This window comes from Stigmatopora argus, chromosome 3 (genome assembly GCF_051989625.1).
Source record: "Stigmatopora argus isolate UIUO_Sarg chromosome 3, RoL_Sarg_1.0, whole genome shotgun sequence".
Taxonomy (NCBI): Eukaryota; Metazoa; Chordata; class Actinopteri; order Syngnathiformes; family Syngnathidae; genus Stigmatopora; species Stigmatopora argus.
In genome coordinates this window covers 3,584,428-3,645,375 of record NC_135389.1, presented here as the reverse complement: position 1 = coordinate 3,645,375, position 60,948 = coordinate 3,584,428, and the positions used below count along the sequence as shown (strand labels likewise).

Genomic DNA, 60,948 nt, shown 5'->3' with positions numbered 1-60,948 from the left:
CACTCATCCACCGGGCTGCCTTATACCACAGATGTTTGTTGTATAAACAATTGAGCTGTGTTCTGGGAGTTGTAAAAGCTGTTCAGAGAGAAAAAAAACAATGTAAAACTTTTCCTGACCTGTTCAAATATCTTGTTTTTATGATTCAAAGTTTGGCCCAGTTTGGGCGGGGATAATAAAGGCTTTATTTAGCACAAGTATCCAAATACACAATGCACATGCAAGACATTAGCATATTTTAAATCGTTACGTTTTCACAACTTATCTTGTTTACGACCATACTGCCCTGAAAACACCCGATATCGTCTGATCTTGGAAGCCAAGCAGGGTTGGGCCTGGTTAGTACTTGGATGGGAGACCGCCTGGGAATACAAGCTGTTTTCTCAATTTCACCAGGGTCCTCACAAAAGCTCCCTGCTGAAAGTGAGATTTTAACACTTGAAAGAATGTATTATTGTATTGTTTCTCCATGCAAATAACACTTGACCATCGCTACACACCACCGCATCTCATCTTCTTCTGCTTATCCGAGGTCGGGTCACGGGGGCAGGAGCTTCAGTAGGTAAGGCCAGGCGTCCCTCTCCCCTGCCACTTCATCCAGCTCTGTCGGGAAGATGCCAGAGCATTCCCAGGCCAGCCGGAAGACATACTGTCCAGAGCGTGTCCTGGGTCGACTCCGTGGCCTCTACCCTGGGAGGCATCCATGAGGCATCCTAATGAAATCACCGTGCCAACTCACCTGCCTCCTCAGGATGCGGAGGAGCAGTGGCGATATGCCCAGCACATCCCGTATGACGGAACACCTCAAAAAGCTTCAACGGGACTGCTTAGCTTGACGGCATCCCCTACCGATAGTTTGCCGCCTGCAATTATTGCGACATTTTATGGATGTTTATATTCTTTTGACGTCCTAAATCATGACTGACATCCCTCTTCTACAAATGATGCAACATTCTATTGAAGCTAGCCTTCTGATAATCTACATTCTTGTAGTAGAAGTAATAAAGCAAAAGAATAACAAATAGCAATAAAGTAAACTCCTTTACCAATTGGTTTTTCCACCCAGAGAGCAGAGTCAATTCCCCAGAGAACTCAACTGTTGACTGAAAAGTAGAAGTTTTAAACCAAGGTTTAGTTGTGTTTCTTAAGATAATTTTGTTTTGTGATTTGATCTTTTTTGTTTTTAATGTTCCCTTAGCAATAAAAGGATTTGGATACCCATCGTTTTTAAAGTTGGTAGGTTTTTTTTCATGATGAGGGTTGAAACCTTCAAATAATTTGAAGAAAGTCTTATATTAACAAGCCTTAATTTTGATGAACGGGATAAAGTTTTATAAAGACATCGGATATTTTAGGTCCTGTGGCTAAGCTGGTCAATGTGCCTGTCTAGTAAACAGAAGATCCTGGGTTCGACCCCCAGCAGCCCCTGATTGTCCTTTCATGCTGCATTCTGAAATAACTAGTGTGCTGAAAAGAGATGTTCCTCTAATGCTCAATGAAAGTAGTTCCTGTTGACCTATACATTGTTGAACCCTAACTTTCCTCTGAAGTCACAATACATATTAATGCTAATTTTGTACCACTGACTTTCAACATCTCTGTCTATTTCGGGATCCGATATTTCAGCAGAATCTTTTTTTAAGACAGGAAATGTATGCTCTTTTTAAGTTCCATTGAGCTAGTTGATTAGTTATTGTTTCAGATGGACACATTTCATAGCTGTCAGTGTCTCTATGGCGCGATCGGTCAGCGCGCTCGGCTGTTAACCGGGAGGCTAGTGGTTGGAATCCACCTAGACACGTATGTCAGTTGAGCAGACTACTCTACTCTTTATGAGAGGCTGTCGGTTTGTTGATGCAACCGACCAGAAAATTGAGCACTACTGATCCAAAGTACCCAGCTGTTGACAATGGCTAGTTGTTTGGGTCCTCCCAGAGAGCACAGTCAATTGTCCTAGAGAACTCTACAGTTGCCTGTGAGGTAGAATATTTTAACGCACCTGGAGTTGTTTCTTTAGAGAATTTTGTTGTGTGATTTGATCTTTTTGTTTTCAATGTTCCTTTATCAATAGAAGGATTTGGATAGCCATCGTTTTTAAAAGTGGTAGGTTTTTTCAAGATGAGGGTTGAAACCTTCAAAATATTTTAAGAAAGTCTTGTACAGTGGTACCTCGTCATACGACCGTTCGTCATACGGAATGCTCGTCTTACGGGGGAAATTTCGATCGAATAATTCGCCCGTGATGCGGTCAAAGTTTCGTGATGCGACCAAGCCAGGTTGCCATGGCATTTTTTTTGGCATATCTTTCGTGTATAACAATATTTACGAGCACCGGATGAGCTATTCAGACCAGGAAACGCACAACGCGCATGCGCGGTGAAAAGAGGGCTTTCTGGGTAATGAAGTATACTCGTGCGCACAACGCCGACAGGCAATGGCACTAGGCGCCGTTCGAGGGGATGCGAACACAGATGCTACAAGCTAAAAGGAGCCGCTAGCCAGCGGCCCCGAAGCTCCCATGCGAATCCAACAAAACCACCCAGAGCTGCCACCCAGGAACGTGGCGCCCTACGTTTTTCATCCAGCCGGAGATATTCGCACTGCCCCACACCTCCGGCTACCCCCTGGATGAACTAATCCGCGTTCCAGTGACAGCTCTAGCGCTGCTGAGGGTAATCCTCAAGCGCCTGAGGTGGCCCAACAACAACAACAACATGAGCAGCGGCGCGATCGCTGATAAAAGACTGCTGCTCGTCGTGCGTTATTCGATTGTGAGGACATTTGTGTGCATCATTTTCGGAATATTTTGAAGGGAATAGTACGACAGCAAACAGCCCATCGATAGCGAACGTGAGGGTGGAGTGTTTGTTCCGTTTACGAGTGCGTTTTGTGGAAGAAAAAAAACGAAGCCCCCCGCCCCTTTTGTGCCCCTCTCCCCTCGGCGAAATCTGCCCAATTTTAGTTAGATTAAACACTTTATTTCTATTAAACCACTCGTTATTTATTACTTTGTCAATATATGGCGAATTATAAGAAATAAAACTTTTTTTTCAATCCAATATCCTGTTTCTGGTGTTTTTTTCAGAGAGTTGGAACGAATTAATTTGTTTCCCATTCATTTCAATGGGAAACTTTACCTCGAGTTACGAGTAACTTGTCATACGAGCTCAGTCACGGAACGGATTAAGCTCGTATCTCGAGGTACCACTGTATTAATAAGCCTTGAATTTGATGAACGGAAGAAAGTGTCATAAAGACATCAGATATTGTAGGTGCTGTGGCTTAGCTGGTCAAAGTGCCTGTCTAGGAAACAGGAGATCCTGGATTCGACTCCCAGCAGTACCTCATTGTCCTTTCATGCTGCATTCTGAAAGAACTAGTGTGTTGAAAAGAGATGTTCCTCTAATGCTCAATGAATGTAGTTTCTGTTGACCTATACAAGGTTGAACCCTAACTTTCCTCTGAAGTCACATTACATATGAATGCTAATTTTGTACCACTGACTTTCAACATCTCACATGTTTTTCTGTCTATTTCGGGATCCGATATTTCAGCAGAATATTTTTTTAAGACAGGAATTTTATGCACTTTAAGTTCTATTGAGCTAGTTGTTTAGTTATTGTTTCAGATGGACACATTTCTTAGCAATCAGTGTTTCTTTTGTGCAATCGGTCAGCGCGCTCGGCTGTTAACCGGGAGGCTAGTGGTTCGAATCCACCCAGAGACGTATGTCAGTTGAGCAGAGTACGCTACTCTTTATGAGAGGCTGTCGGTTCATTGATGCAACTGACCAGAAAATAGAGCACTACTGATTCAAAGTACCCAGCTGTTGACAAAGTCTAGTTGTTTGGGTCCGCCCAGAGAGCAGATTCAATTGCCCTAGAGAACTCTATAGTTGACTGTGAGGTAGAAGTTTTAAACGCACCTGGACTGGAGTTGTGGCTCTTTAGAGAATTTTGTTGCGTGATTTGATCTTTTTGTTTTTAATGTTTCTTTAGCAATAGAAGGATTTGGATACACTTCGTTCTTGTCTGATCTTGGAACCTTAGCAGGTTTGGGCCTGGTTAGTACTTGGATGGGAGACTGCCTGGGAAAACCAAGTTCTGAAAGATGTTACATTATGTGTCTGATCTATTTTTTTAAATAGCTTATTCTCAAGCAGTTGTTCAATTTACGGCCATACTACCTTGAAACCTTAGGAGGGTCGGGCCTGGTCAGTACTTGGATGGGAGACTGCCTGGGAAGACCAGGTGCTGTAACATGTTATACATTATTTCTGCTCTAATTTTAAAATTGCTGTATTTTAAGTATCTGTTCAGCTTATATCCATACTTTACTGAAAATGGCCGATCTTGTCTAATCTAGGATTTTTAGCAGTGTCGAGCCTGGTTAGTACTTGGATGGGAGACTGCCTGGGAAAACCAAGTTCTGAAAGATGTTATATTATGTGTCTGATCTATATTTTAAAATAGCTAATTCTCAAGCAGTTGTTCAATTTACGGCCATACAACCTTGAAACCTTAGCAGGGTCGGGCCTGGTCAGTAATTGGATGGGAGACTGCCTGGGAATTCCAGTTGTTGTAAGCTGTATATACATTGTGTCTGATCTTTTTATTTAAATAGCTATTTTTAAACAAGTTGGTTTGCTTACGGCCATACTATCCTGAAAACGGCCGATCTTGTTTGATCTCGGGACCTTAGCAGGGTCGAAGGTACTTAGTACTTCGAGGGGAGACGACCTGGGAATACCAGGTGCTGTAAGGTGTCATATGTGCAATATCTTAGATTGCACAATATTTTAGAATTTACCTTGCCCGGACGTGACTTTTTATATTTATATATTACTTATTTAGGTTTTTACTGTGAAAACACACTTTATGGAGTACCACCAGCAATTTCGATATACGCAGCTTTGTATAATGACAATAAAGGCTTTTGATTTGATTTATATATTGAATGTCTGATCTATTTTTTTAAATAGCTAATTTTCAAGCACTTCTTCAGTTTACAGCCGTACTACCCTGAAAACTGGTGATCTCATCTGATCTCAGAATGTCAGGAGGGTGGGCCCTGCTCAGTACTATGAGGGGGTACAGCGTGGGACTCCCTGGTTCTGTTATCAATTATATATTTTGTGTCTGATCTATTTTTTAAATAGATAATTTTCAAGCCCCTTTTTTCGGCTTACGGCCATACTACCCTGGGTACTCGGTCGTTTGGTCGCCGGTCTTTTGGTCGCTGGTCTTTTGGTCGCCGGTCTTTTGGTCGCCGGTCTTTTGGTCGCCCGGAAAGTTATTGATAATTACCATTTAAATCGTTGCTCAAATTCCCTAAATACAAACTGCGAATTACTATATAGTCATACCTATTAATTATTAGGCTAAAGAAAAGCTCAAAATTTCCCGGACTTTTATTGTTTTTTGTTGGAGAACTTGTTAAGACCCTGACTGACGTACCTTCCTAAGGGGACAACTCATGTACATACAAACTCTTATACACTCACACGTTGGCTCAGTGAAACTGCTCATGGCCATTGTTGGCTTTTATAGATGCGTAGACCGTGTTGTTTTACCTTGTTTTGTCACCGGTCTTTTGGTCGTCAGTCTTTTGGTCGCCGGTCTTTTGGTCCCCCCTCTGTCGCGGTCCGGGCGACCAAAAGACCGGCGACCAAAAGACGGCGACCAAAAGACCGGCGACCAATCGACCGCACACGCTGCATTACAGTTTGCAGTATACAGTACGCTGGAAGCACGGCAGCAGACAGAAAAGCCAAGCAGAGAGTGATCAACATCGCCCAGAAGATCATCTGCTGCTCTCTGCCCTCACTGGAGGACATTGCCAGCCCTCGGTACCGCAGCATAGCCGGGAACATTGTTAGGGACTCATACCACCCTAGTCACAACCTGTTCCAGCTGCTGCCCTCTGGCAGATGCTACAGGTCTCGGAAAGCACGGACAAATAGACTTGATTTGATTGGATTTCTGGGTTCGTCGTGGATTGAGAATAATGAACACCATGTTCAAGCATAAGGGTATCCATATGTGCACTTGGCACCCCCTAGGCGGCAGTTTCGATGATCGACTTTGTGGTCGTGTCATCGGACCTGCGGCCGCTTGTCTTGGACACTCGGGCAGAGCTGTCAACCGATCACCACCTGGTGGTGATATGGCTCCGATGGTGGAGGCAGATGTCGGTGCGCCCCGGTAGTCCCAAACGTTTCGTGAGGGTCTGCTGAGAACGCTTGGCCGAGTCCCCTGTCAGAAGGAGTTTCAATTCCTACCCCCGACAGAGCTTCTCATGTCCGGGAAGAGTCGGGGGACATTGAGTCCGAGTGGACCATGTTCCGCGCTTCTTTTGCTGAGGCAGCAAGGTGGTCAGTGCCTGTCGTGGCGGCAACCCCAGAACCCGCTGGTGGACACCGTCGTTAAAGGATGCTGTCAGGCTGAAAAAGGAGTCCTACCGGGCCCTTTTGGCCCATGGGTCTCCGTACGCAGCTGACGGGTGGCCAAGCGTCACGCTGCTCTGGTCGTCTCCGAGGCAAAAACATGGGCATGGGAGGAGTTCGTTGAGGCCATGGAGAACCACTTCCGGGTTCTGCGGTCCTGGGTTCAAATCCAGTTCAAAGTCATACCACCTGTGTGGAATTTGGATCTTCTCCCTGGGCCTGCCTGGGTTTTCCCTGGGTGCTCCGGTGTCCTCCATCATTCCAAAAATATGCTTCGCCGGCTGGTTGTACAATCTAAAATTTCCCTAGGTATGAGTGTGAGCGTGAAAGGTTGTTTGCCTCCATGTGCCCTGTGATTGGCTGGCCACCAATCCCCTGCCTTCTGCTTGAAGTCAGCTAAGATAGGCTCCAGCGCCCCCCATGATCCTAGTGAGGATAAAGTGGTTCAGAAAACGAATACATAAATGGCATTTGTTTCTTTTCGACCTCGTACAGACAACGCCACATGGTCATTTTCTGTCCTGGAGGATCTACAGTCATACCTGTACTACTTACGAAATTAATTGGTTCCAGAACTTTTTTCGTAACTTGAAAGTTTTGTAAGTAGAGATGTAAATTCTCTAATTTGTTCCACGGTCTTCACACATCTGCTAATTAAACCCTTTATAATTAGTCAACATGTCCCAATTTTGTAAGAAAGATGAGAGAAAATGATCATAAAATATTTTATTAATGTCACAAAATGAATAATAAGTACAGTGGTACCTCGTCATACGACCGCTCGTCATACAATATTCTCGTCCTACGACGGAAATTTCGATCGAATTAATTCGCCCGTGATGCGGTCAAAATTTCGTGATGCGACCAAGCCAGGTGGCCGTCTTTTTTGCATCTCTTTCGTGTATAACATCTTTCTACGAGCACTGGGCTGACTTTGCATTTCCATACCCGTTTTCCCCCCCACTTTGGTCTACATTTACATACCAGGTAAACAACAATGGATGGGCAGAGTTTTGCAAAGAAAAGAACTGGAATATACATTCGGTAATCAGACACGGGGAAGCGGCAAGTTCCAAACAACTCTTGATGCGTTCGTTTTGAAGGCTCCGGCGGAACGCCGGGGTGGGGCCAACCCGTTACAAAGGTAAAAAAGATTAAAACTAAATTAGAATTCAATTTTGTGTGAAGTTACATTAAACGTTGAGTGTCTGTATATATTAATCCAAGTTAATTTAAATTTGTTTGTTCGTTTACGAGTGCCGTGGATAAAGTCCCCCCAACACCTCCCCCCGCCTCCGTGTGTGTCGTCCCCTTCCCCTCCGCGAAATGCGTCTAATTTTACTTCTATTAAACACATTTTATTACTATTAAACCACTCGTTATTTATTACTTTGTCAATACATGGCGAATTAGAAGAAATAAAACATGTTTTACACGAGTGCGTCGTTGCTGTGGTTAAAGTCCCCCCCAACACCTCCCCCCGCCTCCGTGTGTGTCGTCCCCTTCCCCTCCGCGAAATGCGTCTAATTTTACTTCTATTAAACACATTTTATTACTATTAAACCACTCGTTATTTATTACTTTGTCTATACATGGCAAATTAGAAGAAATAAAACATTTTTTCCAATCCAATATCCTGTTTTTGGTATTTTTTCAGAGGGTTGGAACGAATTAATTTGTTTTCCATTCATTTCAATGGGAAACGTCCGCTCGAGTTACGAGAATCTCGTCATACGATCTCAGTCTCGGAACGAATTACGATCGTATGTCGAGGTACCACTGTATATACACAAACCCGTATTAAAACGCATGGGAACAAGAGAAAGCTACCGGGATGGAACATAGAGCTAGCATACTAACATGAACACACATTTAATAAACACAGCATTAAGAATTCAAACAACAACAACATTAATCAACAGCAAGCATTAACGTTTTGTGATTTCCTCAAAATGTAATTTTACACCCATTTTATAAGTCACAACTGGTTTTTACCTGATTCTGCAGTGCTGGATGAAGAACATTTTGGAGAAAAATAACTACAAAGACGATTGCTTTTGATGACTTTTAATAACGTTTCTAAAATCAACAAGACAAACGTAGTCAAAGTGGGGAGGACTCGTGAACACTTTTTTAGGATGTTTTTTCCACCAAGTCGGAAAGTTCGTTTCTCCCCCGTTTTTTTTCTGATTCGTGCAGTTGCAATGGTGTGTGCCTCCTCCTCGGCTGCCTTCTCGTTGAATTCCTCGTTTATTGCCGAGCTTTGCATTTAGTCATGAGTCCGTTTTGGTGCACATCGACCAACTACAGTGGTACCTCAACATACGAGCACCCCGACATACGAGCATTTGGAGATACGAGTAAAATTTCGAGCAAATAATTATCTCTAGATACGAGAACAATTTCGACATACGAGAAAGCCAGGTGGCCAAGACATGAGAGGCTGTTTATCATTGTAGCGCACTGTCTTTTTTGCCGCATCTCTTGTGTATATGATGGAGTGAGCTTTTAAAGCGAGAATCAATGCATTTCCATATAAGGATTTTTTCTACGGCTAGCTAGTCTGTTAAAATATATCTACGACACTGGGCGGAGCGTTGCATTTTTTTCAGTTTGTTCCCGTCACTCAGCGCGAATGGCTCAGCGATCGCTACGAGTACATATTACTTCTCGTTGGCTGCTCATAAGAACATCAGGAGCACTGGCTCGCAACTCCCTCTTTGTAATGTCTCTGCGAGCACTGGGCAGAGCATTGCATTTTTTGAGTGTTTTTTTCCCCTTAGCCTGTGAGCTCCCGTTTGCAGAGCGATTGCTAATTCAAGACTACTTCTCGTTGGCAAGTGGTCGTGCGTTATCCTATTGTGAGGACATTTGTGTGCATCATTTTCGGAATATTTTGAAGGGAATACAACAGCAAACAGCCCATCGATACTAAAAGTCAGGTTGGAGGCCGGGCAAACAGCACCAACCCTGCCGGAAGAATGGTATAAAAATGTAAAACAAAATTAGAATTAAGTTTAGTGTAAGGTTAGATTAAACTTATTTTTGAGTGTGTCAGCATCGTAATCCAAGTTCATTTAAATTTGTTTATGTTATATTACGATTGACCGGTGCTAAAAGTCTCCCAACAGTGTTTTTTCAGAGGGTTGGAACGAATTAATTTGTTTTTAGTTCATTTCAATGGGAAACATTCGTTCAAGTTACGATAATATCGACATACGATCTCAGTCCCGGAATGAATTAAGCTCGTATCTCGAGGTACCACTGTAACTCATCAACGTCCTTATTACTCATAACATGGCCCATCACCTGCCCCTGGAGCACAATTTAACCCACCAAAGGCTGCCGTTCAGGTCAAGGCAGTCGGCTACAGCTTCCCCAAGCATAAATAAATTTAAGCAGACAATGGGTTAAAGAAAATGGGCGGTTGTTGTGAGACAGCCAATGAGAGCACAGTATATGATGGAGTGAGCTTTTAAAGCAAGAATCAATGCATTTCCATATAAGGATTTTTTCTACGGCTAGCTAGTCTGTTAATTAACTTAATTTAGCACTTAGGCATTGAGAATACTAGCAGGACCTTTCAAGCTAGAATTAAAATATATCAGAAGGCCAGGTCTTAACAGGGAAGGAATTATGGGTCTCAATATAAGTGTGGAAAGTGTAGGACAAATAGTCATCTATGGTATAATACAAACAGAATACATGATTAGTGTGAGTAATGAATGTCAAAAAGGTTATAGGCTGGTCAGCATATATTTTGAGTATATGACAATACATAAACTTTTATGGCTGAGTGATAGGTTCACCAATAGGCATTCCCAAATGCACACACAAATAAAGAGACAAGACAATCTTCTGGGTTTTCTTGCAAGGAGAATCGAACCTTTTAGGTCTCTGCCCAGGTTCGTTCTGGCATCACACGCATCTTGTCCTTGTCTATTAGCTTCAAGGACCCTACTTACAATGGATGTCTCAGCTCTCAAGGGAGGGGTGGGAAACAGAAGTGAGACATCAAATAGTCAAAACAACTGAAGGTCATGTTCAGCCGAAGGATCTTCTCCACATTCCAGCAGTCCAAGTGGATTCAGCTTCCCTTTTGTTTAGTCTAACTAAGGAGCAAAGCATTTACCGTAATTACTCGAATATAACGCGCACTCGAAAATAACACGCAGGTAATTTTGGGCCAAAAAAATCTGGAAAAACGCAGTACTCGAATATAGTGCACACCTAAAATTTCCCGCTGACGAAAATCAGAAATCTTACCTTTTTTTCTTCGTTTCACGATTGTTTTGTTCAAACAAATTTATTCATTAGAATCCTTCAAATGAAGAGTTCCTCTCTCTCTTTGTCTGTCCTCTCATACATCTCTTCGTTGAGAATCCTATCAACGTCCACGCTTCCTTCATCCACTTCCTCTTCCTCCCACAACACATCATCCGATTGGCTTTACGAGATGACGTAAAATCCGTGGGTCAAAGTGAGTTTGACAACGCTTTTTTCGATCGAAAATTTGTAATTTATTTTAGTTATTGATTATAACACTGAACTGAGAGAGGGTGAACTGAGACGGGTACGAGGCTAGAGGGGGGCAGTGGCGGTCTCGGCTTTACGAGATGACGTAAAATCCGTGCGTCGGCTTCACGAGATGACGTAAAATCCGTGCGTCGGCTCTACGAGATGACGTAAAATCCGTGCGTCAAAGTGAGTTTGACAATGCTTTTTTCGATCGAAAATTTGTAATTTATTTTATTCAATTCAATTTCAATTCAATTTATTTGGCAAGAAAAAGCACCAGGCTAAGGGCCATGTAACAAGACAAAAAAATAATAAAAATAAAAATAAAATAAAAAATAAAAAAAATAAAAAATAAAAAAATTGTTATTGATTATAACACGCACCCCCAACTATTGGAATTAATTATATAGCAAAAATATGCGTGTTATATTCGAGTAATTACGGTACTTCGTTGCAAGCAGGCATTTTAGATGTAGTAAGCGAAACACCTTCTTCATTGCAAGCAAATATATAATAATGTTAGACTAATAACCCTAACATTCCCCCTGTTATTATATATTTGTACATAATCCCATAATTCCTATTTTATGAAGGCACATTTTTTTTACACTTGCCGAAGGTCTTATCCCACCAGTCTGCCCAGTCGGACAGTTCCACTCAACACTTTGGAAGGCTTTGGCCATAGGACATCTCAGACTCTCCAGATGCTTTGCGATCACGCAGATTACGCATGCTGGCATGTGCGTACACTGCACACTGTTACAGCATTTGACCTTGAACACACGGAGAAATGTTTGCAATGTGCGTGCAAGTATGCAGGTGCGTGTCGTGCGTTTTTTTTTGGGTGAGCATGCATTTGCAAATTTCTTAGTTGCTACGGAGAATGTCTGAGGAAAATTCCTGCAAAAAATTTTGGTTTGGTGACCAATAATTTATCACTTTTCAGCATATAAGTAAATATATTCATATTGCAAAAGCTCAATTGTGAAAATATATTTATGGATATGTATTGCAATAGTTTTCCATCAGTTATTTATTGTCGACCCCTGCATATAGGTGCTTTTTTAGGAGAGAGAAAAAATCTAAAAAAATGTAACTCATTTTTATTGACATATTTTATTGCAATCATTACATCCTGCATTTTTTCAAATGGTTTTTGACATGTCTAATATTGATAAGCTCAATATAAAATAAAAGCAAAAACAACAGCAAAAACCCTGTTCTCTACAAGGTCACAATATTATAATTACCGTATTTACTCGCATATAAGCCGCTTTTGTCGGCCAAAAAAATATGACTGAATTGAGGATATGGCTTATATGCGCATAAAAACACGACATGCAAAAAAAGTTGACACGATGACGTCACGACAAAATTGCGCCGTTGCGTGCGCCGTGACATCTCTATTTCAAAATAGAGAAAAGATAAACAGATAAAATGCTAAATAACATTTATTTTTATGTCTATGAATGAAATTCAAGAAAAAAAAACATCTTGCATAAAACGTGAAAAAACTCATGTTCCCGTCACTGCTCGCTCGAGGCACAGCCATCTTACCTAGGGCGCTGACGTCTAAACCTAGTTACAAAAAAGAGCAAGTTTTAAGCATGGATGAGACTGGCCTCTTTTGGAAGAGGACATCTTCCCAGACATTCTTATTCAAAGATAAACTAAAAGCACAGATCATCAGCATGTGTGGGAGCCAGACTTAATCGTCAAGTTCGCTACTTTAAAAAAACAAGAACAAAGCCTTGCTGCCTGTCTACTGGATGACCAAAAGAAAAGCCTGGATGACGGAAGCCCTCACAAAGGACTGTTTTTAAACTGTTTAATCCCGGATGTGAAGCTATACTTCACTTAAAGGGGGCTACCCTTCAAGGTCTGGACTGTGCAGGAGGACTTATACTAAAACTCCCATTTTCCTGTTTTTTGGGAGTTTATCTCAAGAGGAGAGGAACTATTTTCATTGTGAGTACAGTATTTAATGTTTAAAAAAAATATATAGATAATAGGCGGCCCGGTGATGCGAGTGATTAGTGCGTCGGCCTCACAGCTCTGGGGTCCTGTGTTCGAATCCAGGTCACATTATTACTGCATCATCATTACTGCATGTGATGACTGTACATGTTCAGGATTCTTTTCAGAACACTATGTTTAAAGGCCCTCTTGTCAAGGAGTATAAAAAAATAAACATCAGGGCTCACAATGATTCATAAATATTACAATTATATGAAAAATCATTGATGTAACATTGTCATCTGCTTTCTTAAAAAACAATGACCTCATAAGAGGGTAGGAGCCAGCAGACGGCATATGGCTAAACACAAAACCAGTATACAGACGTGTTCATATTGGTTTTATCGTGGAATACAAACTTGAAAGTGGGTCCCGAAAACATGAGATTGTACCGTGCAAGTTGAAACTGCACAAAAATATAGCCTCTGTGACTCAAAGGAGAAAAAGGACAAACAATTGCACTCATCACGTTATCTTTTCTATTCTGACACTCAAAACTATATACAAGACAATGTGGCCGATACGGTCATTTATTTCAAAATATAGAAAAAAACATAGATAAAACGCTAAACAAAATTTATTTTGACGTCCATGAATGAAATTCAAGAAAAAAAACACGTGTGCAGTGGTGTGCTGTCAGGGCCTTCAGGGCCTTCTCTGCTGGCCTAAGAAATATCTGAATCACAGACTGATCTTAATTATATTTTGTCCTTGAATACTTATTAAATAATTCCAAATTGTCGGTCAGCTTCCTTAAATTGCTTTCCCCTGGTTGCACTGCTTCCCGATGTGTGTTTTCATATTGAAGCATTTAACCAATCACATTTCAGCCATTACTTGTTGCCAGGGTCAGAAATCTGCCTTAAGGCCTTCACAGTCAGTTCTGCAGGCTCTGCTGCATAAAGCAAGCGTTGATAAAACTGTTGCTTTAACCAATCAGATTTCGATTTGGTGACACCAAGGCCTTCTCGCAGGCATAGGGATACGTCATTGCTCACACAAACTATGATTGGCTAGTGATAGAGTAGGCGGGCCAAAGCCAGAGTGTGCGAGCCAGAGCTCACAAACTCCATCCACAATGGCCGACAGAGGAAAACAAATGCATTTGTTTGCAGATTTGCTGACAAAGCCATTTTTCCAGACTGACTTTTCCAGAGAAAATGGACATCATTAAGAAAGGGCGGTCAACTCCAAAGCTAGCAAGCCTGTTACAAGGGTAGCAAGGGCTGAAAAGGGTTTGTCCGCCACTTTCAATTCGATAACTACGAGCGCTACCCCTGGCTCACGGGCTCCGAGGAACACTGCAAATTATATTGCTCGGAGTGCTTGTTATTTGCCACCGATCGACATGGTGTTTGGAGCAACACTCGATTTGCAAATTTGACTTGTTTAACCAAAGCAGCAACGAGACACCAAAGCACTGCCGGACACTTACAAGCAACGGTGCTCTCCAAAACCTTTGGGGAAACCCGAGTGGAGTTACAGTTCAGCGAGCAAGTGCGCAGGGAAATGGAGCGTGTGAAATGTGAAATGTATTCTCTTTAGAACAAAGCCAACCTCCCATGCTTCTTTTGTTACTAAATGGAATTTTACGGCTATGGAATTTTACAGTAACTCTGCCTATGGGCTAAGGCGTGAGCGTCACCGCCTATTTTTCTGTCACGTGATCTTGGTTTCAATAAAACCCGTCGACGCGGAAGTGGGGGTGGGGTTTAGCACGGGGAGACCACGAGAAGACCACGCGGAGAGCGCAGGCTCTGTCCGTCTCTCTCTCCGTGCTCCCCCTTACTGCAGAAGGGGTTAAAAACTCACTCCATTTGTCTTAGTGTGCTTACTTGTGTTCGACCTTATTGAATGTTCAGCGCGGACCTGACAGAGCGCCACAACGAAAAGGTAAAGAAAAATAGGGAAATCTTAAAAAGTTTGATAGACTGTGTCATTTTTGGGGGGCAAGCAGGAACTTTCATTTCGGGGACAAGATGAAAGCGCTGCATCTCCAAACAAAGGAATAGATGTGGAACTTCTTTCTCTCATTGCTGAGAGAAACACAGATTTACATTACCACCTGTCCACTAATAAAGTGTTTAGTGGCACGTCGCACGTCGGGCAAAATACAAACCGACCTGATCACTGCTATTGCTGAACTGACGGAGGAAGAGATCAGAAGGGAAATAAAAAAAGTCCTGTTTGTCTCTGTAATGGTGGATGAGACGACAGAAGCGAGTGGAAAATGAATGCCTGGGTAAAGTTGTGGCACAGTGTTATGACAGTGCAGCGGTCATGTCTTCAGGCTAAAGTTAGGGAGAGAGCACCGTTAGCTTTATTCATACACTGCTATGTAAATCGGCTCAATTTAGTACTGACTCAGGGGGCCTCAAAGCTTAAAGAATGCAAGATATTTTTTACTCACCTTAATGGCTTTATTGTATTTTTTTCGAGATCACCTTGACGCATACAGCTGCTAGACGTAATCTGCCAGCGGCGTCTGCCTCGTGTGGCACCAACGTGGCAGTACACATCCAGAGTGGTCAATACAGTATCTGCTCTAAAGGAACTGTTTCATCACATCCTGGAGCATCATGACGTGTACGACGAGGAGTCTGTGCGGTGTGCTGATGGATTTAATGCATGTCTGGATGATTTTGAATTTTTTTTTGCTTCACACATTTAATGTCATTTTGAGCATTCAGACGTGCTTTTTTCAATACTACAGAACAACAAACTGGATGTATAGTTTTGTCTTGCAAGAGTAAAGGAGTTTTGTGACACAGTTGAACGTGATAGGAGCCGATATGAGGACATCTACAAGGCCACCGAACGCAGTGCGGGTGCTTCAAGCGCATGAAGAGGTCAAGCGCAAGATTCTCGCGTGCACTACCACTAAATCCACGATAGGATTCTGGACAATATTATTTGCCAGATGCGGACCAGATTTCAAGACCACGAAAGACTGATGTTTCTCTCCCTCCTTGACCCGCAGAAGTTTCGGGAATACCAGAAAACTTTCCCACATGCAGCCTTCTCCACCTTAACACAGAGGCACGGAGCACTTTTCGATCTGCCTCGGCTAAGAACAGAACTGATTGTAATGTATGCCATCGATAATTTTGCAGGAAAATCTCCCACTGATCTACTTAACTTCCTTCAGCAGAAAAATCTGAGTGAGAGCATGGGGCGGCTGTACACATTAGTGTGTTTGGCAGTGACCATCCCCGTGTCCACGGCTTCTGTCGAACGGACATTTTCAGTCCTAAATAGAATAAAAACTTATGCCAGAATTACAAATGGACAGACTCAACGTTCAGCATTAGCTTTGATGGCGATAGAAAAGCACTTCTTGATGGACCTGAAACGCACGGGTAATCTGTACGACGGAGAAATTGAAATCTTCTTGAGGAAAGAAAGGAGGATGGATTTTGTGTATAAATAAAAATAATTTTTGATGAGTAAAATGTTTCTATTTTCCTAAATAATATTTCAATGTTTGAGGTTATTATTGATTATTTTTTATGTGTCGCAGCTGTAGCTGCAGTAACGGTTTTATAGCTATAAAATACTTTGAATTGGATTGATTCATACGTAGTACTACTGAAGGCCTAGGTGTGAAATGCACGGGCCGCCACTGGTATCGTGCATAAAACGTTAAAAAACTCACATTCCCGTCACTGCTTGCTCGGGGCACGGCCATCTTACCTAGATCGGGGTGCGGCCATCTTACCTAGGGCCCTGCCGTCTAAATCTAGTTAAACATTTTCTGACTGGCCAGATGCGAGTAGCCTTGATTTTGAATAAAACAAAATCCCACTTTGATTTTTTTTCCGTTTTATTTCTTGTTCGAAAGTGAAAACTATTGGAGTAATATATACCATCGAAAGAATTGAGATATTTTGATTTTAGAAGCAATATGACTGCAACAAAATATTAAACTTCTGATAAGAAAATTGTAATTTCTGTAATTAAAAAGCATCAGGTTCTCATCAAGATAGACTTATTTCTTTTTTCAAAATGAATAATTTGATATTTTGCATTTACAAAGACAGGCATATTACCTTCCTTATGATATTGACCCTAATAATATGCTTTTGATTCATACAGTATCTGAGAAATAACACGTGTGATGATTTTTCTTGAGATTTTCCCTTCAAAGTACCACATTTGTACTCCCTATTATAACCATGAATACGGAGGTGAAAATTGGGAATCAGGGGGCCGGCTTATACAGAGAAATTGTAAAATCCAACAATTTTGAGGCAATATTAAGTGTGCGGCTTATACGCGCGGGTGGCTTATATGCGAGTAAATATGGTAAACATTGCGACAATGGAGGAATGGTAAAAAAAATCCATGACAACTTGGGTTAATATTTGCTACCTTTAAATTTGAGGTATGACAGAAAGTCAATGATGGAGTGGACAATGTCTTCCTCTCTTTTCCTTTGGCCACCTGAGAAAATGACAACAAATTACCACAATCACAATTTTCATTGATAAGTGGACAAAAATGAAGAAAATATTTTTAAGTATATTGAGAGAATACAAACATCTAGGATTATGTCATAACAACAACAAAGTAAAAAAAACTTAAGTGCTGTCCATGTATAGAAATGACAATATCATACCATAGAATCTACATTATGTACAGTGTAGTTGATTCAAAATAAAATTAAAAACACCAACCTGTTTGAATGTATTCTTCCCAGTCCATATCTCTCTTGCCAGCAAGACCAGTTTTTTCACCCAGTGTTCTGTGTCCATCTATACCATCTAGAAAAGAGTACAGGTATTTGTATATTTTTAAAGTGAGAGACATCCGGCAAGCACAATAGACTGTACTTGAAAATAGTAGCCTTTCAAGAATTGAAAAAAAATGTTTTCTTTGCTTCTACCTCAATTTCCTTATTCATATTTCTTTCATCTCTTCAGTACACTGCTAGCAGTATTTATCATTGGAAAAGAAGGTGTAAAACATTGTTCTATCTCTTTTGGTGTACAGTATATATTCAGCTATGTCATCATGATTACATTCTTTACAGTATTTTTTTATTACAGTCAAAGTGTCAATAGAATTTAGAAATAATTTCTGATGCAATGGATCCTCTACTTATGAAAATTCTGTACTTACAAAAATCCTCAAGGGGAGAATTTTGTTCCAAGACACGAAATAAATTGAAGATACGAAAGGCAAAATTCCCCTTCCAGACCTTCGTTTGTTTTGTCTATTGACGTCTTATTTCTGTTTCCACCCCTCCCCTAAGAGTTGAGACGTACATTGTAATCAGGGCCCTCGAATGTAATGAACAACAGAAAATATGTGGAAGGTCAGAACGGAGTTGGGACTTGGCCCCAACTGTTCGTTCTCCTTGCTAGTAAAAATTCCAGGAGACTGTCTTTTCCTCTTTATTTGTGCTTGCATTTGGGGGATACCTATTGGCGAACCTATCATTTATTGGTCATTCGAACCTGGGAGTCAATATACCAAAGGAATCCAGGCGCTGAGTCGACGCCTGGTGAAGACCGTGGCCACGGCATTTAAGACCCTTTTAACGGGCTTGACCTTGGCTCCGCACCTGGGTACCCAACGTTGACGACTTATCCAAAAAGACATCTCTGGTGAGTCCATGAGAATGTGTCTATTCATGAGAGGTTTCTGAATGTGTGAGCTCAGTTAATCGATCATAAATATACATTCGTGAGAGGATTCCGAATGTGCGAGCTTGGGTGAATCATTCATATGAAGGTCCGTTCGTGAGGGGATTACGAATGTGCGAGCTTGGGTGAATAATTCATATGAAGGTCCGTTCGTGAGGGGATTCCGAATGGGTGAGATCGCGTCCGGGGGACAGTGGCGCTAAAACCCTGTAACAACTAGTCAGTAACAGGTGAAGAGACAGAGTATTGGTCTATAAAACTGATAAAAGAGCGTGTCCTGTACCAGGTCGGTACTTAACCCCCTTGTATGAATTGGTTGTGTGTGTGGTGATAGCCTAGGGAAAAACAAACAAAGGAGAAGGAGGAAAAAAAAAATAATAACGGGGAAATTAGTGCCCTGATTGCACACCTACCTAACTTCAAAATGGGTAGATCCCACAGTAAATCAGCTAATGATAATAGCCCAGAACAAAAGCTTGTGTGTAAGGATTGAAAATGTGTTGAGAACCAGTCCGCCTCGAGAATTAAACCTCTAAATTTATGGATGATTAAATATGACTTGATAGTCCTGTGTCTTCATGTTTTTTTTTTCTTTCCTTTCTTTCTGTATCCGATTGTTCTCACAGCTGTGATCTAATGTGTATGTGATGTGTGTTTTTTGTTGGGATCAAACAGGGCCGGGAGCCTTTCCGACTATTATTATTGCTGTTGTTTCTCTTTTTATTGTGCTTAAGTCTGTGCGTCATGGGAAAAGTATGAAAAATTACTCGACGAAGGAGTGAAATGTATGACGAAAGAGCATTGTCATAATTCGTTACAAATGTATCTAATTGCGGAAATTCTTTTTAGTTGTCACTATTATTTATATTGGCATTACAGTAGATAAACCGACACAATGTGTTGTGTGAGTTGGGTTAGACTATGTTTAGGACTGTGGAGTGTTTCCAAGCAATGGATTGTTCGTGTGCGGTCGATTGGTCGCCGGTCTTTTGGTCACGGTCTTTTGGTCGCGACAACGGGCGACCAAAAGACCGGCGACCAAAAGACCGACGACCAAAAGACCGGCGACAAAACAAGGTAAAACAACACGGTCTACGCATCAATAAAAGCCAACAATGGCCATGAGCAGTTTCACTGAGCCGACGTGTGAGTGTATAAGAGTTTGTGTGTACATGAGTTGTCCCCTTAGGAAGGTAGGTCAGTCAGGGTCTTAACAAGTTCTCCAACAAAAAACAATAAAAGTCCGGGAAATGTGTAGCTTTTCTTTGGCCTAATAATTAATAGGGCATTAAGTATGACTAAATAGTAATTCGCAGTTTGTATTTAGGGAATTCCAGCAACGATTTAAATGGTAATTATCAATAACCTTCCGGGCGACCAAAAGACCGGCGACCAAAAGATCGGCGACCAAAAGACAGGCGACCAATCGACTGTGTACTGGATTGTTTGGCGTCTTGTGGAATGATGTTGTGAATTTTGTAAGGCATCTGGATGTTAGTTCAGTGGGTTGATCATCTGATTTGAAAGATGTCGGCATAAGTTTAGTAATGGTTGTCTGTGGCAGTGCAATATGTGGGATTCAGGAAGTAGAAAGCAATCTTTAAACAATTCTCAAAGAAAAATATTGGCGGATCCCTTCCGGGAAAACATTCAATGGGCTGTGCTCGCATCATTTTTGAAATTATGGAGTCTATGAACAATGACATTACCCATGGTGATCTCTTTTGAATTGGATTTATTGTTTCCATATGCAAAAAAGGTGAAAGCGTTTCAATTGATACTCAACCTTCTTACGAAGGGCTAAAATGTGTGACAAGACGATGGGGAAAATAAATTACAGTTGGGCATAACAAGACCTCTGAACGTAATTTGCAAATGTAAATTCGATACGACATGCCTAGGAGAATGAACACCCAATGATTTCTCCTACATATAAGACTACTTGAATCACCATTCTGAGTTTTACAAAATAAAACTTGTGTCCTATTTGTAAAAAAAATAACAGTAACTATCCTGTAATGAAAGCAGTAAAAGACAGGCCATTTTTTCCTCTGATAATGCCTTTGCTTACTTTACCTATTTTGAACCTTACAGGGCAGGGTCTGAATCTGGGGCTGGTAAATGAGACATGGTGTACCCATATTCCAAGACAAACTGCGCTGTTGGTTCCACGTTTTGACCTATGGTGGTGATGTGGTGCAAATAAGTTATACTGTCATACCTTGAGATTCAAGCTTAATGCATTCCGGGACCGAGCTCCTATGTCGATTTACTCGTATCTCAAATCAACGTTTCCCATAGAAATTAACTTAATACAAATTAATTCGTTCCCACCCTCTGGAAAAGACAAGACCAAGTTAAATCTTTTTGGAAACGACGGCTTTAATATTGTCTGATGTTGCAAAGGTAGAGTCAACAGAAAAGTGCATGGTCCTTACAGCAAAACGTGGTGGTGGCTGTCTTAATATGGGACTGCATAAGTGCTGCTGGTGTTGTGGGACTTCATTTAAAAGGACTCATATAGTGGATCTTCCCACACCAATTGCCTGATCCATGTCTGGTACCTTCGCTTTGACCTCTAAACAGACCTCATGGCTCTCGACTTCCGCAAACCATGCTGTATAAGAGTGATGGAGCCAGCAGACAGCATATGCCTAAACATAAAAAAACGATGTAGACAAGTTCTTAATGGTTTTATTGTGGAATTAGATCTAATGCCTGCCACTATACTTATAGTATAGAGATTTGCACGGCCGCCATTTGAATCAGGTGGGCCTGCGTGGGTTTTCCCCGGGTACTCCGTTTTCCTCCAACATTCCAAAGACATGCTTGGTAGGCTGATTGGACACTCTAAATTGCCCCTAGGTATGAGTGTGAGCGTGAATGGTTGTTTGTCTCCTTGTGCCCTATGATTGGCTGGCCACCAATTCAGGGTATCCCCGCCTCTGGCCCGAAGTCAGCTGGGGTAGGCTCCAGCACCCCCTGCGACCCTAGTGAGGATAAAGCGGTTCAGAAAATGAGATGGGATGAAAACATTAAAATAAAACACTCACCGACTGCTACATTTTTGTATGTGTCCAATTTCTAAGGGTCAACATTAGGTTGGATGGAAAAAAATAGAGGCTCATATAGGCAGTGTTTGTCTTGTTCCAATTTCCTACACGTATGAACCATTTTCCGATAAAGCAATTGAATTTCTTGAGTAAAAAGAAATACCTAAAACGCTGGTGCCACAGAGGACGGATTGTGTGAGTATGATTTATATTTGTGATGTCACTAAGCAGCAGTGGCGGGCCATCAGGGCCTTCAAGGCCTTCTCTGCTGGCCTAAGAAATATCTGAATCATATATTATATTTTGACCATCAATACTTATTAAATAATTCCAAATTGTCTGTCAGCTTCCTTTCATTGCTTTCCCCCCTGGTTGCACTGCTTCCAGATGTGTGTTTTCATATTGAAGCATTTAACCAATCACATTTCAGCCATTATTTTTTGCCAGGGTCAGAAATCTGCCTCAAAGCCTTCACAATCAGTTCTGCGGGCTCTGCTGCATTAAACAAGCGTCGGTAAGACTGTTGCTTTAACCAATCAGATTTCGAGTTGGCAACACCACAATGTATTGTCGCAGGCGAAGGAATACGTCATTGCCTTGTCGCAGGCGTAGGGATACGTCATCGCTTTCACCAACTATGATTAGCTACCAAACTGTATCTGGAGCTTGCTGCACAAGCAAATATTTTGTTGCGTTGATTTAAAGCCATTTTCAAGACGGACTATGCCAGAAATACGACAGGACAGGCTCGACTTTCAGCATTAGCTTCGATGGCGATAGAAAAGAAGGAAGAAAGAAAGAATATTTCAATTGTGGGCCCGGTTCTGATATCTGAAAATCTCCAGTGTTTGTATTTAATCGCTAAATGCTGCTAGGAAGTGGATTTTACCCCATTTTAGTGCAATTTTTGCCGTTTCGCGTATGGACGTATCGACCTTCATTGCTGTCGTTTTCCCGGGGAAATGATACTCCGGGCTTGGTTCTGATGTCTAAAAAGCAATCAATAAATGCTGTTTTCGGCTGGATTTTACCCCATTTTCGGGCAATGTTTGCCCGGTACGCCTTTGATGTTCATCGCTGTCTTTTCCCGGGAAAATCACCCCCCTGTCCCGGTTGTAATGTCTGAAAAGCTCCAGTATTTGTATTTAATTATTAAATGCTGCTAGGAAGTGGATTTTACCCAATTTTTGTGCATTGATTTATTGATTATTTTTTATGTGTCGCAGCTGTAGCTGCAGTTTTATAGCCATAAAATAGTTTTTGAGGGTTGGATTGATTCGTTGAAGGTGCTACGAGAAAATACACGGACCGCCCCTGCTAAGCAGTAGTATTGCAATATTTTTCAAAACAGCAAAATGAGATTAAAGGTGTTTTTGTATTACGGTTTAGTTCATTTAAAGAGAAGAGGACTACGACTTGTGGCTCAGTGAAGTCCCAACTATCGAATTCAGTAACGTACCCTCCCATGTGAATTGAGGTTCATATTTTTGTATTTTAAAAGATGCTACGTTTTACTCCATGCATGGCTTTCAGTTTTCCAAACACGACTACAACCCTAAACACATAGCCAAGGCCACAGTAACATTTGTTAAGAAGAACAGGGTCAGTGATTCAGTAGCTACATATATACTATGTTTCCTGATCTGAGCCCAGTTGAGCACATGTGAAGAGACAAGTGGAGTGTCATTCTCCATCCAACAGCAAGATGTTAAAATAGGTCATTCTTGAAGAATGGATGGAAAGGTGTATGATATATGTAAGAAACACATGTTCATTCAATATCTCAAAGACTTGCTAGAGTCATTAAAAGTCATAAAGGTCATACAATACACTAGATACGACAGCTTTTGTTAGGGGTGTATTAACTTCTGCACCAACCACCTAATATAACTATTACATATTTTTGTGTTCGGATGGATAAGATCAGAGAGAGAGAGATACAATGACAGTAATGGCACGATGTTTTGTGGAATGATTCCAGGCCTAAAAACAAGAATTCTTATTTTTCTATCTTACATTGTGTGATCAGCTTGTCTCTGCCTCTGGTACTGGGTGAATCCTTTATCTGAATTAGTTGATCAATTCGACCTGTAACACAGGATGAGGCAGGAGGAACTTTTACGTGAGCATCTCATTTACACGAATATGTGTGGTATAGCGTCCAAAAAGAGCATCGAGAGATTGCCCACTTTTTCTTTAAAAGTTGAATTGAATTGTTACAGGTGATTTATTTCCATTGGTATTGGTTGTTCTGATAGAATGTAACAGCTGATGAAGAATAATATGTACCGTGATTACAGCTGGCACACTTGCATCTTGGATAACAAAATATGACGGTGAATATACAGTGCTTTATTTTAGCTTTTAGTTGTACACCGTGAGAATTTTAACTGTATTAAATCACCCAGATGTCTTTGAACCAAACTACATTGGACTTAATTAGACAAAAAGTTTTTTAGGTGTGTTATTAAGGGTGGACTGGCCATTGAGTATATCGCGCAATGCCCAGTAAGCTGACACACATTTTTCAATGCAATGCCAATTGCCTCATTTTGGTGACATCATAAAAATAAACACATGCTTGATCGTGGCCCACGAAGAAACTTTGCGTGGCCCATTGGTTGGTTTTTGGATGTTGCTTTAAGGCGTATTCAAACCTACACTGTTTGCTCTGGACTAAACCTAAAAAGTTTGGGATTTACACGTTTTGGGCTTGTGTAAATACAAACCAGGCAACTCTGGAGAGGAACAAACCACCGGTTTGTTTCCTCTCGGGTGCGACGTTGAGCATGGAACGTAGTGTAGGACCCAAATGAAGGAAGCAGTCAAGAACTTGGAATTGCTCTAACAAAACTTTAATTCTTAAGGTAGGAATATTTAGAAAATAACAAGGACTTAGAAATCAAATCACTAAATCAAACCTGACTAACAAACACACAGGTTGTCACGTCTTTGGCGATGTTGTGCGTGGAAGCGTGGAAGTTGACCCATATGAAGGGAAGCAGGCAGTGGACAGTCAGATGCTCAAACTAAACTTTAATTACTTAGGCAGGAGTCAGAAAATAACAAAGACAAATAACAAAATAACAAATGCAACCCCCCTGCTGACGAGTCATCAACTTATTGTGGTGGTGGGGTTTGTGTGTCTCAGTGATCCTTGGAGTTATGTTATCTGGGGCCTTGTGCCCCTGTTAGGGTCACCCATGGCAAACTGGTCTGAGGTAAGGGACCAGATGAAGAATGGCTCAGAAGACCTCTTATGATGAGATACATTATTGGACGACGTCTTCCCTCGCCCGGACGCTGGTCATCAGGGCCCCACTCTGGAGCCAGGCCCAGAGGAGGGGCGGGATGGCAAGCGCCTGGTGGCCGGGCCTACAACCATGGGGCCAGGCCCGGCACAGCCCAAAAAGTGGGTTCCCCCACACATGGGCTGAGAGGGGCCAAAGAGGTCGGGTGCGTCGACAGTTGGGCAGTGGCCAAAGGAGGGATCCTTGGCGGTCCGATCCCCAGCTGCAGAAACTGGCTCTTGGGAGGTGGAATGTCACCTGGTTGGGAGAGAGCCTGAACTAGTGCGTGAGGTTGAGAAATTCCTGCTCGACTTAGTCTCAACTCTACGCACACCTTGAGTTCCGGTACCACTCATCTCGAGGGGGGTTGGACACTTCCACTCTGGAGTTGCCCACAGTGAGAGGCGCCGAGCGGGTGTGGGCATACTTGTTGCCCCCCGGCTCGGTGCCTGTATGTTGGGGTTTACCCCAGTGGACGAGAGGGTAGCATCCCTCCGTCTTTGGGTGGGGGGACGGGACCTACCTGTTGTTTGTGTGTATGCACCAAACAGCAGTTCATAGTACCCACCCTTATGAGTCCTTGGAGGGGGTGTTGGAGAGTGCTCCTTTGGGGGACTCCCTCGTTCTGCTGGGGGACTTCAATGCAACAATGAGACCTGGAGGGGAGTGATTAAGAAGAACGCCCCCCCTGATCGTAACCCGAGTGGTGTTCTATTGTTGGATTTCTGCGCTCGTCGTGGATTGACAATAATGAACACCATGTTCAAGGATAAGAGTGTCCATATAAGCACTTGGCAGCAGGACACCCTAGCCCGCAGTTCGATGATCGACTTTGTGGTCGTGTCATCGGACCTGCGGCCGCATTTCTTGGACACTCGGGTAAAGAGAGGGGCAGAGCTGTCAACCAATCATCACCTGGTGGTGAGTTGGCTCCTATGGTGGGGACAGATGCCTGTGCGGCCCGGGAGACCCAAACCTTTTGTGAGGGTCTGCTGGGAACGCCTGGCGGAGTCCCGTGTCAGAAGGAGTTTCAATTCCCACCTCCGACAGAGATTCTTCCATGTCCGGAAAGAGGCGGGGGACATTGTGTCCGAGTGGACCATGTTCCGTGCTTCTATTGCTGAAGCGGCAGACCGGAGCTGCGGCCGCAAGGTGGTTGGTGCCTGTTGTGGCGGCGATCCCAGAACGTGCTGGTAGATAGGCGGTGAGGAATGCCGCCAGGCTGAAAATGGATTGATATCGGGTCCTTTTTCCCCATGGGACTCCAGAGGCAGATGACGGGTTCCAGGTGGACAAACGGCACACAGCTCTGGTTGTCACTTTGGCAAAAACCCGGGCATGGGAGGAGTTTGGTGAGGCCATGGAGAAGACTCCAAGTGGCTTCAAGGACATTTTGGTCTTGCACCAGTAGTGCACCATCAACACAGTGTATAGTGGGGATGGGGCGCTGCTGACTTGAAAATGTTTGTGAAAACCCCAGTCAGCTGGTAAGCACAGGGTTTGAGCACCTTTCCAGGTGCAGTAGCAAAAACGGATACAGACTCAAGAAAAAGACGTTAAAGAGTTGGATAAAACTGGAACCACACAGGAAGTCTTCCACAAGATGGGGAACTTCTGCAGACTGTGACCGAGGTTGAAAATATGCAGAGTCACTCTTCCAAGCTAATCCGCACAGTTCCTCAGTAGTGGCAGAGTACAACTCCTTGACTCCGTTTCCGGCCAGGTAAGCTCCGACAGCTCTTCCATTTTATCGGGGAGGGATCTCACTTTCCCCATAATAATAGATGGAAAGGTTGGTCTGAAGCATCGCTTCTTCTCCTGGCACTTTTGTCCAGCTCCGGATTTCCAGTGGCATTGAGGTGTTGCTCCTTCTGCTGCGTATTGTTCACAGCTAGTCCCATGTGTATGAAAGCGTAGGGATGGCTGAATGGTTCCAAAAAAGAAGTGGCAGAAAGAAGCCAGGCTAACAAAACAAAGAAAGATGCTGATTGAAGGAGATTTTCACTCAAAATCTCTCGATACATGGCCCCATTCATTCTTTCCTTTACAGATCACTCGTCCTGGTGCCGTTGCAGAAAAAACAGCCCCATGTTACGATCACGCTGCGTCGCTGCATCGTCGCGGCGCGATCGGGAATATCTTAGGGGACCCATGCGCAGGAGACGCGAGTTGACTCGAGCCAGTTCACTTCAAACTACAATCTTTAATGAATAAACAAGGGTCTACAAATCCACAATGGCCTGGAAAGAAAAAGGCAGCATGCTACGCGCACGCACAAACAAAAGAGACGATCCGGCCATGGTCCTCTGACACATTGCTCCTTAAAATAATAAAGCCAGGAAGCAATCAGCAGATTGACTGCAGCAGCTTCCCTGACGGCACATCAGGAGGGACAAAACAGGCCACTCCTGACACCCCAAAGCATTGGATTGGATTGGATTGATTGGATAACTTTATTCATCCCGTATTCGGGAAATTTCATTGTGACAGTAGCAAGAGGGTGAGAATGCAGATACATAGTTACACATAGTTACAAGTTAGACAATACAGTCGCAAAGGCTGCAGAACAACAAAGCAAGAGCACAAAATACAAAGCAAAGCAAAGTATATGGGATCATTAAGAATCACCAAATCAAATTATTAAGACAGTAAAGCAGCAAAAACACAAAACGAGCAAGAGCGGATGGAGCTACCGCCACCGGCTGCCACTTGAGCGGCGCCATCTTAGTTGCGGTAGCAAAAACGGATACATACTCAAGAAAAAGACGTTGTAGAGTTGTATAAAACTGGAACCACACACAGGAAGTCTTCCACAAGATGGGGAACTTCTGCAGACTGCGACCGAGGTAGAGAATATGCAGAGTCACTCTTCCAAGCTTATCCACACAGTTCCTCAGTAGTCTGGAGCTGAAGACAACAGTAGCACAGTAGAACCCTTCGACTCCGTTTCCGGCCTGGTAAGCGCCGACAGGTCTTCCATCTTATCCCATGATGGAATGTTTTGTCTGAAGCGACGCTTCTTCTCCCGGCACATGATGACCGCCATGATTCACAGTGGTTAAGGTGTTCTTCGGATGCAATTCAGTATTCTTTCTCCTCCAAACACGAGAACCTGTTTCAACCAAAAAGTTCTATTTTGGTTTCATCTGACCATAACACTTTCTCCCAGTCCTCTTCTGGATCATCCAAATGCTCTCTAGCGAACCGCAGACGGACCTGGATGTGTACTGACTTCAGCAGGGGGACACTCAGGGGGTCATTCTAGGTCCCCCTGGGTGGTTCTGGGATTTTGGCTCACCATTCTTGTTATCATTTTGACACCACGGGGTGAGATCTTGTATGGACCCCCAGATCGAGGGATATTATCAGTGGTCTTGTATGTCTTCCATTTTCTAATAATTGCTCCCACAGTTGATTTCTTTACACCAAGCGTTTTACCTATTGCAGATTCAGTCTTCCCAGCCTGGTGCAGGTCTACCATTTTGTCTCTGGTGTCCTTTGACAGCTCTTTGGTCTTTGATATAGTGGAGTTTGGAGAGTGAGAGACTGAGGTTGTGGACAGGTTTCTTTTATACCAATAATGAGTTAGAACAGTTCTTATTAATACAGGTAACAAGTGGAGACCTCGTTAGACCTCGTTAGAAGTTAGACCTCGTTAGAAGTTAGACCTCGTTAGAAGTTAGACCTCGTTAGAAGTTAGACCTCGTCAGAAGTTAGACCTCGTCAGAAGTTAGACCTCGTCAGAAGTTAGACCTCGTCAGAAGTTAGACCTCGTCAGAAGTTAGACCTCGTCAGAAGTTAGACCTCGTCAGAAGTTAGACCTCGTCAGAAGTTAGACCTCGTCAGAAGTTAGACCTCGTCAGAAGTTAGACCTCGTCAGAAGTTAGACCTCGTCAGAAGTTAGACCTCGTTAGAAGTTAGACCTCGTTAGAAGTTAGATCTTGTTAGAAGTTAGACCTCGTTAGAAGTTAGACCTCCTTTACAGCCAGAAATCTTGCTTGTTTGTAGGTGACCAAATACTTATTTTCCACTCTAATTTGGAAATAAATTCATTAAAAATCAAACAATGTCATTTTCTTTTTTTTCCCAAATTCTGTCTCTCATGGTTGAGGTTTACCCATGTTGACAATCACAGGCCTCTAATCTTTTCAAGTAGGAGAACTTGCACAATTGGTGGTTCTTATTTGCCCCACTGTGTATATCATCTCAATTTCTGAACTGCTTTATCCTCATTTGGGTCGTGGGGGGTGTTGGAGCCTATCCCAGCTGACACCGCCGGGCCAAAGGCGGGGGACACCCTGAATCGGTGGCCAGCCGATCGCAGGGCACAAGGAGACGGACACCCATGCACACTCACACCCACAATTTAGAGTGTCCACGAGTCGTACCTTAAGAATTAAAGTTTTGTTAGAGCACTCCATTCCAAGTCCTTGACTGCTCCATGCATTTGGGTCCTACACTACGTTCCACGTTCGACGTAGCACCCGAGACATACCAGTATGATCCGACCAATAATGGACCCAGCAGGAATACCTTAGCTACAGTGTCGGATCACTCAGTCAGCAGCAGGCCATCGGCGTCAGGATGAACACTGACGACGGCCAGCCCATCACCGACATAACGTCAACCGTCCTGCCTGCCCGATCGCGATTTCCCCTTGTTATTCACCCCACAGAACACTCATCCCTCTTCTGCCTCCCTCTACAGAGAGATATTTAACTTTTGAATGGGACTCGGACTCGGACATGGGTGAATACGAGAATGGCCCGGCCCGGAACTCGTTAATCTCCTGGGGTCCGACTCCGAATCCTAGTGGGGCTTTCTCTCTCCCACCCATTCTACTCGGCAGGCACGGCGGAGTGGAGGCCCCGTGAGCCGCCTCCCCGTCACAGACTCTCGGCCATTGACGACTGAGGAATCCTTTTTTTCCCTGTTGACGGGAACACGGTGGCACGTCCATCCCTGAGATGCTGGTGAGACGGGCAGAGACCCTCTCAGCGGCGACGACCACGAGGCCAAGGGCGGCGATGACCACGAGGCCAAGGGTGGCGACCAGAACTGCCAACTTCTCCGGAATTTTCGGAGTTTACTCCAGACAAGTAACGAAAACTCCGGGACTCCTGAAAACCTCCCTAAACCCTGGAAATCCCCAAAATTGTCACTTACATTTTTTTGAAGCAACCATATCGGAAAAGTACCAAATGTCCAATTTATATGCCTCGAAATTCACACCATCGCTACGGCTTCCACCAACTTGATTGAACTGCACTGTAAACTGGATGATTTTGGTAACACGAGTGCATTGTGACTAATCTGAGTTACAATTCTGATGAATGATTCGTCTTGTGCGACTTCAGTGTGGCAATCGATTGGAGTAGCCCCTATCAATTCAACATTTTCGTTTTTTTCAATCAGGGAAGTAAGTAATATTAAGGCTGACTAAACCACCAGTCTTTTGTTTTGAACCAAATCCTATAATTTCCGGGGTTGTTCTAAAGAAAATAGGACTACACAGCACTGGTAAGTCAATATGCCTGCTTGGGATAAGCGCAAAATGGATGGCAATTTGGATGAAAGTTCTAATAAGAAATCTAGACACTCGCAGAAGTTTATTGGTTCGTATTCGACAAAATATCCCATGTTGAAGCCGTCTCCAAAAGGACCGACATTTGCGCATTGCACAACATGCAAGTGTGGGTTCGGACCAGCTGAAATACTTATTTGCCAATAAATGATCAATAAATTATACTTTATTTATACTTATTTTCATTATGCTGTACTTTTTCAATCGTTTGCAATGTAAAAACATGAAAATAACACTTTGATTTAAATTGTCCTATTATTTATTTACATTTTATGTCAATTTTGCAAAAATCGCATTCACTCCTGATGAAAACATAAAACTCTGGAAATGGGACAAGGGTACTCCTGAAGGAGGTTGGCAGCTCTGGGAGACTCTCTCCGCGGCCACGACCACAAGGCCGAGTGCGAGACCCTCTTGGCGGCGATGACTACAAGGTCGAGGGTGAAGACCCTCTTGTCGGCGACGACCACAAGGTTGAGGGTGGGGACGCTCAAGTGGCAGCCGGTGGCGGTAGATCCGTCCGCTCTTGCTCGTTTTGTGTTTTTGTGGCTTTTCTGTCTTTGCTTTGCTTTGTACTTTGTGCTTTTTGCTTTGTTGTTCTGTGGCCTTTGCGATTGTATTGGCTAACTTGTAACTGTGTGTAACTATGCATTTCCTGTATCTGCATTCTCACCTTCTTGCTACTGTGAAAATGAAATTTCCCGAATACGGATGAATAAAGTTATCCAATCCAATCCAATCCAATATATATACTTCTCCTTACGAAATTTTCAAGTTACGAAAAAAGTTCTGGAACCGATTAATTTTGTAAGTATAGGTATGACTGTAGTATTTGGCAAGTTGTCTAATTTTGTGGTCATGCCGAGAAATTTACCTTTACTTTCACCTGAAGACCCCAGTGAAGACTTCCCATAACATATCATTTTGATTTCTGGTTGTTTATGAGGTGTACTATGTACAGTGATTATAAAAATGTAGGTGGGTATAAACTTGAGCTTTTTGCAAAAATAATCATTTCCATTACAATCATCCAATTGGAACTGAGATTTTGCAAACATCTATTTTAGAGCTGCAAGTCGTATATGAGACATATCTTCATAGTCAAACAATATTTTAATTTGCCGATTCATGCTCAGTACTTACGGGGACCTAATAGGTATCCAGCACTATTGAGGGTCCAACCTCTCCTCTCCTTTGCCTGCAGGGTGAAGTAGGACAAGAGCACACAGGATCTCAGGCTTAGTGCTGGGTAATTAAGCATGTTGAGGTTTTTTAATTGTTAGCACACTCACCACGTTTCCATTTATCGATTAAAGTTTCTACATACCGACATACAACAATTTCTGGCTTGCTGAGGTGGTCTGCTGTCAAACTGTCCTTGGGCAAGACACCCAAACCCAAATTGCTCCCAAATTGGCATTGTAATTAAAAAACATGTTCTATTTCTCTTGGTTAAAGAAAGAACTTCTAAGGAAAATGTAGGGCTCAACAACAATGTTCCCTCTAAGCTGTGCACGTGCGCAATTGCGCACTACTCTCCTGTTCTCCGCGGACAGCAAACAGCACGTAAAATAAAATCCAACCTGAATTGTAAAAAAAATAAGCACATTGTGAAATATGAAACGCATCCTTTTAGCTTTAGCAACTAGAATAGAATTTTACTGACACCTAATGGTCAAGGCCTGTCATCACTTTGTATATATCACCTCCTCCTTTTGTTGTTCCCACCTAAAGTTTGTCTCCGCCTACTTTGAATAAAACTCTCCTGGCCCTCTGTAGGATTGGAATTTGGCACGAGGAAAGCTACAGGATGGACGTGTGCACTGTCCGTCTGCCCCCTCCCCTTCTCCTCTCTGAGAGAGAGAGGGGGGGGGGGCGAGACAAATGGACAAAGAAGCAAGCGACCGACGTCCATTTTGGAAGCGACCTGCCATTTTACCCTCCTATTGGCCGATGGAGTAAAGAACTATTTTTTTTCGATGTCTTCCTTGCTCGAAGATTAGTTAGATGTTTGGAAATAGTCCTAACACATTACAATTTTTTCTCTGCCATTTTGCAACGCAACTCAGAGAGTGGCAGCCTGTCACTGACAAATGACAAGAAACGCTAATTAAGAATATAGCTCTGACTAAGACTGTGTCCAGCCAATGATATGATGCGGTTCAGATCGTGTGTTGACTTCCACAGCATAAGTAAATGTTGACGACTTTGATTGGCTACGTTAATTACGCATTTTGCGCAGGTACATGTGTTTTGTAGGTAAGCATATAGCTAACGGTTTGGTGGAGCGGCTACCAACCCTTTATCATGGCGAAACAGCCGGGCCACTCAACAAGCCAAAGTAAAAAACATAATGTGATTCTTTTAAGATGGAATGGCTGTCATAGTATATGTGCAAATAAAAGAACAAGCGGTGAATTTGGGTGAGAACTGCCTAAAACTGTGCTATGTGTGTGTGTGTGTGTGCGTGTGTGTGGACACCGCCTCATCAATCTAGTGTCCTACAAATGCAATCAGTGAATTCAGGTGCTTCTTGTTTCTGCAGAACCTCATTTAGCTGTCTGTGCTATATTGGTTGGAACAAAAACGTGCACTCACAACGGCCTGTTTTTCCAACTTCTTATTTAGACCGTTCAACCAGCCTATCATGTTTGTTTTGGAATATGGGAGAAATCCGGAGAATATACTCATCCCGAAGAAAACTCACGCAGGATCACATACAAACAAAGGTCATAACCCACCAGGGACTGAATTCCTGATCTCAGAACTGTGAGGCGGATGTGCTAACCACTTGACTGTCTTTTGTAAAAATATAACATAATGTGTATATTAATGCTGTCAATATCAAGTGAAAGTTGTTATATTTTGGCAATTTAACACAGTTTATTAAATCCACAAACCTAAAAAAAATAATTCAGTGATAAGATTCAGAGTTGTATAAAGTTGCTATATAAGTACTTCAAAACACCTGCAAAAGTACAGGTGTAGATTTGTGTCTTTATTATTTATCTTTATTGAAAGGAAGTAATATTTTGTTTTAGGCGCATGTTTTGAGTCGGCATTTGTTATTTTTAATGAGGCATAAATTAGACTTAATCTAGGATAAGTACATTGGTGAACTCCTTTGATGATAAAAGTACTGTTGGTACCTATACTTAAGAATACTTCTACATAAGAAATTTTCAGATTAAGAAACCCTTGGATATGCAAATTACTGTTCCAAAATACGAAAACAAGATCCAAGATACGAAACTCCCCAAAACGTCAATACATTTCATGTATACATTATTTCATTTTGAAAATGTTGTGGTAGTGTTACGTCTCCGTGCACTCCGCTGTCCCACCTCCCTTTTTTAAAAGTTTTGCAAGTTTGATTAAAGCTAAATTAATGCTGCCAATGAAATGAAGAAGCGGGCCCTGTTATCCATCCTTGACTGATATTACAAAGCAATACGGTCGTAACCCATCTACCATCGCTAAGATATTGAATCAGAAGGAAGCATTAAAAGCGACAAATCCTTGGTATGGCCTCTGTGATTTAAAAAAAGAAGTCGTCACTGAACAATGAGATGGAGAGACTGTTACTGCTTTGAAAGGACGAGGAAGAAACTGAAGGACAGAGTGACGGAGTCGATTATTTCTGAAAAGTCAGATAATTAATGCTAATTTGTTTTGAATCCATAATTTGAAGTTGTCTAAATGTTTGTTTATGTGCATGTGTTCGTGTGCTTTGTCTGGATTGTATTGATTGGATAACTTTATTCATCCCGTATTCAGGAAATTTCATTGTCACAGTAGCAAGAGGGTGAGAATGCAGATACAGGAAAGGCATTTTAGACATAAATAGATGGGTAATATGTAAGTTAATAAATAAATAAATAAATACATAAATAGATATATAAGCCTGTTGTTGGTAATATATATATATATATATATATATATATATATATATATATATATATATATATATATATATATATATATATATATATATATATATATATATATATATATATATATATATATATGCCATCAGGGTCTTCAAGGCCTTCTCTGCTGGCCTAAGAAATATCTGAATCATATTATATTTTGTCCATCAATACTTATTATTCCAAATGGTCTGTTAGCTTCCTTTCATTGCTTTTCCCCTGGTTGCACTGCTTCCAGATGTGTGTTTTCATATTGAAGCATTTAACCAATCACATTTCAGCCATTATTTGTTGCCAGATCAGATCTGCCTCAAAGCCTTCACAATCAGTTCTGTGGGCTTTGCTGCAATAAACTAGACTGTTGCTTTTAACCAATCAGATTTCGAGTTGGCAACCCCACAATCCTTTTTCATTCGCATTGGCATTTTGCTGGCTGGGATACGTCATTGCTTTCACCAACTATGATTGGCTAGTAGGCGGGCCAAAGCCATAGTGAGGCAGCCAGAGATCGCAAACTCCACCCACAATGGCCGACAGAGGCAAAAACAAATGGATTCTGTTGCAGATTTGCTCACAAAGCTATTTTCCAGACGGACTTTTCCAGAAAAAAATGGACATCATTAAGAAAGGGCGGTCAACTCCGAAGCTAGCAAGCCTGTTACAGCCGGGAAAATGGTGTGTGCGCCACTTTCAGTGCGCTAACTTAGTTGCACAAGCAAATATATTGTTGTGTTGATTTAAAGCCATTTTCAAAATGGACTATGCCAGTTTTTGTATTTAATCAATAAATGCTGTTTTCGGCTGGATTTTACCACATTTTCGGGCAATGTTTGCCCGTACGCCATTGACGTTTATCGCTGTCTTTTCCCGGGAAAATCGCCCCCTGGCCGGGTTTTAATGTCTGAAAAGCTCCAGTATTTGTATTTAATCATTAAATGCTGCTAGGAAGTGGATTTTACCCAATTTTTGTGCATTGATTTATTGATTATTTTTTATGTGTCGCAGCTCTAGCTGCAGTAGAGGTTTTATAGCCATAAAATAGTTTTTGAGGGTTGGATTGATACGTTGAAGGCGCTACGAGAAAATGCACCGACCGCCACTGATATATATATATACATACGCATACATATATATATATAAATATACATAAATACACATAGATGTACATGTGTACATAGGGTAGGTCTTAACATTCAGCCATTTGTTTTGTTAAAGGGCCTGACAGCTGATGGGAGGAAGGATCTGCGAAAGCGCTCCTTCCTGCAATGAGGGTAGAGCAGTCTATTGATGAAAGAGCTTCGGAGGGACTCCACAGACTCATGCAGGGAGTGGGAGGTGCTGTCCATGATGGACATCATCCTGGTCAGCATCCTCACCTCTCCAATTTCTTCCACATAGTCCAAAGGACAGCCCAGAACAGAGCTAGCCCTCCTGACCATCTTATTCAGCCTGTTCCTGTCCCTCTCCGTGCTCCCGCATCCCCAACAGACCACTGCATAAAACACTGTAGATGCCACCAGAGTGTCGTAAAAGGTCCTCAGCAGTGTCCTGCACACTCCAAAGGACCGGAGTCTCCTCAGTAGGTAGAGTAGGCTCTGGCCCTTTTTATACAGAGCATCTATGTTTGTAGACCAGTCTAGTTGGTTGTTGAGGTGAACACTGAGGTACTTAAAATTCTCCATGATTTCAATGTCTCTACCCTGGATGTTCACCTAAGTGGTCTGTTGAGGATTCCTCCGAAAATCGATTACAGTTTCCTTTGTCTTACTGGTGTTGATGTAGAGGTGGTTTTGCCTACACCAGTCAACAAAGGCTGTGATGACTCCCCTGTATTCTAGGTCGTCCCTGCGTCCCTGTCCATCACTCGTCCAACAATAGCGGTGTCGTCACAGAACTTCTGGAGGTGGCAGGTGTCTGTATTATGTTTGAAGTCCGATGAGAAGTCCGGAGAAGAGGAGTGGGGAGAGCACCGTGCCTTGTGGGGCCCCCGTGCTGCAAGCTACCACATCAGATGTACAGTCCTGAAGTCTCACATATTGTGGTCTGTCAGTGCGGAGGTTGATGATCCATGCGGCTAGGTGGTTCCTTATTCCAGCCTCTTCCAGTTTCCCTCTCAGTAGGACTGGCTGAATGGTGTTGAACGCACTGGAGAGGTCAAAAAACATCAATCTCACCGTGCTTCACATGTTCTCCAGGTGTGAAAGAGACCTTTGCATTAGGTAGGTGGTAGCATCTTCCACACCAATGCCTGGACGATAGGCAACCTGCAGAGGGTCCAGCTCTGCATTCATCAAAGGGCTGAGGTGATTGAGGGTGATTCTCTCCATTGTCTTGATCAGGTGAGAGGTTAGTGCTACCGGCCTGAAGTGGTTTGGCTCCCTGGGGTTCGCAGTCTTTAGAACTGGAACCACACAGGAAGTTTTCCACAAGGTGGGGACCTTCTGCAGACTGAGGCTGAGGTTGAAAATATGCAGAATCACTTTGCCAAGCTGATCTGCACAGTCTCTCAGTAGTCTGGAGCTGAGGCCGTCTGGACCGGTAGCCTTCCTTGCCTCGATCTTCTCAAGCTGTTTTATCACCTGATCGACAGTAATGCAGAGACTGGTGGAAGAGGGGGAGGAAGAGGAGGAGGAGAAAGAGGGGGATAGTTGCTTCTGGTCAGGGGAGTGGGGGCAGAACTGAATCTGTTATAGAACTGATTCAGTTCATTGGCCCACTCCCTGTCTCCAGACTCCGGGTCTCTCTCACTGTTGCCTCAATGGCCCGAAATGGTCCTCAAGCCCCTCCAGACCTCTTTGGCGTTGCCTCTCTGGAGTTGGTTTTCTAGCTTCCTCTTGTAGATGGCCTTTCCCTTCCTTATCTCTCTCTTCATCTCCTTCTGGACCATTTTCAGACTCTCTGTCTCCCCAGACCCAAAAGCCCTCTTCTTCTTGTTCAGGAGGGCCCTTAGATCCCGGGTGACCCACGGCTTATTGTTGGAGAAATAACGGACCTTCTTGGAGGGTACAGTGTTCTCAACACAGAAGTTTATATAATCTGTGATGCAGTGGGTCAATCCGTCAATGTATTTCCCATGTGAATTGCACAGCACCTCCCAGTCAGTGGTCTCAAAATAGTCCCTCAGTAACATGCTGGTTTCCTCGGACCATTTTTGTATGATCCTCGTGGTAGTTTTTTTTCCCCTCACCATAGGGATGTAAGTGGGGATCAGATGGACCAGGTTGTGGTCTGAGTGGCCCAGTGGGGGTAGGGGGACTGAGCTGTCTGCCTCTTTGTGTTGGCATACAGCAGGTCCAGAGTTTTTTGTTCCCTGGTGTGGCACTTCACATACTGAGTGAAGGTGGGTAGAGTAGGGAAAGCCAAGGAAACATGTTTAAGATCACCGGAGATAGGAAGGAGAGACTGGGGATGTGATGTCTGCAGCTGCGACACAATAGCGTGAAGCAGCTCGTAAGCGACTGTCGGATTGGCGGAAGGAGGTATATATGCAGTTATTACGATAACATGCGAGAACTCCCGGGGATTTAAAATGTCCTGATGCTAACAGCTACTAGCTTGATATCTCGAGTGGAAAAGTTGCTCCTTCACCGTAATATGCCCGGGGCTACACCATCTGCTATTAATAAAAATCGCTTGTCCCCCACCTTTCTTCCTACTGCTCTCCTCAGCATTTCTATCCACCCTCACCAGCTGAAAACCATCCAAGGAGACGAGAGAGTCTGGTGTTAGTTCATTCAGCCAGGTCTCCGTGAAGCACATAATACAGATTCTCCGAAAATGTCATTGTAGTTTGCGAAGCGCCGTTAGCTCTACCATCTTATTGGGAGAGCTCTTACGTTCCCCATAAAAATAGATGGAATGCTCGGTCTGAAGCGTCTCTCCTGACATTTTTGTCCAGCTCTGCATCCACTTCTCTTCCTCTTTAACTCCGCAGGGAGTTCCAGGGGCACCCAGGTGTTGCGTAGCGCTAACAGCTGATCCTTTGTGTAAAACAGCGGAGGCATGGCTACATGGGTCAAAAAGGCAATGACCAGAATTTGCAAAGATAAACTAAACTAATGGATCAAAGACTGCCTCTCGCGCAACTTGAGTCTTGAAGTAGAGTCTTGAAAGTAAAGTTGTAAAACATTCAAGTATGGAGTATAAAATATAAAGTAAAGTAACAAGTAAAATCTGTTGATTAATGTTAGCTTCCTTCTGACACTTATGCTCATGCATGAATAAAAAAGAATTTCATGTTTATTATTCATTTTAATACACTACTAAATACTTTTCTCATCATTTTTTTCTCATTTTTCTCAGATCTTTCATAAAAAAAATTGGAAGACTGATAATCTTTAAAGGGTTTAGTTTTTTTGGACTGTGGAACAACTTATAGAATTGACATAAAATACTTCTCTATTTACGAGAAATCCAATTTATGAAACAAGTTCTGGAACCAATTAACTTAATATGTAGAGGTACCACTGTATCTAAAACTCATTCATTCATCATCCATACCGCGCATCCTCGTAAGGGTAGCAGGTTTTGTTGGAGCCTATCCCATCATGCCATTGATGCATATAATTAAAAAAGTGATTAATCACAAGCTGACTATGAAAACATGCAAACAGCATATCTTTATAGGAATATGTATAAGCCGCCCACACATATAAGCCACACCCTTAAAATGGCATTTGCATATAATTAGAGTCAATATCATAAGGAAGTTAATATGCCTGTCTTTGTAAATGCAAAATATTAAATTATTCAATTTGAAAAAATAAATAAGTCTATCTTGATGAGAACTTGATTCTTTCTAATGCCAGAAATTAAAATTGTCTTACCAGAAGTTTAAGCTGTTGTGTCAGTCACATTGCTTCTAATGTAAAATTATCTAAATTATTTTGATGGTTCATATTACTGCAATAGTTGTTTGTCACTTTCGAACAAGAAATACAACAAAAAAAATCAGAGTGGAATTTTGTTTTGTTTCAAAATCAAAGCTACTCGCATCTGGACAGTCAAAGCACTTTTAACTAGGTAAGACGGTAGTGCCCTAGGTAAGATGGTCGAGCTCCGAGCGAGCAATGACGGGCACTAGTGAGTTTTTTTCTTGAATTTCATTCAAAGACGCAACATAAATTTTGTTTAGGTTTTTATCTGTTTATCTTTTCTCTATTTTGAAATATATAACTGTATAGGCCGCATTGCAGTTTCGTAAATGTCAACTTTTTATGCGCATATAAGCCGTAACCTCGATTCAGTCATCTTTTTTTTTGTCTCACAAAAGCGGCTTATATGCAAGTAAATACGGTATTAATCACACACAAAGGATTCAGGTAATCAAACCAGTTTCATTATGACACAGAGACAACCCAAGGAAATATGCAGTTTCTAAATTTTATTTACCAAGGCAGAAAAAATTACAAACGTGTCTGGCCATCTGTGAAAAAGTAATTGACCCCCTTTGTCAAATCACAAAATAACTGTGACTAATCACAATTGTAGGAAAGCTGAGTTCAATTTCATAGGCCACACACACAGCTCATTACCACCACATATGTTGAATCAAGAAAACACTCAAATAGAATGTGTCAGACAAAATAAAGTAGGCTACAAGATCGGAGCATCATGCCACGATCCAAAGAAATTCAAATAGAAATGCAAAAAAAGTGATGGACATTTATCGGTCTTAAAAAGGTTACAAAGCCATTTCTTTGGGGCTCCAGCGAACCACTGTCAGAGCCATTATCCACAAATAGAGAGAACTGGGAAAAGTGGCAAACTTTCCCCAGCGTGGTTGGCCAGCTAAAATTACTCCAAGAGTGTACGACGACTCACAAAGGTATTCCGACCCTCCATTAACCGCAATCATCAGGGTATTACTGTATGTATGTCTGTAGGGCGCGTCTGCCTCACAGTGGGGGACCTGGGTTCAAGTCCAGGTCGGTCCCCCTGTCTGGAGTTTGCATGCGGGTATTCTGGTTTCATCCCGCATTTCAAAGACATGCGTGGTAGACTGTTTGAACACTCTAAATTGTCCCTAGGTATGAGTGTGTGTGAATGCTTATGAGTCTCCTTGTACCCTGTGATTGGCTGGCTACCGATTCATCACCCACCTGGTGCCCATAGTTGGCTGGGACAGGCTCCAGCACCTCCCGCAACCCTTGCGGGGGAAAAGCGATTTGGAAAATCAATGTGTGTCTACATGTGCATGTGATATTGTAGGATCATTTTGTTATATATTGTTGCAACACATTCATGTACTAATACAGCCATACTACCAATACGGGTATGAAATACAGATTTAATTTGATATAATTTTCTTTTCAATTATGCAAGCTGCTAGTGGTCAAATACATATGTACAAGCACCATACAGATATATTTTTAGATTAATTTCTAGAAACCACTGTTTAGTATATTCTTCATTTTTTGTTTCTCAGCTTTACTTTGTAAATTGAAGCAGATAGACACTTTGCATAAATTATGCTAATTTTCAAATTCAACACGTTAAATGACACTAATGAAAAAAGATCTTACCACATTAACCAACTCCATGTTGTCAGAGAACATTGGGCAAAAGATGAGTGACACAAGCAATATCCCAAACCAAATCTTCATCTTAAAAATGAAGAAACAACAACAGTTACTTCATAAGCAAGATACACAACAAAATATATGTTTAAAATGTTGCCAGATGAACTCCAACCAGGTAAACTTTCTGTAGTTCGGTTTATACCCATGCCTACTGACAATATCTTCAGAATGAAAACTAAGCAGTTTCTAGAAAGCAGCAGATTACCTTTGATATGATGGAACTACACTTTCCTCCTCCCTAAAAGCAGCAGCTGAAGAATTTGCTCTATGTGTGACCACTTCACAGTTCAACTGAAATGGGTCCTTAATGCACCTTTTATTTGTGCTCCAGCTCACCCTGCTTCAGTCCACCTGCATGCGTCACAGCCCTCTCCCTTCAGACAAGAGAAAGCATAACGAAATTCAATTACATCATGTAATGCCCGGATAAGATTTTTCTCCCCCAGAGACATTCGATTGAATTTAAAAAGGAGGGAAGTGGTTTTCATTCTATCTGCACATGTTTAGGTTTGTGTAGAAAATTACTATTGGAAATTTGCTTTCTGCTTTTTGGAAATGTTCTTAAAATTAACTTTATTGTTAGTGCAGCTTAAAAATAGTGCCTATGAACATAATGATTGAATAGAAAAACATTAAACATACTCTTCCTCCAACAAATAATCCACCTTTTCAAGTTGGGATTTTAAAAGGAGTGTACAGTAGAAGTCAGGTTTCAAATGCTTTCGATGTTTCCACTGACTATTCTCAATCCACACCTCCTTCATGTGGCAAATGTGTTTTTCAACATAGAAATTGAATAATACATTGGTATTATTGCCTGAACCTGATGCTTTTTGATGACAAAAATTACAATTTTCTTACCAGAAGTTTAAGATGTTGTGTCAGTCACATTGTGTTGGAATAATGATTAATACGCTTAAATCATTATTAGTAATATTTAATTAAAATTGGAAGACATCTTTCACATATCTGGTTACAACTTGCAAGGAGCTACACTCATAACGCCGCTTCGTTCCTGAGCATTTCTGACGTGTAGTATATTTTTCATCGTATTTAGTCGCGACAAACGGAAAACATTTCAATGTAATCTGATTCAAAACAATTGCCATTATTAGATTGAAACAAAAACACCTGCGTAAGAATTTGCAGTATAAGCATAATAATTTCTTTATAAGGTAAACTGCCGGTGTCCCAGACAAAACAATTTATGAGTCCTTCGTAGATCATTGCGAACTTGCATCCGGGTGGCTGGGTTGCGAGGTCTATCTCCCAGTAAACAGTCCTTGGAGGGTGAGGTGTTATGTCAACAAGCTGGAGCCAGCAGGGTGACCTCGAGTTTGTCCCAGTCTCAAATTAAAGACACTCTTATTCAAAAGTAATTAAAATGCATACATCTATAATATTATCATGAATTAATTCATAGCCTTATTACTTATTAAAAATGCTTACAAAACATATAGAAACACCCCATAATAAATCCAACACATTGCTTCTAATGTAAAATTATCTACATTCTGAGGGTTCATATTTCTGCAATAGTTGTCAAATAAAAAGAAAAAAATCAAAGCGGAATTTTGTTTTATTTCCTAATCACAAATGTACAATCATTTCCTTTAAAAAAGGAAGTAACGAAGTACAACCGGGAAGTCTGTCCGTACCGTTCTAGGGTTCTCTGGGTGCAATAATAGCATGAGATACACATTACGCAGGTATCAAGGCTGATATTTTAACGATCGACAGGAAGACCTTTGATCAGCCGTAACAAATATTGGGATGTGCTGACATGGTAAATGCTACGAACACATCTAACAAGGCTACTTACGTCTGGCCAGTCAGAGCACGTTTAACTAGGGTAAGATGGCAACGCCCTGAGCGAGCAGCGACAGGCACAAGTGAGTTTTTTCAAATCTTTTATTTACTGATGATTACTGATGATGATTTTTTTTTACTTTCATTGAATTTCATTCATAGACGTCGAAATAAATTTAGTTTAGCCTTTTTTCTGTTTATCTCTTCTCTATTTTGAAATAAATGACCATATTGGCCGCATTGTCTTGCGTTATGGCGTTTTGTCTTTGTCACCTTTCAGTTTCATGCATGTATGCATACCTATATCGCCGTATTGGTAGATAAATATGTTGCAACTGCAAGCCGTCTCGTGGTGTAGAGGTTCACTCTTCTGTCTTCATTTCCCACTGGTGTCTCTCTGTGTGCCCTACGGTTGATTGGCGACCAGTCTAGGGTGTAATCTGCCTTTCGCCAGGTCTAACTTCAGATTGCAGCCCCGTTGACCTGCGTCCTGGGGAAGGAACAAAGAATGCCATGGGCCCCAGATAACATAGGTCCTTGGATAATTGGGACACACAACCCCTCACCAAAATAACGTGGTAACTCATCTTGGGCATCGGGGGGGTTCAATATTTTGTAATTACCATTGCAAAAGCAGTACTGTCATTCTTCACGACTTTGCGGGTTCAACATTCACGGCTTCAGTACATCGCGGTAATTTATATTTAATATCCAAATCAAAAATGTGAAAATTCACGCTGAAATGCATGCGGAAGACAGGAGAAAAATGGCGGAAGTCAGGGCACCGCCACCAAACAGCGCAGAAGAAGAATCAAAATTTCAATGTAGCAGAAAATTATTATAAAAGGCTGAGGATGACGTTTTGCTTTTTCCTGTTTTGTTTGGATTGGATTTTGCATCGGGCATCATCACTTTGTGGAGGAAGACAATGTTTTGCCTTTTCTTATTTAGTTTGGATTGCATTTCCGATTGTGCACATCACCTCATGGAGGAAGAGGACGTCTTGCCTTTTCTTGTTTTGTTCGGTTTGGAAAAATCACATCACGTACATCACCTCGTGGGGGAAAACGACGTCTTGCCTTTTCCTGTTTTGTTTGGATTCGGTTTTGCATTGCGCACAGCCTATTCAAATCATCAAATCAAAAGCCTTTATTGTCATTACACACAGCTGTGTATAACGAAATTGGTGGTGCTACTCCACAAAGTGCGTTTCCCCAGTAAAAACATCAATAAGTAATATAAAAATATAAAAAGTCACGTCCGGGCAAGGTGATTTCTAAAATATTGCACAATCTAAGATATTGCACAATTTTTTTGCACACCCCAAAGTTATTGCACAGCATGGATTGTGTGTCGTGCTAATACAAGTTCAGAGCCCCTATGGCTGTGGGGGAAAAACGGTCCCTAAGTCTATTTGTCTGTGTTTTGTGAGACCTGTAGCGTCTGCCAGAGGGCAGCAGCTGGAACAGGTTGTGACCAGGTTTGGTATGGGTCCCTAACAATGTTCTACTGAGGTAGTGAGGGCTGGCAATGTCATCCAGTGAGGGCAGAGAGCAGCTGATGATCTTCTGGGCGGTATTGATCACTCTCTGGATGGCTTTTCTTTCTGCTGCTGTGCTTCCAGCGTACCACACTCTAATGCAGTATGCCAGGATGCTGTCCACGGTGGCTCTATAGAAGGTTACCAGAAGCTCAGTTTGGTTCTGGGCCTTCTTCACCACTGCCGTGGTGTTGGTGGACCAGAAGAGCTTGTGTGTGACGTGGACCCCCAGGAATTTGAGGGACTGGACCCTGTCTACGCATACTCCATTTATGCGGAGTGGGGCCAGATCTGTGTTGCGTTTGCGAAAGTCCAGGATTATTATTTTTTTTTGTGGTGTTTAGTGTGAGTTTGTTCGCCTCATCTCTGTTTTGGATCGCCCTTGAAAAAGGAGGGCAATAACTATGCCCATGGAGCACACCATTAAATAAATGAATCTTCCTTGCGTTGTATCAAATAAGAATGAAGACAATGATGATGGAGCCTACATGTATTGTGATGCTTGTAAGCGATATAACAAAAAAAATGGAATGCATAAACCGCAAATTTTGTTTTAATAAATTGTGTTGCAACATTTGTAAATATCTGTTGTTTATTTTAACTTGTAAGTTTGACCTTTCAACATAAATTGTCTGTTTCATGTGCAATGTTTGGGAGTTTCAACATTGAGTTGGGATCCATATATTTTCAATAGGGCAAGTGCTGGGAAACAACAATTTTCATAGGAAAAATTGATTTTGTTCTTATAGTAACACAAGTACATTCATTTTCTTAAATAACTATTCATTGATCATCCAAAAGGGCACTGGTTCTTCCGCCTGATTTTGCTATAGGCAGTCTGGGTTTGATTCCCACTTGGTGGTGGTGTGGTTGTGTCCCTTTCATTGTACCATGGGATTGGCTGGCAATTAATTCAGGGTGTGCCCCGCCTGCTGCCTGTGGTTTGACGGGATATACCCCAGCACCCCCCATGACCCTAGTGCAGTTGTTCTTAACCTGGGTTTGATCGAACCCTAGGGCTTCGGTGAGTCGGTCTCAGTGGTTCGGTGGAGCCTCTGCCGTGGAGGTCAAGACACATCGACTCATGTCTATTCACGATAACATGCCCCGCTTGACCATCACTGGCTGCAGATGATCATGTGATATTGCTTGGCCAATCAGTGCTGCGAGGAATTTATTTATCTTGAATTTGAAAGAAAAAAATCACATTTTATTTTACACAAGCAGGGGTTCTACCTGCCTGTTTAGAACCAAAAGACAAAGTTTTGAAAAATGGTTGTTTAACAAATAAAAGAGTGAGTTTACACACTTAGAGAAGGTGAAGAAATTCAATCACTCATGTTGGGGTCTCTCTTGGCCTGGTGGATCTCTTTCCCCCCTTCCGTGACGAAGTTGGCGTGGATCTCTGCTGGTGGTGAATTTTTACTGCTCTGTCGGCATCTCTCCAGCACTTCAGATAGCCCCTGAGAAAGCGCAGTCTTGCAGCCTGACAAGATGTGCTGGAGGCTAGCGATGGGAGCGTTGCAAAGTGCGCAGCATTCCTCCTTCCTGAACTATTGGTGGAGGTTACGAGGAGAGGGAAGCGTGTCTTAGGTTGCGAGAATGAGGAAGCTGATCCTTGCCTGCAGGATCTTCCACAGGCCGGACAAACTGATGTTTTTGGCTGACAACTTTCCCCCAGGTTTTCCAGTTTCCTTGTCGGCCCTGCGACACGGCCTTCATCTTGTAGCGCTCTTCCCCCGTCCTTGTCACCTACACCACCACCATCTTCTTCCTCTCCTTACGGTTAGCTCTGGACCAGAATCGCCAGAATCCTAGGCCTGCTCTTCCTGCCTGAACTCTGCCCATGATGTCCTGATGCTGCAGTCTATTGATGGTTTGGTAAACCTCGGCCTGGGCGTTCCACCTCCGGCCAGTGGGAACCGTGATATTGGCTTTCCTTACTGACTGGTCAGTCGACTCTCTTAGCTCGAGAACCAGCCTAGACTTCTCTTGCCTGCAGCCCAGACTGATAGACTGCGGTGGCAGTTGCAGTGCATTCCTTCCAAAGAGGCTAGTTTTGGAATGAATCAGCTTTTCCATCCATCTTGCTCACAGTGGATAAGGAGATCTTGCTCATTTTCAAGGGCCGCATTACCCTTCTGTAGAGTATGAACTGGTAGCACCAGACCTTGAACTTTCCGGGATGTTGGCTCTGGTCAATCCATGACAGCCCATCACGAAGTTGTCTCATGATGGTCCTCTCCATCTTTTTATCAGACAGCTCTCCGGTGTACTGCTGCCCTAGACTTTGATGGGTTGCTCAGAGCGCAGTCGAGATGTGCATGCTGCTGTCTGAAGGAGGATGGTGACATCGTCCATGTAGCTCCTCAATGAGGCTAATCTCTGGTCAGATGGTAATTTTATTCCTCCAACCATTTGTCTTGCTCCTATGAGGATTACCTCAAATGCTGTCAGAAAGAGGATTGGAGATATGGCACACTCCATTGCCGTTACCACTTCTAGCCGCTGCCACCCGGTGGTAAATTCCTGGAGGGCAAAGCTCATCTGCAGGTCGCTGAAGTACAGTGTTACCAGCTTCTTGATGCAGGGAGGCATGTGGAAGAGCTCCAAGGCGTAACTGATCAGCAGGTGTGGGAACAGATCCATACGCATTGGCGAGATAGAGCCAAATGACGTGCAGGTTGGTCTTCTCCCACTTGGCCTTCTGGATCTGGTCCCAGATCATGGCAGAATGGTCTACACACCCTGGAAAGCCCAGGATTCCTGCTTTTTTGCAGTTGGTATCGATATAGCCATTCTCTAGAAGGTAGGTGGACATCCTTCTCGCTAACACTGAAGAATATCTTCCCCTCTACGTTCAGCAGGGCGATGCTTCTGAATTGGCCTATTTCTTTGGAACCGCTTCCTTCGGGATGAAGACCTCTACAGCCCTTTGCCACTTTGATGGAATGAGCTGCTTCTTCCAGGCAGCTCTCATTTGGTACCAGAGTAGCTCTAATACCAGGGGGCAGTTTTTATATAACTTGTAGGGGACTCCATTAGGGCTCGGTGATGATGAGGACCTTGCCTTCTTTGCTGCTTGTCTAACTTCGCTGAGCTTGGGGGGCATGATGTTAAACTCTATTTAGATATACATTACTGTCTTTTCCTTTGCCTATAACTGTAACATTTAATAAATACACTTCTTGATAATTTTACTTGTGTACTTGCATTTTTGTATAGTCGCGAAAACATTATATTAGTAATAATAGGGGTGATCCTACTTTGTGTTTTATATATCTCGCGAAAATCAAGTGATTACTGTAGTTTATGTTATGGTTTTATTTTCATTTTGAAACTTTGAGTCTGAATGACCTTAGAAAAAGTAATTCAAAATGGTTGTGGCAATTCATTCATTTTCTGAACCCTTTATCCTCACAAGGGTTGCAGGGGTGCAAGAGCCTATCCCACCTACCTATGGGCACCAGGTGGGGACAACCTGAATCGGTGGCCAGCAAATCGCAGGGGTTGGTGGCTATAGTAATTACAGCAGTCACAACTTATTCAAAGTAGACACTCTGGTTACGATGTGCACAAGTGACACATACATGTGAAAAATTTATCAAAGCAATAGAGAAATACTGTAATTACAATGCTAGTCTTAATTAAAACAATAACGAGTCAAGAAGCATAGAGCCCCAATGCAATAACCAGACAAAAAGCATGCAATCTTAAATCAAAGGCTACTTTCTTCTTCGAGGCATCACTGTCACTGTAGCAAGAGGGTGACAATACAGACACGGGAAAAGACATTTTATGATAATAATCGGATATAGGCACTGTCGTCATCATCAACAACAAAGGCCTAATTGTCATCACACCCAGAAACTGTGTATGACAAAATTGGTAGTGCTTCTCCATAAGGTGCGTTTTCTCGGCAAAAGACCTAATAAGTGATAGTTTTGGACTCGTAATTTGGCATTCTGCCGTTATGGATACATCGCATCACCCCCCCGAGCGGATCACTTACTTCTCAGTGTCTTTCACTTACCTTCAGTCAGCCAGTAGGAGGCAGATCACCACCCAAACATCTTTTCATATTACCTATATCTATATATCTCTCTCTCTATGTATATAGATTGAAGAATATGATATATTTTACTCCTTCATTTTATTGTAGCTGTTTCATTTTGATATAGTACCACAGTAGGATTAAAACTATTGTTCTCAACTCAATTACAATGAACAAAAGGTCTTTTGTCTGAGTTTCTGCTTCAAGGTGTGATCCAGGTGATAAGTGGTCCAGGTGATAAGTGGTCCCGGTGATAAGTGGTCCAGATGAAACCAGGGACAAAGGGATCCCAGCGGAGAGGGCGATGGTCCAGATGATACCAGAAACAAAGGAATTCCTGCGGAGAGGGCGACCAAGCCAGACGTGGATTCGCGGGCAAGCAGATCTCAGGGGAGGACACCCCTCCAGAATCGTCGTGGGACAGTCCGAATATCATTAGAATCAGCGAATGAATATTCATTTTTGTTTAACTATAACTGTGCAAACGCGGGTGTGGACCGTTGTCTTTCTCATCCTCCACTGTGCATTACGACGCGCAGCTGGTTTACTATTATTTGGGAGGGGGCCCGGAGCTCTGTAAGGATCAATATCTGGAATAAACCATCTGTGGAGTAACTCGCAAACCCTGGTCTCTTCCTTCGATGCTGAACACGCAGTTGTTAGACGGGATCAGACTGAGTTAAGGAATTATGGTTAGGTGCTAAAACTGTACGTCTAACTATATATATATATATATATATATATATATATATATATATATATATATATATATATATATACATACACATACATATAATACATATACATATATATATATATATATATATATATTCACATCTGATCAAACGTCTCATTCCCGACGCACTACTATATCTACGAACTAAATTATTTTGGGGAAATTTCATTGTGACAGTAGCAAGAAAAGGCATAGTTATAAGTTAGACAGTACAGTCAAAGGCCGCAGAACAACACATCAAAAGCAAAAAGCACAAAGTACAAAGCAAATCAAAGTTAAGGGATCATTAAGAATCACCAAATCATTAAGACAGAAAAGCAGCAAAAACACAAAACGAGCTACGAGTTTCGGTAGCAAAAACGGATAGCCTCTTGTTTTCATCTCTTTTCAGACCCCTCCACTCTTGCTCTAGGTATTTTTTTTCCTCTCCCTTTGCACTCCCCATTCCCTGCTTCAATCAAGTGGCTTAAGCAGCCTCACCTGCTTGAGTTGTGAAGCATGCTGGGAGTAGCAGTAGCTGCCATATTATCGCATAGCATTGACTAGTGTAGGTTGATTAAGCATCACTTCACTAAACCTCAATGCATAATAGAACAGGATGCAGCATATTAGACACAAATGGCCATTGCCTCTAACTGACTGTTTTATGCTGCTAAGATCAAATCTCTGCTCTTGTGTTCTGTGTGGTGTTGGACTATTATCTTTGTCCTTGCCTGTCTGGGTAAATGTTTTGACTCAATCTGTTTTTATTTTCTTTTGAAACCTCAACATTACAACACCATCCCTCCCCTTCCTTGTGTGGATAAGCGGTATGGAAAATGAATGAGTAAATGAAATAAAACACTCTAAATACTTTCTGGACTTATAGTGTGTTACATAATGTTGGAGGGGGAGTATGGGAATGCATAACAATAAGACCAGGGCTTACAAAAATAAATCAGTTATACTGTTGGATATTAAAAAAATATAGAAATTCAAAGAGATTTTATGTTATTGGGTTTTTAGAGTTGTCCTTTATCTTGTTTTCCCTCTTTGTTTAAACAAGGGCAAAAGATTCACGCAAACTGTTCCAAATAAGATATTTCCTATGCAATAACTGTAGTATAATTTGGATGTTGCCACCAATGATCAAGATAGTAACTACTTCAGTGATTAACACTGGTTGAGTAGTCATGGACATAAAGCAATAAGAACATTTCAAGGCCTTAGGATTTTTCAGTTTATTGTTAGTAAAAGGCTAGACATTAACACTTCCAAAATCAAAATTACTACAATTGTTTTACAGGAAGTTTGGTTATAGTTCTGTACCAGTAGAGAACTGAAAATAACATTTCAAATTTTGGCACTGTATAATCTTATATAAAGCATTGATCGCATTGGTTAGACTGCTTGACTATGAACAGGGGACACACTTTTATGAAACATGTACCCAAAATTAAGTAATCCTACGTATTGTATTTGTGGTCTGGTTTGCTTCAAATGTGCTGTTTTGTCAATTCAAACATTATTGTAGCCTTGAATTCAATTAGAAAGATGATTAATGTCGATCCATACTACATGACTAACCTTTCTGCAGCTCTCTTTTGGTCATGTATTTTCTCAACGTGGGCAAAATATTGTCAAAGAAAACATAATCATTGTTCTGTTTTTTTCCATCTAACCCGGACAAGGTCACCAATTCCACTGTTTTAATTAAAAGAAAGAGAAAAACTTCAAACACAGTGGTAACTCTAAATACTATTAATGTTGTCGTCTTTCAAAACAAAACATCACTCAGCTTACCTATATTTTGATTCATTTGTTCTAAATCCCAAACTGTTCCCTTCAAAATATTTCAGCATTTTTCTTGGTTAATATTTTATATATCCTACGAGAAGTGAGATCTCTTACCTGTGGCCCTTCTCACGGTTTCCTATTTTGCCCTATTGTTTTTTTCCCCAGGGTTTTCCTTGCTCATGAAGGGATTCAGATCAGGGGATGCTATTAATGTTTTTCAACTTTGGCCCGATGAAGCCAATGACTTGATCTCAGAGTAGTTGATGGCAATGTGACCTAAGAAAATTATAATGTTACCTGTGGAGTTCGACTGGGATCAGTACTTTACCCTTCATTATGTACTATCTATATGCTGAGAAACTATTAAGTGAATGGTTGCAGGCAGAGACCAGAGAAGAGTACGAATCCCAAGGAGCAGCCAGCAGAGAAGAGTATGAGCCTATCTACTGCTGAACACTTTCAAATTGAAGGTGTCAGATATCCAGAAGACCTACCTGAGCCTGGAAGGAGCTAACAGACAACACGAAGGCAGTAATTATGGCAGCACAAAAACACAATATCCTCCTGATTTTTCCATAGTTTAAATCTGTCCTCTGTAGAGGTCATTTGTAAACCTAAATATCTCCCACCCAGTGCATCCAATCGCATTTACTTGCATTAACCTTTGGGCTCTATAGAGGACATTCAAAGCTTTCCAATGATACCAAATTTGTTTTGCAGTATTCCAATTACATCACATAGATTGGGGAATTTCAAAATAAATGTGATTGAACAACATTTTTTTCCTGACAGTCAGGAGGTTAAACCAGAGAAAAATCAGAGCCAGGGAAAATTCCTGAGAGAGTGTACCATATAGTGGTGTGATGTAAAATGCTTGCTGAGTCAGCCTACATGTAGAGGCACAACCAAGTCTCATTTTCTGAACCGCTTTATCCTCACTAGGGTTGCGGGGGGTACTGGAGACTATCCCAGCTGACTTCGGGCCAGAGGCGGGGAACACCCTGAATTGGTGGCCAGCCAATTGCAGGGCAGAAGGAGACAAACAACCGTTCAGACTCACACTCATACCTAGGGGCAATGTAGAGTGTCCATCAGCCTACCATGCATGCCTTTGGAATGTGGGAGGAAACTGGAGTACCCGGAGAAACCCCACGCAGAGAGAGAACATGCAAACTACACACGCGCTAACCACGTGGGCCGGCCTGAGACGAGGCGAGGAAGTGGTCGGTCTGGCGGGCGTCCGCGCCGGCCCCTAGACGAGACGTGGGAGTGGGTGGTCCGGCGGGCGTCTGCGCCGGCTTGAGACGAGACGTGGGAGTGGCCGTTCTGGCGGGCGTCCGCGCTGGCCTGAGGCGAGGAGGTGGTCGGTCCGGCGAGCGTCCGCTCCGGCCGGTGACGAGGCGTCGGAGTGGCCGATCCGGCGGACGTCCGCGCCGACCCGAGACGAGGCGTGGGAGTGGCCGGATCGGCGCGCGTCTGCGCCGGCCCGAGACGAGGCGTAGGAGAGGCCGATCCGACGGGCGTTTGTGCCGGCCGGTGACAAGGCGTAGGAGAGGCCGATCCGGCGGGCGTCCACGCCGGCATTTGGAGAGGAGTGGGAGTAGCCGGTCCGGCGGGCATCCCCGCTGGCCTTTTAAGTGCTGCCCCCTGCCCTTAACAGGCACCAGAATCTTAGAAAGGTCGTCGGGCACCTTACCCTGGCTGCTCGGGGGGGGCCCGGGGAGTCGCTGCCGCCGCCACCGCCCTCGTCCAGGGGGCCCGGAGAATCGCCGCCGCCAACCACCTCGTCCAGGGGACCCGGCGTGTCGCCACAGCTTATGAGCAGGCAGGAACTTGGCGAGCGGGAACTCGGCGGGTGGGGACTTGGCGGGCGGGAACTTGGCGGGCGGGAACTTGGCGAGCGGGAACTTGGCGGGTGGGGACTTGGCGGGCGGGAACTTGGCGGGCGGGAACTTGGCGGGTGGGAACTTGGCGGGTGGGAACTTGGCGGGCGGGAACTTGGCGGGCGGGAACTTGGCGGGTGGGAACTTGGCTAGCGGGAACTTGGCGTGTGGGAACTTGGTGGGTGTGAACTTGGCGGGCGGGAACTTGGCGGGCGGGGACTTGGCAGGCGGGAACTAGGCAGGCGTGAGCTAGGCAGGCAGGAACTAGGCATGCGGGAACTAGGCATGCGGGAACTAGGCAGGCAGAAACTAGGCGGGCAGGAACTAGGCGGGCAGAGAGGAACTTGGCAGGCAGGAACTTGGCAGGCAGGAACTTGGCAGGCAGGAACTAGGCGGGCAGGAACTAGGCGGGCCAGCCGGCACCGGAAGCCTGGTTTGTGGCATCAGCACAGGTGCGACTGGCGGCTCAGCCGGCACAGGAAACCCGGTTCGTGGCTTCGGCACGGGTGTGACTGGCGGTCCAGCCGGCATTGGAAATATTGTGCGTGGCTTTGGCACGGGTGCGACTGGCAGTCCAGCCGGCACGGGGAATATTGTGCGTGGCTTCGGCACGGGTGCGACTGGTGGTCCAGCCGGCATAGGGAAATATTGTGCGTGGCTTTGGCACAGATGTGACTGGTGGTCCAGCCAGCACGGGGAGTATTGTGCGTGGCTTCGGCACCGGAATACGTGAAGCTTGGACGGGCCAGGTTGAGCGAGGAGCTTGGACGGGCGAGGTCAATTGAGGAGCTTGGATGGGCTAGGTCGAGCGAGGAGCTTGGACGGGCGAGGTCGAGCAAGGACCTTGATCAGGGGCTCGAGCGTCCAGGCCCTCCTTCCGCTTCTCCCTGTGGCCCGGCGCTTGCCGCCTCCTCCGGGAGGACGGCACAGCACGACGGCCACCACGTGGTGACCCATTGTAGATGCCCAGCCGACACGGGGAAAAACCTCGGTGCTGCGCCTCCCCACAAAGACAATACGGGTGGTGTTCGAAACTCCTACCTGAGCCTCCCCGCCGGCTGCCACGTGGTGGTCCATTGTAGATGGCCAGCCGACATGGCGAATCCTGGTTGGGGTAATCCAGGTCGGAGTAATCGGAGAAGGAGTCGGGGTCAACGTCCTCCGAAGTTCGAATCCGCTGAGGGAATCACAGTCCGATTCCGAATCTCCAGGCCACAAATCAATTAGCTCCCGGTCATCCTCACAGTCAGAAAAATCAGAGTCCCAACCGACATTGATGCGGCACCGATGGAGGCTGGGGATTCTCCCTCCATTGAGAAAAAGAATAGCTGGAGTTCTAATTCAGATAACTCGGGGGATGAACAGTGGTCGTTGGAATTAGGGTATTCTCACTTAGCTATGCCATCCGCCCAGCGCGACGGAGTGAGCGATGGGGCCGGTCATCGGTGAAACTTGAGCTGGGGCGTTCGACCGGGGCCGATGGAGGCTCAGAATTACCTCCCAGTTGGGATTCTTCCGCTGCCAAAACGTCTCTAAGGTGCCCACACCACGGCGTAGTCACTATACATTCCCTAAAAGATTTTGGGGAGCTTCCCACTGAATCCATGTGGTCGATGGGATACGAGCTGGGTGGCTGGCTGGAGAAGAAGCGACGCTTCAGACCAACCATTATGGGATAAGATGGAAGAGCTGTCGGCGCTTACCAGGCCAGAAACGGAGTCGAGGGGTTCTGGTCTGCTACTGTTGTCTTCGGCTCCAGACTACTGAGGAACGGTGCGGATAAGCTTGGAAGAGTGACTGCATATTTTCAACCTCGGGCACATTGTGCAGAAGTTCCCCATCTTGTGGAAGACCTCCTCTATGTGGTTCCAGTTTTATCCAACTCTACAACGTCGTCTTTTTCTTGAGTCTGTATCCGTTTTTGCTACTGCAACCAAAATGGCGCCGCTCAAGTGGCAGCCGGTAGCAGTAGCTCCATCCGCTCTTGTTCGTTTTGTGTTTTTGCTGCTTTTCTGTCTTAATGATTTGATTTGATGATTCTTAATGATCCCATATACTTTGCTTTGCTTTGTTGTTCTGCGGCCTTTGCGACTGTATTGTCTAACTTGTAACTATGCTTTTCCTGTATCTGTATTCTCACCCTCTTGCTACCGTGACAATGAAATCCCATATACGGGATGAATAAAGTTATGCAAATCTTACTTCCACATTTGTTTCAACTGCACTATTACCCAGATGAATTCAGTAACACGAGTGCATTGTGCATCATCCGAGTTACAAGTTCTGACAAATGATTCTTCTTGTGCAACTTCAGTGTGGCAATTGATTCGGAATCGATTGCATAGGTACCCTCTATCGCTTTAACATTTCATTTTCGTTTTTTTCATAAGGGAAGTAATTATTATTATGGCTGAATAAACCACCAGTCTTTTATTTTGAAACAAATCCTATCATTTCCGGGGTTGTTCTAAAGAAAGTAGGCGTACACAGCACTGGTAAGTCTAATCAATATGCCTGCTCGGGATAAGAGCAAAATGGATAGCAATTTGGATCAAACTTCTAATAAGAAACCCAGACATTCGTAAGAAATTTATTGGTTCGTATTCGACGAAAAATCCCATGTTGAAGCCGTCTCCAAAAGGACCGACATTTGCACATTGCACAACAAACTTACCCGGGAAGTAGTACTCCTCTCCTATTGGCGAGCAAGCTCCGCCATTCTGCACTGACTGACGGGGAACAAAAACACTGAAAAAATGCAATGCTGCGCACAGTACCCGATATTTAGACTAGGGAGTTGCGGGGAGAAAGACAGTGCCCATGATGTTCTTATGAGCAGCTTCTCGCGTCCGCTGTATGCTCGTATATATTTGGTCGTATGTCAGGGCACTCGTATGTCTAGGTATTACTGTAAAGCAAACAAATAAACAACGACTGTTAATATGAGGTTCAGTATATCCCTCTGTTATATGTAATAATGCTGTCCATCTATGGGTTAATTGTTAGGTTAATTTTTAGTTTGCTTTGTTACCTAAAGAGTTATCCGTTATGCTTTCTTCCCTGCATATTTTGCTTTACTGCATTATCCTACTGCGATAAACCTTGCACTGACCATTGCAAAAATGTATATTGAAATATATTTTAATATGTTTCCTATGCAAATGTGGAGGACTAGTCAATGATCCTATAATGGCTTTAGAGGCACACAATTTTGCTTTCTTCACAGCAAGCTCGCTGTGGCTTGAAAAAAATGAATGCATTTGTTGCCTTCTCTTGTTGGAGGTACTGCTGCTTTAAATCTGGGGGTAGTTGAGAACTTTGAGAGCTCTGCACAAGCTGAGCACACCACATAATTGGTTTAATTGGTATTATCTTACATCAGGTAGCACATTCATTACTCTGCCTTCACAGTTCAAAGGGCCTTGGTTTTACTGTGTGATATTTGATGTTCTCCCATTGCCTGTGTGAGTTGTAGTTGAGTCAAGACAGCCACCTGACCAGTAAGACATCCAACCACACGTAAGATCAGAACCACCCAAAACACCCCCCAAAACGCCAGTGTTCGGACAGTCAGGGCCTGCAAGGCCTTCTCTGCTTCCAAATTGTCTCTCAGCTTCCTTTCATTGCTTTTCCTTGGTTGCGCTGCTTCCAGATGTGTGTTTTCATATTTAAGCATTTAACCACTCACATTTCAGCCATTATTTGTTGCCAGGGTCAGAAATTTAGATGGAGACCTTCACAATCAGTTCTGCAGGCTCTGCAGCATTAAATAAGCATCGATAAAACTGTTGCTTTAACCAATCAGATTTCGAGATGGCGACACCAAGGCCTTCTCACAGGCGTAGTGATACGTCATCGCTTTCACAAACTATGATTGGCTAGTGATATACTGGACTAGCCAGAGCTACCAAACTGTATCTGGATCGAGCTGCACAAGCAAATATATTGTTGCGTTGATTTAATAGCAGTTTTGTCAACCTGCAATGGCTGAAGGAGGAGAAGAAAGGGATTTGTTTGCAGATTTATTGTCAAAGCCACAAAAAAGCTGGACATCATTAAGAAAGGTCGGACAACTCCGAAGGTAGCAAGTCTGCCACAACTGAGAACCGACATTTTCAGCACTATATTGAATAAAAACTTATGCCAGAAATACGACAGGACAGGCTTGACTTTCAGCATTAGGTTCGATGGCAATAGAAAAGGAGGAAAGAAAGGAGGAAAGAAAAGAGGATGGATTTTGTCAACAAATAAAAAGGGTTTTGGTGAGTAAAATGAGGCTATATTCCTAAATAATTATTATTAATGCTTTTTATGTGTCACAGCTGTAGCTGCAGTAAAGGTTTTATAGCCATACAATAGTTTTTGAGGGTTGGATTCATTCAGACAGCACTGAAGGCGTCGGTTTGAAATTCACGGCCCGCCACTGCCAAATGCACATTGTCAGATGTATGATGCTTTAAAATTGGGGCTGTGTAGGGACTTTACAGGCACCTTCCAGGCCACAAAAGGAGAAGAGTGTATGGGGTCCTTTTCGTTTTCTCTTGGCAGTCCAGCCCTAACATACATAATTATTGAACAAAAGCATATAGCACAGAAAATGTCTGACCTGAAATGATTTGAGTCACTCTGTCCTCCACTTCTGTAGCAAATTATACTTAATCACACATCATTTAGGTCATCTTCAAAAGAGATGCCAATTACATAATTAGTATGATTACGTGGTATTGGGTCGCATAATTTTCTTTGAAGGATCAAGTCATTTAAAAAGATGCACTGAGCATAACCAACGATGTGTACAAGAAACATCACATACGGTCTTTTTATACCCCTCGAAAGCAGTTTTAATTGTAGATTACTTTTCTGGAAAGTTTATCTTTTGGGAACGAATGTTGCCTGATCTAACCAAATAATGTCAGTCTCTATTTTAAGTTCCATGTGCGTGACTTTTAGTCATTAAGAATACTATTCGTTCATTCATCTTCCGTCCCGTACATATTTGTAAGGGTTGCAGGGGTTGGCAGAGTACACCCTAGAATTGTGGCCAGTCAGCCGCAGGGCACACAGAGAGACAAACGACCATTCACACTCAATCATGCCGCCACCAGGAGGAATCGAGCCCGCGCCTGCCCGCACTGAAGTCAGGTCGGTGAACCATCAGGCAGCATAAAATTAATGGATACCAATAGTGTGTAACAGATACCTTTTATTTAATCTTTATCCTCTAAAGAAATAACTGATGATGTTTCCTACTACCCTGCCGAAGAACCAGCTGATGAGTAGTTCATTCGCTTGCCTTCTGTTCAATCAGCACGGGATCGATTCTTGCTCAGTGGCCGTGTGACTATGGGTGAAAATGGTTGTGTATCTTTGTGTGTGCCCTGTGACTGGCTGGTGACCTGTTTAGGGTGGAGTCCACCTTTCGCCTGAGATGATCTAGTGTAGGCTCCAGCACCCCACAACCCTAACTTGAATAAGTGGTGTTGAAAATGAATGTATTGAACGAAACTAGGTCAAGCCACCACGGAGTTGTGAAAACTGTTTGAGCCTGCAGTTTTACAGTTGGGATTTCAGAGATTTTGGATTGTTTGACTGGTATGTATTTCATTAAAACTAAATTTTGTGTGTTAGTAAAACTCAGTGGCAGGCCGTGCATTTTACACTAAGACCTTGAGTAAGGCTTCGTCTGAATCAATCCAACCCTCAATAACTATCTTATGGCTATAAAACTTTTACTGCCCCTTATGACAAGTAAAATCAATGAACTCCATGTTTTCTTGCCCAGACGCGGGTAACCGGGGCTCCACTCTTGAAAAAGGCCAGGACGTGGGGCATGATGACAAGCGACTGGTTGTCAGGCCTGCACCCATGGGGGCTGGGCGGGCATAGCACCAAGAGATGATGTGGGTTCTCCTTGCTATGGTCTCACCACCTGTGGGAGGGGCCAAGGAGGTCGGGTGCATATTCTGAATATAAATATATATAAACCTGTAAAGCCACAAGCAATTGATTAGTGCAACTAAAATATAATATGATCTTTTTTTATCCATAGCAATTGGGCTACAGGACATGCAATGTTTTGAGTATCCTACCAAGCATTTAAAGAAAAAAAATCAATACATCTCATACTCATCTAGATTGTATTTTTTAATTTTAATGAAGATTTATAATTTCCAGTTTGGTATAGAGTCATTAAAACACGTTGTATGCCTTACATATCCCACCACCCTGCATATTTTATTAGATGTCATCATTCCCATCACCCCACACAGAAGGTTACTTAAATAATGAAAAAAAAAATGATTCTAAAGGGTGAAAGTGTGTGCTTTGCTGACTCTTTTGACTTAAAAATTTAAAGCAAAGGGCTTAGTCACTCAAGAATCGTGGAATTAAAATCCTTAACCAAGTGACAAATATTTCAATCGGTTGTTCCTTACACTGTATACAAATGCCATGTTTTATTCTTTTCAGGCCCTCTATCTTCCAGTGAACCGCTATGTGATTTTACCCAACCCATTATTTAGTTATAAACCTTGGCTACTCGCAAATTTCTGTGACAAAGCTAAGATATGTTCTATCTATGTATTATGTTATCTTGAGACAGAAACTTTTTGTAATATGTTTTGAGGTTTTTTTGTTTGCATTGTAGTAGCAAATGGTTACTGTTGAACTCACTGATATAGTACTTCATCATTATATTTACATGTAGGCCCTGTACATTATTTTTAATGAACTGATTTTTTTTTAAAGGTGCAGTTAATGGTTTAAACTATTTGTAAGAATCTAAAACGCTATTTAAGTGATTATAGTTTGATACATTTCTCATTTAAACTATTCAATACACAGACAATCATAACCTCTTTTACTTCAGCATCATATTTGCAGAAATTCTCTTTTTACACATGCCACAATACCACACTCCCATGAATGGCGGACCAATGAATTTCTATATGTTTCAGAGCAGTTTTCACATTTATAATATAGCCTAATAAAGCTGTATGCAGGGTACTATGCAACAACCACGTGAAAAATAAGGGCTGCTCACTTTCTAATGTCAAACAGGGTCATGATGTAGACTGCCAAGCAGGTAAAAGAAGAAATCGTTATTGCTGAGAGTCCGATAAATTTCGATTTTGGAAAAGGTATCACGGTAACAGTAACCCATCCAGATATATTGTTGTCAAAGTCATGAAAATTCAATCTGTAGCTGTGTTTACATTGTTATTATGTTGCCCCTCTCTCTCATACTCCGTTGAATGCTGTTATCCGGGTGCCCATTTTGACGGGAATTCAAGTTTGCTGCCATGTATTCAGGCATGGAGACACTCTGTTGGAGGGTTCGAACCGCAGGGATGTTGTGCGATGTTTCACTGGTGAAGTTCATATCGTTTCTAGATGAATAGAATGTCAAACAGTCACTTTCCAGGACGAGGTCACCATCATCATCAACTTCTTCATCGCTGTCACCCTCCACAATGCTGTTACTGAAACAAAAAGACATCATTAACAAACTACAAAATAAAGATGTAAGTACAGCGGCACCTCCACTTATGAGATTCTACATACAAAATATTCAGGTTACAAAAAGCCTCAATGGGAATTTTTTGTCTCAGGATGGAACACAGCAGATCTTCTAAATGTGTTATTCTCTTAGAGATAGCTTACGAATATTAGACAGTGCAAAAGCCTACCTAATGAAAAAGTTAATAGTGTGAATTCCTGTAACATTAGGTAGTGCTCTAAGATTAAGTATCCTGCCTTGCCAATTTGGATACTTTCTGTGAGGTCGATGATTGAAATTTGCACTTCTGCATCCCATGCTGGAGGTCTAAACATATTTTTTGATACAGTGCTAATTCAGTATGTGAATATTCTAGTGGCGGCTCGGCGGCTGAGTGGTTAGCACGTCAGCCTCAGAGCTCTGGGGTACTGGGCTCAAAACTGGGTCAGTCCACCTGTGTGGAGTTTGCATGTTCTCCCTATAATAAAATCCAACCTAATTGTTTCATCTCATCTCAGGCCCGGGGAGAACATGCAAACTCCACACAGGTGGACCAACCTGCATTTGACCCCAGGACCCCAGAGCTGT

At 42.8% G+C, this 60,948-nt stretch overlaps 2 protein-coding genes, 1 non-coding gene and 1 pseudogene across 4 annotated transcripts in view; 2 read left to right on the top strand and 2 right to left on the bottom strand.

Annotated features, from left to right (window-relative positions):
* The first annotated feature begins 268 nt into the window (after nucleotides 1–268).
* Nucleotides 269–384, top strand: LOC144072017 (5S ribosomal RNA; annotated as a pseudogene).
* A 2,887-nt stretch (nucleotides 385–3,271) lies between these two features.
* trnap-agg (transfer RNA proline (anticodon AGG)) lies at nucleotides 3,272–3,345 on the top strand. The gene has a single exon. It is a non-coding gene; the product is annotated as a tRNA-Pro (tRNA).
* An 8,949-nt stretch (nucleotides 3,346–12,294) lies between these two features.
* gal (galanin/GMAP prepropeptide) lies at nucleotides 12,295–41,353 on the bottom strand. Of its 2 annotated transcripts, XM_077597225.1 has the most exons (6): nucleotides 41,270–41,353; nucleotides 41,008–41,088; nucleotides 31,698–31,752; nucleotides 23,697–23,768; nucleotides 17,656–17,742; nucleotides 12,295–17,422 (listed from the first exon to the last, which is right to left on the bottom strand). In XM_077597225.1, the coding sequence occupies exons 2-6, from the start codon at nucleotides 41,086–41,088 to the stop codon at nucleotides 17,337–17,339; spliced, it is 381 nt and encodes a 126-aa protein (XP_077453351.1). In that variant the 5' UTR covers nucleotides 41,270–41,353; the 3' UTR covers nucleotides 12,295–17,336. The 2 variants fall into 2 exon arrangements, with proteins under 2 accessions (XP_077453351.1, XP_077453352.1); XM_077597226.1 differs by lacking the exon at nucleotides 23,697–23,768.
* Nucleotides 41,354–58,993: 17,640 nt separating this feature from the next.
* The window catches only part of pard6a (par-6 family cell polarity regulator alpha), an 18,565-nt gene continuing 16,610 nt past the window's right edge, over nucleotides 58,994–60,948 (bottom strand). The window contains exon 6 of the mRNA XM_077596224.1: nucleotides 58,994–60,343. Within this exon, the coding sequence (XP_077452350.1) occupies nucleotides 60,073–60,343 (271 nt within the window). The 3' untranslated portion in view covers nucleotides 58,994–60,072. The remainder of the gene's footprint in view (nucleotides 60,344–60,948) is intronic.

What these genes read in the sequence shown, in the direction of transcription:
- gal (XM_077597225.1), bottom strand. Translation starts at nt 41,088, where the DNA reads ATGAAGATTTGGTTTGGGATATTGCTTGTGTCACTCATCTTTTGCCCA. An exon ending in ACATGGAGTTGGTTAATGTG is followed by an intron (nt 31,753 to 41,007) that starts GTAAGATCTTTT and finishes TTCACCCTGCAG; the next exon opens with GCAAAGGAGAGGAGAGGTTG. An exon ending in GGAAGAATACATTCAAACAG is followed by an intron (nt 17,423 to 17,655) that starts GTTGGTGTTTTT and finishes TCATTTTCTCAG; the next exon opens with GTGGCCAAAGGAAAAGAGAG.